Source organism: Rhineura floridana, chromosome 12 (genome assembly GCF_030035675.1).
Source record: "Rhineura floridana isolate rRhiFlo1 chromosome 12, rRhiFlo1.hap2, whole genome shotgun sequence".
Taxonomy (NCBI): domain Eukaryota; kingdom Metazoa; phylum Chordata; class Lepidosauria; order Squamata; family Rhineuridae; genus Rhineura; species Rhineura floridana.
Genome location: NC_084491.1, coordinates 33,173,774 through 33,245,495, shown reverse-complemented (window position 1 = coordinate 33,245,495; position 71,722 = coordinate 33,173,774). Strand labels below are relative to the sequence as shown.

General features: G+C 45.7%; 1 protein-coding gene across 5 annotated transcripts; it reads left to right on the top strand.

Moving 5' to 3' along the window:
- Positions 1 to 20,978: 20,978 nt before the first annotated feature.
- Positions 20,979 to 68,152, top strand: SNX19 (sorting nexin 19). Of its 5 annotated transcripts, none has more exons than XM_061593058.1 (11): positions 20,979 to 21,240; positions 24,308 to 24,446; positions 28,073 to 28,173; positions 30,551 to 30,670; positions 31,971 to 32,101; positions 33,878 to 33,974; positions 34,918 to 35,113; positions 40,949 to 41,078; positions 65,210 to 65,394; positions 66,587 to 66,674; positions 67,458 to 68,152. In XM_061593058.1, the coding sequence occupies exons 1-11, from the start codon at positions 21,223 to 21,225 to the stop codon at positions 67,591 to 67,593; spliced, it is 1,341 nt and encodes a 446-aa protein (XP_061449042.1). In that variant the 5' UTR covers positions 20,979 to 21,222; the 3' UTR covers positions 67,594 to 68,152. The 5 variants fall into 5 exon arrangements, 4 of the variants coding, with proteins under 4 accessions (XP_061449042.1, XP_061449041.1, XP_061449043.1 ...); XM_061593057.1 differs by having other exon boundaries at positions 20,979 to 23,391; XM_061593059.1 differs by lacking the exon at positions 24,308 to 24,446.
- The last annotated feature ends 3,570 nt before the right edge of the window (positions 68,153 to 71,722 follow it).

The following is a 71,722-nucleotide window of genomic DNA, read 5'->3' as shown; positions in this document are numbered from 1 at the left end:
CTGATATGAGGTTCCTGCTATGTTATATTTCCCACAATACTATGTCCAGCATCCCATGGTGTGGAGGGGGAGCATAGACAAGGATCTGGAGGAGGGGCACAGGAGTCACTATGCCAAGGGCCTACTCCAGCCTCATGTCAACTTCTGGATGGACAAAATCCCACTGTCCTCAAGACACTAGAGTGATCACAGGCAGGGTCAAACCCTGCAAAGGATCTAGGGGTGCAAATGTGCCTCTGTGCTGCCCGCAGCACCCTCCTGGGCTCCCTGCATCATCGGTCCTCTCTTTGCTTCCCCTTTCCCATAATGACAGTTGTTTTCCTAATTGCAGAATCATTATTCTCATACTGTTTTTTATTGTATTATTGTATTTTATCTCATTGTGTTTTAACTGTTTTGTACGTCGCCTAGAGTGGCCTTTGGCCAGATAGGCGACACAGAAATTAAATTTATTATTATTATTATTATTATTTGCAGAGCCCATTTAGGGAGGCAGCTGGTCCCTCTCCAGAGGCCTCTGTACCTCTGCTTCTTAACATAAGATGGCTATAAGGGGTAGGAAGGGAGTTGGCTTCTTCTAAGAAGTCAGTCCCATGGCTTCAAACACTGGGCCACCACCCTTTTTTTTTTTTGCTGTTGTTTTGTTGACGAGCTGCAATGAAAACATCTGGGTCTAGGGGGGAAAACACCTCCCCATGGCCTGACGCTGACAACTGGTCCCCTCGAAACTGATTGAAAGTCTGACTGACTTAGCAGCACACACCAGTGTGCATTTCTGCAGCTCGGGCACCAAACCCAACATCTGTTCTCCAAGCTGCCACTGAGAGCAAGGACTGGGCTGCTGCCATGCAAACGGAGAGTGACACGAGGCTCTCAGTGGGAGGGCCACCTGCCCGATGATCCGAGGTTGTAAAGAAACCAGGCTGGTAGGGTTGGGGTAGGAGGGAGGGAGTTGCCTGTCTTTACTCCCTGAGAATCCAACACACAGAGCACAGCTTCAAACCGATGCTTCAGATAGGAACAAAAGCGTCATGCCTGGCTCTCTGGGATTCAAAGGTTCTAGGATTCTTTCCAGTTCTGACTTTATTACACCATGGGAAAGTACATAGAGAGTGGGCGTAGATCAGACTATGGCTTACACCACTCGCAAGGGCAATAGCAGGCATGACTACACAAGCTCAGATGTTGTCTAAGCAATTGGACACACCCCCTGGGACCACTTAAGTAGGCTTGGGGCAGGCTTCCGACTTGTGCGGGAATGGCTTCCCAGTCTTGGACTGGGCCAGCAAACAGGCACTCTTACTGACAGGGCTGGGGAGCGGGCTCCAGCTGTTCACCTGATGGCACATCCTTGCTGACAGAGGCAGTGACACCTCGGCCAAGTTGTCACTGGGCTCTTCCTCTGGATGCTTCTCCAACTCTCCCCGCTCGAGAGGAGGAAGGCATGTCTGATGGCTGATGGTGGGAGTGCTTGCCCGAGTGGGCTCACCTGTGGCAGCAGGGAGCTCAGGGACAGGGCTGTCTCTACCCAGACTACTGGACACCTCTCCAGTTTCAGCCCTCCCCTACAGACCACCAGGCCCCTCCCCAGGATCCCAGTCCTCCTCCTATTGATCGCTCTGCCAGGAGTTATGACAACAGAAGCTGAGACAAACCATCTGGTTAGCCCAGTATTGTCTAGCACTCCAGGGTTTCAGACAGGAGCAGTAACGGCTGATGCCCATTGGGACTGGTAGAGTGGAAGGCAGGGAGCCAAGCAGTATGTAAAGCCAGAGCCATTGAGAGGAAGTGGCAACTAATGCTAGTGTTGTCCCATCCTCCTCCATGTGGAGTTCTATGGGGCCACACTGAGACTAAGGAGGAGGATGCTGACAACCAGTGTCACCCCCTGGACTGGTTTTAAGGAAAGAGGCAGGAAGGTGGAGGTTGGCTGGGAGCAGACTGAGTTTGGTGGGGCAGTGCCTCATTCACCCTAACAGACCAGCCTCCACTGGACAGGGGACATTCCCAGTCATAACTGGAGATGCCAGGGATTGAACCTGGGACCTTCTGCATGCAAAGCAGGTGCTTTTCCACTGAGTGATGGCCCTTATATATCCAATCGATCACTGTGCTCTGCAGCTGAGGGCCTCCTGCAGATACCATCTTATCAGGAGGTCCGTTCCGCACAACACAGGAAACAGAGCTTTAGTGTGGTGGCACCTACCCTGTGGAATTCTCTCCCTTTAAATATTAGACAGGCGCCATCTCTGTTATCTTTTCGGTGCCTACTGAAGACCTTTCTTTTTCAACAAGCCTTTTAAGTAGAGACCTTATCCCAGTCTGCATCAGTGCTGGAATTGCTTTCTGAGATGTTTGTAAAGCTTTTTTAAAAAAGATGTTTTAAAGCATGTTTTAATATATTTCAATGTCTGTTTTTATGACGTTTTAGAGTGCTTTAGTGTTTTTGTTTGCCATCCTGGGCTCCTACTGGGAGGAAAGATGGGATGATGATGATGATGATGATTATACTAGTTTGACCTAATTTGTATGGAGGTGATGAACCTGTGTCTGGGCAGCAACATCAGAGCGACACAAGCAGGGCGGCATTGCCCACTTGCTTTTCCAATGCCGAATGTCACTGCCAGTTTCCTGAAAGGGTCAAGGCATAGGGAAGTCAGTGTGGTGTGGGCATGAGGCATGGGGCAGAGGCAATCCAACGCTTTTGATGCCACGCCTCACACTAAGCTCCCCTGTGGACCACTACTGGGTTAGAGTGTGAGACGAGGATTAGATTGGGGAGATCCAGGTTCAAATCCTTGCTGAGCATGAAGGTCTTTGGGTCTCCTTCGTTCAATCACTGGCCTGTCTCCTTCTTAGAGGAAGAAGGTAATGAAATAAATAAATCAGATAATTTAGACCATAAAATAACTAACTTAATAAATAGAAAAATGGAGGGAATTTATTACTACTACTACTACTACTACTACTACTACTACTGTTATTATTATTGCATTTATATCCCACTTTTACCTCCAAGAAGCTCAAGGTGGCATACATGGCTCCCTCCCCCCATTTAATCCCCTCAATAATGAGAGGCAGGTTAGGCTGAGAAGCAATGACTGGCCCAAGGTCACTCAGTGAGCTTCATGGCTGATATGGAACCCTGGTTTCCCAGGTCCTAGTCCAACACTCTAACCACTACACCACACTGGCTCTCAGAAAATATCCTAGCAATGATAAATGAACACACTTCATTAAATGCCAAATTAAATAAAAAACAGATATTATCGCATCTACGGTAACTATGATCTCCATTATACCAATGTGTCAATCTGCATTATACTGATGTGTCAATCCACCTAGATGCATTCAATTCCTGCATTTCATTTTCAATGTAATAAAAACAACAATTAATTGTAACTTGAAAAATGTTCATTTCAATCTACTGGCATGCTCCATTATTCTATTCAAAATGTTAATATTTCCAAAGGTATCTTTTGATTAAATTCCAGTAGGTTATGAATCACTTCCAATTTTCATAATATGCTCTTAGCTTATTTAGTCTTTCCTTAACATCATTAAGTCATCTTACCAAATGAATAAACTTCACCATATTATGATTCCAGGAGGTTTTCCCCTCCTCTTTTTGTATTAACTGCACCCCAATCTCCATGCAGTAAGAGATCTCGGGGTCCCAACAGATGCCTCAGGTTTGACTTCCTTGGAATGAAGGTTACTGGAGACTGTAGTGTCCTTGTGATATGTGATATATATATTGATATGCAAGATATATATATATAGGAGCAGGGGAAAATCCATAGCTTTGGATTCAGTACAAACAGCAAGTCACACCTCTGTCTCTCTTCCCAGCCCAGCCCAGCCCAGTTCAAGACAAGACTGCTGGTCTATTGTTCACTTACACGCCCTGATGGCATCACCTCCAGTCAAGGGAGGGTAGCAAACCGGCCCCTTTTAGCCCATCTGCTACTTTAGACCAGCTAGTACTTTCTGTGGCAACCAGCCACCAGTACACTTTAGTCATGCAAAGAGATGCTTAACAAACTTCACTAGAGACATTGACTTAACAAAGACTGGTTTGACCACTGTAGCAGGCTCTTTTTCCACAGGACCCCATCTTACAGATATCAGACCACAGACTTGAAGGGGGATCCCAAAGATGTCATCAATCCAATCCTATAAGAACATGATCGTATGAGCCAAGCTTCATGACAGGTGGAGCCAACTCATTCTAGCTTTTTCCCAGTCCTTCTCCGTTGCGTTCTTAAAAGGCAACACTGAGACTGAGGAGGGAGAAGCTGACAGCCGCGTGCCACCCCCTGGACTGGTTGTAAGTAAGAAGCAGGCAGCTGGGGGTTGGCTGAGGGCAGACTGAGGTAGGCAGGGCGCTGCTCTGTTCACCCTAATGACCAGCCTCCACAAGATGATGGTATAAAATGCCCACCAACCCACATAATCATCCCTTTCATTGATCTGAAGTCACGTCATTATTTTGCCTTCACTCATGAAGGCTGGAATTACGGTTTCTTAGCTAGATGCTCATCCAGCTTCACTTGGGCTAAGATGTTCATGCAAGCTGTCAAACAAATCTTCCCAGGACCATTTCAGCTCAGTGGCATGAATGCAGGCGGTGCGATGGTGATGGAAGTCTCCCATCACTCTTCAGCAACAGCACCCATTTCCCCGCACAATGTGAAGATCTTAATACAATTAGTGCATCCATTTTCAATTAGAAGGCCATAAAGCAGCTCATTTTCATCTATTTGATGCATGGTAATACAGATCCTCAGGAGACAATGCAGCCACTTTACAGAGCGCCTACGAATGAAAAGAGAACATTAATTGAATATTCTGTTGAAACCACCTTCAATTAGAGCCTTGGAATTTTTGCACGAGACATTCATCATTATGGCTATTCCAGTCCTGCGCACAGTATGTTTGGGGTTCCATGGTGTGCATGCATTCCATCCATACGCATCATTACTCTGAACACAGCAAATTTATTTGCTAATGAGGCATTATAGCATGTTCAAGGAACAGAAATCTGCAAAGATGGGTCTCAACATTACAATGCAAAGACAGGGAAGTGAGTGATGCACAGTGGTCTGATCCCCTCTGTCAGTCAAATTCTAGAAGAGTAGCTGTGATAGCCACCAGGCATAGCTCAGTGGTGTGGGGATGATGCGGAAGGTCCCAGTTTCAATTACTGGCCACTTAAACCAGGGGTGAAGATTGGTCCTCTAAATGTTGTGTAACTCCCATCATCCCTGACAATTGCCCATGCTGTCTGGCCCTGATGGGAGTTGGAGTCTGACAAAATCTGGAGGGCCACAAGTTCCCTATCCCTGAACTCCAAGTCAGGTGCCATAACTGGAAAATACATTTTCAGGGTCTTTTTAAGAAGTCCGTGAACAAAGCACAAAACACACGCACACCCCAATTTCCAATGCAATAAAGTAAATTGCATTCAAAATTTTGTGTGCATGTTTTTATGTGCATTTTTCTGGGGAGGAGGTCCATAGCTTTAATCAGATCATCAGTGGAGTCTGTGACCCAGAAAAGGTTAAGAACTGCTGCTGTAGATGTTGTTAGATTGCAACTTCCATCAGCCCCAGCCAGCCTAGTTAATAGTCAGTGATGATAAGAGTTAGAGCCCGGTAATGTACCTGTGTGTGTGTGTGTAAGGGGGGGAAGTCATTTGTTTACAATGTTTCTTATGCAAAAATCCCTGCATGGAGAATGCTAGCACATCAGAAAGAGTTCTAGGGTGAATGAAATACAAACATCAGTGGGTGGGTCTCTATTTTAACACAACACCACCACCAAAACAAAATGAAACTTGTGATTCTATTTCCATTATCACATTGTTGTGCCGCAATTGCTTTTTAACCTAGCAGGCCTCCGCTTCCTGAGGCTTTTGCACTGCAGTTTATTAAACTATAAACCCTTCACGAGAGGGTATTAACAGTGGAGGATCCAATCAGCAAAATGTGGTTATGTCCCTGCTGTTATTATGATCTGCATAATTCTCCATTCACTTGTCTAATGAATTGCAAACAGACTCGTTACTGGCAAACCTGAACACTGAGCAGCTCTCCAGAAGCCAAAAAATGGTGCACAGGCTGCCATTGTTATGCATTGCTTTAGTTATTGATTTTGTGGGAAAAGACATGCATATAAACACATACACACACCAGCATAACAGCAGAAGACAAAATAACACCGTTATGAGATTTGTAGAACTACTTAGGATAAAAAAGCCCGGCCTATTGTGCAGGTTGTAGCTAATGCATATACCTGGAGAATTTTGTTGGAAAATAATGGCTAAGAGAGCACTCTTAATCCCCAGATCTGCTGGCTGGAGGGGGTTATGGTGGGGCAGAAGTGCATCTCCACCAGGGGGTTGGGGAATATCCGCCACATCCCCAAGCTGCAGGCTCTGCAGGAAAGGATTGCCCACCACTTCACTCCTTACGCTGGTTAGGACTGCTCTGCAAGTTAATGATTTCCAAAGGAGTAGTCTTTAGTCTTTTTCAGCAGCAAGCAACAAAGGGTCTTGGGGCATCTTAAAGACTAGCAATTCCATTCTGGCATAAGCTGTACTGGGCTACTGTTCATACATCACTGCATCATACATCTGATGCAGTGGACTAGGGGCTCCTCCAGACAAATTTATCATCCAGAGTTTAACCTGATTTGCTTACACAAAGCTTATGCAGAAGTTGGACTATGTCTGGTCTTTATTGAGCATTTGTTCTGATTTGTTGATGGACAGGTTGTATGACAATGTGCATGCATCCTGATTTGCTTGTGCGGTCTTTATATGTCTTCCAGTTAATCATTTGTTCATCCCTCACTTTTCAGTATTGTCGCTTTCCTAATCCATGATTGCTATTGTTTTTAAAAACGGGCTTGTTGCACTAGGGTGAGAGAGAAAGCCTTAACTGGGAAACCTAAATCTCTCACATGCGCTTGAATACCACCCGCAAAATATCAACAGTCGGGTGGTGACCTGGAGGACACAAAAGCTTATGCCATAATAAATGCATTTGTCTTTAAGGAGCCAGAAGACTCTTTGTTGTTGTTTGTCTGTAAGGCTCCTTCCGCACCATACATTTAAAGCACTATCGTACCACTTTAAGCAGTCATGGCTTCCCCCAAAGAATCCTGGGGACTGTAGCTTGTGAAGGGTGCTGAGTAGGGTTGCCAGGTTCATGGCCTGAGACTGATCCTGTATCTTTAGGAGAAGAGAAAGTCAGCCAAGTGCAGGTACTCTGCAACACTGTAATGGGAAAAACCACAAGGTGGAATTCTCCCTCCCCCCTGCACAACTTTTAAAGATACAGAAGACCTCTTGGTTGCCAGGTCTGACCTCCAAGAGGTCTTCTGTATCTTTAAAAGTTGTGCAGGGGAAAGGGAGAATTCCACCTTGTGGTTTTTCTCATTAGAGTGTTGCAAGAACACCTGCACTTGGCAGACTTTCTCTTCTCCTAAAGATACAGGATCAGTCTCAGGCCCTGAGCCTGGCAACCCTAGTGCTGAGAGTTGTTAAGACACCCCTGTTCCCCTCACAGAGTTACAATTCCCAGAGTGGTTTAACAATCAATCCCTCTTCCTAGGAAGATTAAAGCAACAGGAGCCCCACATTGTGTCATTTGTCCTGGGCCTCACACCCTCCTAGAAACAACTCTGGCAAGGAATGTTAGACAATGGAATTTCAAACCTCCCTCTTCCCCCAAAAAACTCCTCAATCATGAGGACTGGAAGTTTCCTACGTGTGAAATTTTTTGAACATTTCAGGATGAGCAATCCAGATATTAGATTTTGTGCTTGTGGGGCAAGCATGTGGAACATATAGTCCCAAACATATCATGTGTAATGATGGAACACCTAACTGAAAACAAGTGGGGTTTAGGGATGTTGGAGAGTTCACATGGAAACAGAAGTGGAAGTTACCAATGTTTGCTTATACATCCCATATTTGGAATGGAAATCAATCCAGAAAATACAATCAATAATCTACTGTTGTTGTTGCCTTCGGTCTGCAAATGCCATGTAACTGATGACTTCTTCTCATACGCATTGTGTTTGCGACGAGATTAATGGCCTTTTCACCAAAATGAATGGAGTGGAATAACATAATGACAACATAATTACATAATTATGTAAAACTTCATCACAGTGGACAGCAAGACACACTGAAGCTTTGGTGGAAGAAGAACTGCAGTGGAACAGAAACAGTGGCACATACAGGATGAAATGGAAAATGATACCTTCTTACATCCCTAGTGGGGTTTAATTAAGGGTGGCTTTTTTCCTGCATCTACCAAAAGCAAAGTTTCCATCAAACTTCCCACAGAATTCTCTTCTCTATTAATTTCATTTTGTTATGCTTAACTAACAAGGATGTAGATATTTAAATAGCCCATTAATTCTTGCATCCAACGTCAATTGCCAGTTCCCATTCACAATTTACCATGTCTAGGATTCTTCAGTTTGTTTTTTCATCTTGCAGCAAGTTGTTGTTATTTTAGCCCCAATTCCCACTTGCTTGGCTTAACAGTCTCCCTAGTGTCATAAAGAAGTCTCATTTCATTAATACCCAAACTCACCACAACATTGTTATTATTTTAAATCAGAGTCCCATCTCTGGGGAGAGCAATCTGTCAGTCTGAAACCTGCAGCTTTGGCAAGCAGCCTCTCATCTTCATTTGATAAGACAACTTCTGGAAATCAATCAGTGATCATTTGGGGTGGGGGGGAAGCTTTCTTTAAAACCTGAAAGGGTAGCAACAAGCTAGTGAGTATGTAAGGCAGGAGTAGCCAACGTGGTGCCCTCCAGAAGTTGTTGGACTACAACTCCAATCAAGCCAGTAAGTCCAATGGTCAGGGATGATGGAAGAAAATATCTGGAGTGCACCACATTGGCTACCCTTATGTAAGGGATAAGCAACTAGCAGCCCATAGGCATGAACCAGCCTTCAGGGCCATTTCATCCTGCCTGCAGCATAGCTCCCAACTGGAAGGACCCTCCCTACCCCACTTAAGTTTCCCAGTCACTTCCTCCCATGTGAGTCAAGGCAGACACTAAGGGCTCTTTGAGACCCACCCTGGTGTAGTGGTTAGAGCTGGGATGGGAATCCTCTAAATGCTGTTGAGACACCTGGCTGGGGCTGATGGAAACGATAGTCCAACAACATCCAGAGGGCACATGTTGGCTTCCCTGGACTAAGCCTCTGTTGCAATTCACACCGGGGAGAAAAGGTCTGAAGAGTTATTTGCACATGTCTTGGTCAGCAAGGGTTCAGCCAGCCTTGCTGGACCTTTGAACTGTTATGGGCCAGGCCCTATATTGGCTTTTATATGCTTCATATTGCTATTATTGCTCACATAAGAGCCTGTCATTTTTGTTACATTCTTTTGTTTCATAGAGTTCCAGCTTCAGTCAGCAAGGAGAGGTGCCCAAAGTTCTGAGGAGCCCCAATTCCCATGGTGGGGGTGCAGAGGTGCTATATAGAGCTGCTAGGCAGCAACCCAGGATCTAAAGTAGCTAAAGAATCCTTCTTCTTTTCCCTTTATTTTTATTTAAAAGGCATCTAGGCTGCCCTGTAGGGCAATGTCCTCTCTGGTTACCTACCAAATTAAGATACATTTCCCCACATAAAAATCAAACAAAACACAGATTACCCCACTAACGTTGACTAATCACAGATTAAAACAACACGCAGCCCAAACAATCTAAGAACCAGCAGATTTAAAACTAACGTTTTAAATCAGCAGCAACCTAACTATCAACATCTAAAAGTCAACAGAGCAAGGCCCCATCTACGCTATACATTGAAAGTACTATTATACTGTTATGGGTTTGGGGTTGAGATGGATGATTTCTATGAGTTCCCTTCCAGCCTCTGATTTTGAAACCTGCACCTGGAGGTGGGCTCTGCGGCGGAGAAACCTACTCCTGGTCAGATGAGTCTCTTTTGTTAATCAAATAGAATGGCCAGGAGGTGGGTTAATGGGTCTATCAAATGCCCATTAACTGGCAAATGGGCCAGGGGGATCCTATTGTTATTGAAACTCTTCAGAGGCTTGTGTTTTTACTTAGTCTGAGGAAAGGCTGGGAACTGGAGGTAGGCAGAGAGGCTGGCTCTCTGGACCATGGCTCTAGGATGCCTCCTATAAGACTGATAGAAAATGCAAGATCTATTGGACTGCTGATGCCTTGAACCCCTCCATCTTAAGCTCAGGTTGGAACGTGTGTAAATAAATAAACAATATTTCATAAAGACACCACAGTCTCCGCTGACCTTCTTTCCAAGGAAACCAAATCCTGGGTAAGGGCAGGGACCCTTGGAGATCTCTCACCACTCGGAGATTGGGGTGATGCGCAACAATACCATTTTAAACAGTCAAGGCTTCCCACAAAGAATCTGGGGAAGTGTAATTTGTAAAAGGTGCTGAGAGTTGTTAGGAGGCCCCTATTCACCTCACAGAGTTACAATTCTCAGAGTTCCCTAGGAAGAGGGATTGACTGTTAAACCAGGATTCTTTGGGGGAAGCCATGACTGTTCACAGTGGCACAATAGTGCTTTAAATGTATGGTGCAGATGAGTCTCAAGTGGGTCTTCCTGGCTTTTTTTTTTTGAAGGCCAGTACTGATTGGTCCAATCATACATCCATAGGGAGAAAGCCCCATAAGCCAGAGGTTGCCACTGTCAAGGTCCCATCACTTGAGCCTGCCAGTCTAACTGATGTGAATGGTAGGCAAACAAGCGGACGTAACCCAAGCCTGTTGTCGAGTTCAACATTTGATTTATATACTATTACGTTTCTATCCCACTTTTCCTCCAAAGAGCTCAAGGTGATGTACATGGTTCTCTCCCTCCACATTTTTCCTCACAACAACCCTGTAGGTTAGGCTGATAGGTCACCCAGTGAGCTTCATGGCTGAGTGGGGATTTGCATCTTGGTCTCCCAGGTTCTAGGATATGTACATGCATTTAAAGCACATGGCTTCCCCCAATGGATCCTGGGAACTGCAGTTTACACACACACACACACACACACACACTCACAGAGAGAGAGAGAGAGAGCTACAATTCACAGGACCCTTAAGAAACTACAATTCCCAGGAGTCTTTGGGGGGAAGTCATGTGCTTTAAATGTATGGTGTGTATGCAGCCCTAGTTGAACACCCTAACCTCTAGCCGACCTCTTATTTCAGCCATATATACACTCACCTGTGCCAATTGACTAAGTCTTCCTGAGCTAAGATGGCGCACTCAGCACAGAAGAGCTCCCAATTTATCAATTCATAACCAGCTGTTAAAATTTGTGGTTTGCCATGGTTACAAATTAATCTCTCTTTCATTGCCCTGCTTTTCAGACACTTGTACGACTGATGGTTCCCAGCAGGTTTTGAAACATCATCTGGTACAGAAAGAAGTTGCCTTGCGATTAACTAAGCCACCTTCTTCTTCTGCTTCTTCCTCCTCACTCTCATCCAGCAGTTAAAAACATTCGAGCCTCCTCCTCAGTACAAAATGAAGTTATTTGTCAGTTCAAGTGTCAAGATCAAAATGACTTTCCAAATCTCTTGGCATTTGATTCCACATCCTTCTGTTCTCTCTGGCTGAAATAACTTTTAACATAAGAAATGGTTGCTCAGTCAATGTATTTTTAAAAATGAGACATGCAGAAACTTACCTCTCCTTGCAAGATACATTTCTTTAAAAATAAAATGGCTCTGGGGAGAATAATGGTTGAGAGAAGCCATCCATCTAGGATCCCCGGTGGCACTCAAATCTACTCCAAAGAGCTTCTGATGGTGTCATATCCCCTTTCTGAGATGTATAACTCTGGCATGACAACCCCATCCCCATATTTCTCCGTAATCGGTGGAGTAATTACTGCAGATTTTCCAAAAAACATTTTGCACTCCTTGTCTGGATCTCATTGACAAGACAGTTGAACTCCCAGACGGTTCTAGTCATGATTGCCAAGCTATTCCCAGCTTTCTACATAAGTGCAAGCAAAGCTGAAGACTGCCTCCAGATCTAATTCTGAAGTCCAACATGTGCAGGAATCACTTTGCCTTTAAGCTGCCTTGGAAAGGACAAGCCGTCGAACCAAGTGAAGGACCGAGTTTTCACATCCAGAATGAAGTATGGCATGGAGAATGTGGACAGAAAAAAGTTTTTCTCCCTTTCTCACAACACTGTTGGAAAATTCAGGACAGAAAGTACTTCTTCACACAGCACAGAGCTGAACTATGGAATTCACTCCCACAAGAGGCAATGACGGCCACGAACTCGGACAGCTTTAGAAGAGGATTAGACAAATTCATGGAGGACAAGGCTGTCAACGGCTGCTGACCATGATGGCTATGTTCTACTTCAACTGTAGGAAGGAGTATGCTACTGAATATCAGTTGCTGGGAATCACAAGTGGGGGGAGTGTTGATGCACTCAGGTCCTGCTTGTGGGCTTCTCATAGGTATCTGGTTGGCCACTGTGAGAACAGGATGCTGGTCTAGATGGGCCACTGGCCTGATCCAGCAGGACTCTTACGTTCTCATGATGTGATGAAGTTGAGAAACAGCTGCAGGGCAGACGGCAATGCCAATTTGTTGTTAATTAACTCAGTGGCAAGAGAACCTGAGGACGGAATGTGACCCTCCAAGCATCTCTGCGACTCTCATCAGGCCACACCCTTTCTTCACACCCCAAATGTTTCAGCCTGGCTGGAATTTTCACTTGAACTCTGATCATGCCTTTTGCTTGTTTGGATGGAGGATACAGAGGGGTACATGAGTGTGTGGAGAAACTAGCCTCTTGTACAAAGATAATATATATAATCATTGCTCCACCTACTTTTGCCTCTAGCATGTGGCCCCCGGAAGAGAATGTGGCCCTTGGGCTGAAAAAGGTCCCCCCTTCAGATCTAACCTTTGAAGGCAAGGGCTCCTGAAGAAGAACCTTTTCAATTTCAGTTGTTAGGTAGGTTTACATGGAAGAAGGTGATCCATCAGATAGTTTGCTCTCAGACCAGTATGCCAATAAGGACCAAAAGGGGGTGTCCTAACCTTTGGAGGGAAGAAGACAGGCTCGTGGGCCTTTCCCTACCACAATTTCTCCAAGTCCTCCTGAATAGGTAGGGAGAACAACAGCGAATGATCGAATTACTGCCAGCCTGCGTCTGAGGCCTGCATCGTGATGTTAGACATGCACAAGCTCACCAATGCATCATTCCATACACCAAAGTCTAGAACAGGAATGGGGAACCTGTGGCCCTCCAGATGTTCTTATGTTACAACTCCCATCATCCCCAACCACTGACCATGCTGCCTGGTGCTAATGGGAGCTGGAGTCCAACAACTTCTGGAGCGCATTAGGTTGGAGAAGGCTGCTCTGTAGAAGGGGCAGGGGACCTGTGGCCCTTCAGTTGTTGTTAGACTACAACTCCCATTGTCCTTGACCATTCATCATGATGACTGGGGCTGATGGAATTGGAGTCTGTGCTGTCCCAGGTCCTGGGCCTACAACCCTCCCTGCTCCTTCCTGCCTGAAATAGGTGACCCCAAAGATGCCTGCCTCAGCTTTAGACAGTTACCTACTGCACCACAAGCCTCAGCAATCCCACCTCCTCCCTAGAAGTGGCCAATGGGTTGAATGTGGTTTATACCTGCAGCCTTATATGTAGTTATTAGTGGTTAGACCCTTGTTTGGTAGCGAAGTAATGAACAAGCCCGCATGTGGGATTTTATAAATAAATCAACCAACAAATATTATGTTTACAGAATCACTTAAAGACGTAATATGAGATATTGTTCTAAACCTGCCCTGCCTACCTGCCCACCCTAAAACCAACCACAATAAGACCCAAACCCATTCGTTAGTTGTCAACAGATCAAGCCCTATCCAATCCCTATCTATCTCATAAACTCAGCCCTGTCTAAAATAATAACTGTCACTTTACCCCTTTTTAAACCTTTCACTCACTCACTCCCCCCTCCCTTGCAAACACTCCGGCCAATCACACTCAACATTCTATTGTTTGATCCTATCACACCTAAGCATGAGTTAACAGAAATAAACACTGTGATTTTGTCAGAGTCCAACAACATCTGGAGGCCCACAGGTTCCCCACTCCTGTTTTAGAACTTTAAGCCAGATTCTTTCACCTGCACATGACGCATTTCTTTGCCAAATATAAATGTATCATGTTAACGTTACCTGTCAAATCTTATTTTTGCTATATCTCTGCATTTTACTTTATGAATGCTTTATTGTTTTAAACGTAATTGTCAAATTTTAAATTGTTAGATGACTTGGAATCTTTTTGCAGAAAGGTGGGGAAACAATCACCTTAATAGAGAAAGAAAAATAAAACAATATCACACAAAACTTATTGAAAAGTATTTTTAAAATGTTCTGCCTAAGTGGGCATGGTTTGGGAAACTACATTTGATTAAAATGAAATCCTTCCTCCACCCTTCCCCCCTCCCCCTTTTTTTTTTTTTGCATTTGACACACTCTTAAGAGATCCAGTTTGGTGTTAACAGTGTCGGACTAGGACCTGGGAGGCTAAGGTTCAAATCCCCCCTCAGCCATGAAGCTCACTGGGTGAATTGGACTACACACTGGCCTGGTCTGCATATAAAGATAAGCCAAACCATGGCTAAAACTAAATGTGCAAGCGTGCAGGTACAGTAAAAGTTGCACCTGCTTTGCTCCTCCCTCGGTCCTGCTGCTGCTCCTCTATCCCCAGCTAAGCCATGGTTTGGCTTAGTGTGTTACCTCTGAATCTGGGCTCATAGTTTGCATCATTTCAGAGAAAAACCATGAGCTGTAGCCAGTGTTTGCTCTTGGCTTATCACCCATGGTTTGTCTGGGGGAGACAATATGTAAACTGGGCCACCGTCTCTCATCCTAACCTACCTCACAGGGTTGTTGTAAGAAAAATGAGGAGGGGTAGAATCATGTATACCACCTTGACCTCTTTGGAGGAAAGGTGGGATATAAATCAAATAATACATAAATAAATAATAAATGTAATAAATAAATAAGCTGTGTTAAGAATGAAATACAGGACACCAACTAGAAACCAACACATATTTTGTACTTGCCTTCTAGAGATTCTCCATGTCATTTTCGCTCAGCGCAAAGGGCAGCCGCTATCTTTCAGTAAGCGTAAATGCTACCAGGAGAGGAGTTATAGCAGATCTCAAACTCCCAACATAAGTAGCATTAACACCTCCTGGAAAGAAGAGAGGACCCTTTTTTCTCCTATTGGGCCTCATAAAGGATTATAGTAGAAAACAGCTGTCTAAGGCTGTGCATCTTATGAAACTCGTACAAAAGGCACAGGAGCAAGAGATAATGAAAAGTTGGCAACAACAAAAGAGGCTTATTTTATCAAGTCACTACAAGACACTCAAATTAGTTTTCCACCAATCGGCTAATGGAAAACAAAAGGTGCCATGTCTTCTCACTGTAAGGCAGGGGTGAGGATCCTGTGGCCCTCCAGATGATGTTAGACTCCAGCTCCCATCAGCCTCAGCCAGGATGGCCAATGATCAGGGATGATGGGATTTGTAGTCCAGCAACACTTGGAAGGCCAGTTTCCCATTTTTGTTCTGAAGGGCCAAACTAAATGCAACATGCACATATGGGTAATATTACCTGGATGACCTTCTCGCTCTCACCCCTCCCCTCCCCCAGGCTAACGGGCCACTGTGTGATGAGAAAACAGTGGAGGCTGTGACCCAGACCAGATCATTGGTGAGATTCTCCAAGATCTGCTGTGGTGGAGCAGCAACAGACCATTAGCCCTGGGGTACTGAGAGTCCTCCATTTCCTACCGAGTCATAAAGCTCAATAGGTCATCTTACCCTGATCACATACCTTTTTAAAGGAATGGTATGAGGATAAAAGGCCCCATCTGCATTGCAAAATGATGACCACAGCCCAAATTTTCTGATGAGCATCAGGGCCAAGATGGAAGCTTCCAGGACCTCATGGGCAGAGCTTGGAAAAGTTACTTTTTTGAACTACAAGTCCCATCAGCCCAATCCAGTGGCCATGCAGGCTAGGGCTGATGGGAGCTGTAGTTTAAAAAAGTAACTTTTCCAAGCTCTGCTCATGGGTTAAAAACATGTGCAACAGTCTAAGCAATAGTATCATATTGTTCAGGTAGGCAGCAACAGAACCACCACACCACAGGGACTCCAACGTCTTCCTATCTCCATAGACCAAGAAGAACCTGTTGTTCCATGGAATCAAAAGCCACAGTGGGCGTCAACCAAATATGACACCATTCCCACAACTAGCAATTGTGTAAATGGTTTTAATAGCAGGTGTGGGGGCTACAAACTGGACAGGGACCCTAGTGTGGGAGGTTATGGGGGCTTTAAATATCTCTCCCCCCTGCTTCAGTCCTGATTCAGATAACTAAATATAGATTTTCTCTCTCTTTTTAAAAACACTTATTAAATCTCAGATTGTGTGAATTGTATCAAATCTGGTTTGGCTTTAACCACTGTCTTCCATTCTCCCTGTCAGATTCACTTCTGAATGCTTCTGTTCCAAATCCTACGCTGAGCCTTAATGGACGATAGTGCAAAACCGTTCTGGTTTTTAGAAAAAAAGGAATGGATTCCCCAGTGCCCTAGGAAGGCTGTAGCTCAGTGGTAGAGTGCATGCTTTGCATGCATGCAGAAAGTCCCAAGTATAACCGCTGGCATCTCTAGGTAGGGTTGAGAGAGTCCCCTGTCTGAAACCTTGGAGTCAGTTGAGATAGGGATGGGCAAATCTATCAATTTGTTTCTCTCAGTTTCTCATTTTGCCAGTATTAAATTTGGTTGTCCTCATTTCCACATCAGTTTGTGATTTTTTTAAAAAAGAATCCTCATGAAGATTCATCAGCATTTTAGTCCAAATTTCCCTAATATACACATTTTTACATAATTTTGTCTTAATATACACAATTTTGTCTTAATATACACAATTTTGCAAAGCAATTTCCCCTAATATAAAGCATTGTTATATGTTACTTTAATTAATATATGTATTCTATGCAGCCTTTATATGCGTTTTTGTACGCTGTACTTGGTTGGAGAACTGCATTGCCAAATTCAGAGAAACGCAAATGTCAAAGGATGACTTGAACTGAAGTTTCCCTTGAACTGAATCAAATTTCTCCCTTACCTCTTTTGGCAGTGTACACACCATGCAAACCACAGTGAAAGAGCACTATTTTCACCAAAGAATCCTGTGTAGTTTCTTAAGGCTTCTGGGAACTGTAGTTCTATGAGTTCTACAGTTCCCAGGATTCTTTGGGGAAAATAATGTCCTTTCAATGTGCTGCAAATGTACAATGTGTAAGCACTGAGCTAGAGATGGAGCAATGGGCTTGCACCTCAGCATGTTTCCTATGTTCCTACGATGCAGATCCAAACTCATTTAAGAAAATTACATTACCTCTTCCTAGGCAGAATGGCGTGCCTCCTCCCCTCTCTTTTGTCCCCAGACTAATAATCTTTTGGATGAGTTTGACTTGGCAGGCTGATTTTTTGCTATGCAGCATCCTTCCCGGGACTGCCTGTCGGGATCCATCCTGTGGGCTGTATGCGGCAATGTGGAAACCCTGAGACAGACTTAAAAAGTGCAAACCAATTAAAAAAAATCCCCTGGAAAGCCCTGTCTTGTCCCTGAGTAACAAAAGCTTCCCCTTTAACTCCACCTTCCCCCCCCCAACACAATTCCATTCTTGCTTCCCAAACTCACAGATAGTTTTTTTCACTTTTAGAGAGGGCTTATTAATTTTCTGCTTAAGCAGAACCTCCCTTGGGATGGGGGGATTTCCACCCTAGGAGTGTTCTGCGTTGGCACTGTCTTGACTTTTGCTCGTGGGGGAATAACGCTCGAGGGAGTTTCCATACAAGATGGTATAACATGTTCAGTGGCTTGCTGCTGCTAACCTTAAAAATAAAACAAAACAATCGTCTTAACAAGCTCCTAGGAGAGCCGGTGTTGTTGTTGCGCGATGGCTCGGCTCAGGAGTGATGAGTCTGGAAGTCCCCAGTTTAAAATTGCATCCCAGCTGTGTGAGCCATCATTAAAGGGCCTTGGGGAAGTCTGCAGCAGGCGCAACTTGTCATGCACAACCGAGAGACAATTGCTCTTGATGAAGCCACAAGCTACAAAGCTCAGGAAGCCATGTCCTCACATCCCAGATATGGGGGCGAGGGTGGGGGAGGCTGTGGTTGCTGATGAGGGGAAGGCACTCTGCACGTGCTCATGGATCATTTAGCACTTCATAAATGACCTGGACTGAGCTCAGGCACTGCAAGTGGGCTCCAGAATTTATGGTACACAAGCAGGCAAGGTGGTGGAAATGCCTGCATTTTCTAAGTGACTAATCACATTTGCTACAATTCTCAGAGTTCCCCGGGAAGAGGGACTGATTGTTACACCACTTTGGGAATTGTAACTCTGCGAGGGGAATAGGAACCTCCTAACAAATCTCAGCACCCTTTAACAAACTTTTTTGGGGGAAGCCAATGACTGTTCAAAGTGATATGATGCTTCTTTAAATGCATAGTACAGATAGGGTCCAAGACTGCTCCATTTTCTCTGTAGCAGCCTTTCATATATTTGAATAGCGTTATCCTATCTCCCCTTAATAATCTCTTCTCTGGACTAAAGATACCCAGCTCTTCAGCTGTTAACTCAAAGGACTTCATTTCTTCCAGACTCTTCAGCACCTAGAGATGTTCTCATTAGTCAGTGTTCAAGTCTTGTCAAAGCCCCCTCTGCACTATACATTTAAAGCACTATGATACCACAAATCTGTTGGTTTTTTAAAGTGGGTTTATAACACTAGGCCCGACAGAGAACTTTAAATGTAAATGTACTGCCTTCAAGTCGATTCTGACTTATGACGACCCTCTGAATAGGGTTTTCATGAGGCTAAGAGGCAGTGACTGGCCCAAGGTCACCCAGTGTGCTTCATGGCTATGTGGGGATTCAAACCCTGGTCTCCCAGGTCGTAGTCCAACACCTTAACTTTAATCCACTTTAATTGCTCAACCCTAAAATTCTGGTATGCACTTGAATCATTCCCGCAAAATACTGACAGTCTGGAGAGCAGCCGGGCACACTGTGAAATGCAGGGCTGGTGAGATCCTAGCCAGCCATCATCTTAATTTCCCTGTGGTAACTATCCATATAAAATAGCAGAGGCACAACTTATGCAAATTAGTTTGTTAAAGGTGCTGGGAACTGTAGCTCAGTGAGGGGGTAAACTACCGTTCCCCAGATTCTTTTTTTTGGGGGGTACACTTTAAATGCATGGTTTGTACACAACCTACGTTCGCTATTGGATGGGGAACCTGTGGCCCTCCAGATGTCACTGGCCTGCGACTCCCATCATCCCTGACTATTGGCCACAGATGGGAGGCGGAGTTCAAGAACATCTGGAAGAGCTCAGGTGGTCCCAACCCCTGGTTTAAGGAATATTCAGATTCTATGATTCCTTTTTACAGTGCAGAAAATGCTGCAGGTTAAATCAAGGCCCATAGCCAGCCTAAAAGTTCAGGGAGACCCGCAATAAATAGGGGGAGGGAGAACAAATTTGTTGTCATTATTATTTGTAATTAATATTAATATTAGTTAATAATTTGTAAAAAAGGGGGAAGAAAAAATTAGGCCCTCCTAGCGCCCCTTGGCTATGGGTCTGGTTCAATCCCCAGCATCTCTAGGTTTAAGGAATATATAGATTGTCTGATTCCTTTTAATCAGTTCATGCATAAATTTGCAGGTTCAATCCTCAGCATCCACGTAGGGCTGGGAGAAACTTCTGTCAGAAACCCTGGACAACCACTGCCCGTCAGTGTAGACAATACTGACCTAGACGGGCCAAAGCAGCTTCCTATGTTATGGTCCTGTGGCCCTCCAGATGTTGCTGAACTACAACTCCCTTCAGCCTTAGCAAACATGGCAAAAGGCTAGGGACAATGGGAGTCGTAGTTCAGTGTCATCCGGACAGCCAAAGTTTCGGTACCAGAGCTTTTAAACAGAGCAGGGGGAGAGGTCACCCTCCGGCTATCCTTGAACTCAAACTCCCATCATCCCTGACCGTCGGCTGCGCTGAGTCAGGCAGATGCGATTTGGATTCCAAAAACAGTGCACGCTCCCCAAAAATGCATAGACAGATGCGCGGAGGGGTAGGGGGAGACAGGCTCGGTCAGTAATCCTTGGTATGAAAATGGTGTGTATGTGTGCTACATGTGCTCCTATCCATGCTTCTAACTATAAAATACTGGAGGGTCTGGCTTGTTGTTGTTATGTGCCTTCAAGTCAATTACGACTTAGGTCGACCCTATGAATCAGTGACCTCCAGTACCATCTGTCATGAACCACCCTGTTCAGATCTTGTAAGTTAAGGTCTGTGGCTTCCTCTATGGACTCAATCCATCTCTTTCACATCCACACATAGAGATTGGGAATACCATGGTCTGAATGATCCTCACTTTAGTGTTCAGTGATACATCTTTGCATTTGAGGACCTTTTCTAGTTCTCTCATAGCTGCCCCTCCCCAGTCCTAGCCTTCTTCTGATTTCTTGACTACTGTGTCCATTTTGGTTAACGACTGTGCCAAGGCATTGATAATCCTCGACAAGTTCAATGTCCTTGTGTCAACTTTAAAGTTACATAAATCTTCTGTTGTCATTACTTTAGTCTTCCTGACGTTCAGCTGTAGGGTCTGGATTGACCAGGAATAAATCCAAAAAGGGACGGTCCCCGGAAATAAAGAGGGCATGTAAAAGCTAGAAGGAGCGGCGGCCCCTGATTCAGGCTCGCCGTCCGCCACGCTCCCTTTCGGTCGCCAGATGGCGGTGCCGAAAAACCGCGCCCGCTTCGCCTCTTCTCCTCGACGCCTCTTTGGCAGGGAGACCCAGGAAGCGTCCGGAAGACCGGCAAAGCTTCTCGAATCCTTCAAGCGCCGCGATGGGCGCTCCGGCCAGAAGGGGCGCTAGCCCTTGCTGCGGGAGCGCAGAACGGATGCAACGCCTTTGACCCAGGCGGACCTGCGGAACGGTGCGCCCGGGCGCTTTTGCCGGCGCTTTGGAGAGCCCTGGAACTGACGCCCGTGTCGCAGCGGGCTGATGTGTGGATCGTTTGCACGTCCAAGGGACAGGCTGCGCTGGCTGGAATTTGATGCAAAAAAAAAGAAGGGTGTGTGTGTGTCGGCTGAAAAAATCCCCGTGATGCAGAAAAGGGGGTTGCAAAAATAAAAAAAACGGGAGACGGGAACAGCTCGGGTTGTTTCAAGCAGCTGCAGCAAGCCCGGGGATGAGTTTGTGGAGTTTTTCTTCCTTTTTATACAGCAGCCGTTTTTGCACCTCCTTAATACAAAGCGCGGGAGAGGGAGCTTGCAGTTTGTACCTTGCTTATTTTTTTTCTTTCCGCAAGTTTTTTTCTGGGTCTGCCTGTTACCCTTTTTAAGACTGCGGAAAGAACTGCCTTAAAGCCCTTCCGTCGGCAGTGACAGCATCCGTGCCACTTTGTAAGCAAAAATAAATAAAGTGCTCCTTTAAATGTAAAAAAAAAGAAAAAAATCCAACTTTGGCCAGCGATGTGATGCCTTTGACAGCCGTGGGATCGGCACTCGTTTTTTAAAAAATAGAAAGAAGGGGCTGGGGAAGACGGAAGATGTTAAGGACCCGTGAGCTGGGCGCCACCTCGAGCTGCGGTGGCTTGGGCGACATAGTGGGAAACAGGAAGCTGATTGTGTTGGGGGCCGTGCTGGGCTGGCTGCTGGTTGTCCACTTGCTGGTCAACGTCTGGCTGCTTTGCATCCTTTCCGGGCTGCTGGCGGTGTTGGGTGGCTGGCTGGGTTCCCAAGCGGTGATTGGGACCAGCAGCAGAGTCCATCTGGAGAGGTTCCTTCTACTGGAGAGCAGCCCCCCAAACCCTGACGCAGAGAAGCAGCTGGACAAGGAGATTGAGAACACGATCCAGAAGGTAGTTCGCGATTTTGTGTCTTCCTGGTATCGGGCGGTGAGCAGCGAGGGGGACTTCGAGAACGAAGTGAAGAGAGCAATGACGGGCCTGGCCTTGGAGCTTAAAAGGAGGATGGCCCTGGTGGACAAGCAGGCGTTGACCCAGAAGGTGCTTCTGCTTGTGGGTTGCCACCTGCAGACCTACAAGAAAGCCCGGGAAAAAGTAGAGGAGGCAGGGTGCCCCCGAGACTCTGCTGAAAGGGCCGACTGGCTATGGAGAGCGTACTGTGAACTGTCGGGCCCACACATGGCCGTCCAGAGCCCTGCAAGCGAGGTGGATTATGCTCGGCGCATTGTAGACTTACTGCTGCATGTCTTGGTCCCTGAACCGCACCTGGAAACCAGGACCGGACGTTTTGTGGTGGTGGAACTCGTGACCTGCAACGTGTTGCTGCCCATGATCAACAAAATTGCAGATCCCGACTGGCTTAACCTGCTGTTGATTGGGATTTTCTCCAAGGCTGGAGGGAAAGAGAAGCTGGAGATGTCGCCGGTGGTACCGGCCCGTTGTCCATGCCAGCTTGTGGTACCCAATTCCTTGCCTCTGGCCTTTCAGTTGGAAGTTCCTCCAGAGGCCAGGGCAGTTTCTCCAAGGAGTCCTGCGTCTTTGACCGGTGATGCACTAGATGACTTGGAGGGCCACCTGTTGGAGGGGAAAGAACCCATCAGCAGAGAGTTGAGCGCTGGCTTAGAAAGAAGGAGAACTAGCAGCACATCTGTGCCCTGCCTTCAGTCTGCTACTCTGGGCTCCTTCTTCCCCTGTGAAGACTTGGAAATTGAGTCTCCTGCGTCTGACATAGGAAAAGACTCTGGCTCCATGGTGCTCATGTCTAACGAGGAATTCCTTGCGGATTCCTTCACAGCACTGGAGGGGCCTGACTGCTTGGATCAAGAGGATGGCCTGGGAGTCAAAGGCAGGCATATGGAAGATAACCCTGGCTCTAGCTCTGAAACTGGCCCCCAAATTGCCTCCCTGAGCCCGTGCCCTGATATCCAGATTGAGGCTGTTGTGGAGAAGGAGGAGACCTTGGCTTCCTTGACGGCTCTTTTGGAGGACTCAGACAAGACTTTCCTGCAGCGGCCGTCCTACTTGGAGAAAGAGTTGGTGTCTTCTGAAAGCTTGGCCCACAGCCCTCAGGAGCTTGCTCAGCTGCCGGGCCTGCTGTCTTCCTCCCCTACCGCTCCTCAGGGCACATTCAGCTTTGAGCCACTCAGTAGCCCTGATGGCCCTGTTGTCATCCAAAACCTGCGGATAACCGGGACCATCACCACCCGGGAGCACAGTGGGACGGGGTTCCATCCTTACACTTTGTATACCGTAAAGGTAACTCCATTGTATCTCTCTTGGTGTTCTGAGTGAGTAGGCAGTCAGTAGAATCTGACACATTTATATGTTAGTAACAAACGGGGGGGTATTGTTCATTTTGTAACTCTTGAAAGATCTAATTTCTAGAGTAGCCATCCACAACGTTGGGTTCCCAGACATTGTTGGACTATAGCTCCTGTCATCTGTGACCGTTGGCCATGCCGGCTGGGAATGATGATGATAGTTCAAAAACATCTGGGGATCCAAGGTTAGAGAAGGTATCTGTAGAGCAGGGGTGAGGACCCTTCAGCACGTGGGCCTAATTAGGCCAAGCACAGATCCCAGTTCGGCCCATGAGGCCATTTTCACCAAACCATGCCTGCTTTCCCCACACCTGACATCATATGTGGGGCAAGTAAAGCCATGGCTGATCGGTGCTGACAGTGAGGCCTACTGGGAACTCCCCATCAGAAACGCCCTAGTGTAACTGGAAGGGGGCATAGTGCCTTGCAAGTGCTGACAATCAGCAGATTGTTGGCACCTGCAAAATCCTGTGCTTTTGCAAGCAGTGACAATCATGGCGGTGCTTTCAAGGGCGCCGGGCTTTTCAGGCACCGGCAATCAGCTGATTGTTGGTGTTTGCAAAGTGCTGTGCCGTTGCCTGCAGTGGTCTGAGTTCACACCATACAGGCAAAGGGAAAATGTTATAGCAACAACAGGTGATTGACAAGCGGGTGGCTCTACCCACCCAAGAACATAGGCAGGCGGGGGGGGGGGAAGGATTGAACTTTGGCCAGGCCCAGTTCCCCACCCCCATTCTAGAACTTACCCTCTTTTGAACTCTTCCATCTCCTGTGCTTTTATGCAACCTCTGGTAAGAAAGTCAATGGCTGTCTGGTCTCCTTGATTAATGGATGGTCTCTTTCTCCTGCAGTATGAGACAACTTTGGACAGTGAGAATACCAGCAGTCTCCAGCAGGTGGCTTACCATACTGTCAACCGGCGATATAGAGAATTCTTGAACTTGCAAACGCGACTGGAGGAGAAACCAGATCTACGGAAGTTCATAAAAAGTTTGTATTGAATCTTGCTTTCTTCAAAAGCTCTTTTGCAGAGCAGCCCTAAGCACGTCTCCTTGAAAGTAAGTCCCACTGAATTTCAGTGGGATTTACTCCAAAAAAGACAAATAATTGGGTGTTAGAACAAATTAAACCAGAACTATCACTAGAAGCTAAAATGATGAAACTGAGTTTATCATACTTTGGATACGTAATGAGAAGACATGATTCACTAGACAAGACAATAATGCTGGGAAAAACAGAAGGGAGTAGAAAAAGAGGAAGAGTTGGACTGATTCCATAAAGGAAGCCACAGACCTGAACTTACAAGATCTGAACAGGGTGGTTTATAACAGATGCTGTTGGAGGTCGCTGATTCATAGGGTCGCCATAAGTCATAACCGTAACAACAAAAAAAGCATGTATAATATTGTGAGTTTAGTCTGTTGTCTTTCTGTCCCAGGGCTGGAAAACTTGTGGCCCTCCAGATGTTGCTGGACTACAACTCCCATCATCCCTGACCTTTGGCCATGCTAGTTGGGGGGGTTGATGGGAGTTGGAGTCCAACAACATTTGGAGGGTCACAGGTTGCCCAGCCCTGTTCTGTCTTTGTAGCTGTCTTTAGCAGTTAACCTCTGTTTTTTTAACACTGCTGTTTTATACTTGCATATTGATGGCTGCTATTTCAATTGAGAACCCTTTGGGAATGAAGGCAGGATGTAAGTAGATGTCTGGGTCAGAGGAAATGCCAGTCTTATAATGAATGGGTGCAGAGCAAGGCTGGTAGAAATAGAAGGAATTTGGAATATAACCTTAAGGCTGAAGTCCTATACGTGCTTCCCTGGGCATAAGTCCCACTGAACTCATTGGGCCATATCTCTGTATAAGATTATTGCTCAGGTAGCCTCAGTGGCACGGAATGCTTTCTACCATCTCCGATTGGTAGCCCAGCTACGTCCCTATCTGGACAGTGACGACCTCGCCTCAGTCGTTCATGCTCTGGTAACTTCTAGATTGGACTACTGCAATGCGCTCTACGTTGGGCTGCCCTTGAAGATAGTTCGGAAACTACAGTTAGTCCAGAATGCAGCGGCCAGATTGTTGACGCGGACCAGAAGGTCCGCTCATATAACACCTGTTTGGCCCGTCTGCACTGGCTTCCTATTTGTTTCCGGGCTAAATTCAAAGTGCTGGTTTTGACCTATAAAGCCTTACACGGCATGGGACCGTAATACCTGGTGGAGCGCCTCTCCCAATATGAAACTACCCGGACACTGCGCTCAACATCTAAGGCCCGCCTCCGAGTACCATCCCATCAAGAAGCTTGGAGGATGGTGACTAGAAATAGGGCCTTTTCGGTTGTGGCTCCTGAACTGTGGAATGGTCTCCCCGATGAGGTGCACCTGGCGCCGACGCTGCTATCTTCTCGGCGCCAGGTGAAAACCTTTTTATACTCCCAGGCATTTTAAAGTGTATTTTTACAGTATTTTATTACTATGTTGTATTCTGGATGTTGTTTGGTTTTCGTATTGTTTGTGTGTTTTTGTTTCTTGAGTTATTGTATTTATTGTATTTATATATTGTGCTTGCTTTTACCTTTTATGTACACCGCCCAGAGAGCCTTTGGGCTTAGGGCGGTATATAAATTAAATTAAATAAATAAATGAATGAATAAATTGTGTTAGAAATATTTATGGGGATAAGAAACTGGTATTTTTTTCTCATCTATTTTTCAGGAAGGAGGGGAAGGAAAGTTGCGGGGGAGATGTGGCCCAATTTGTCTGAAGGCTGGAAATATGGTCAATTGCGCTACTGACGTTTAATATTTAAAACATAATTGATATAAAATTATATACCCAAATGTAGGGTAATAATGACATTATAGAGACCTGTGTGTGTGTGAGAGAGAGAGACTTTTGAGAATTGGAAGTATGTGATTTTTTTTTTTCAAGAACTGATCAGTTGGCTTTTTCTCTAGTATTTTTTCAGTGTGCGGAAAAATGCATTCTTTCTTAAACACAATAAGCAGCAACATTGCTTTATGTTTGAATGCTCATTGGTTCCTTTTTTTGAAAACCAAAATTCTCTAGAGATTCTAAGGCTGCAACCATGTCTACGCAGAAGGAAGTCCCACTGAATTCCCTAGGGCTTGCTCCTAGGTAAGTGGGGTTAGGATTGCAGCCTAAGTCAATGTGATGGCCTTTTGTGTGTAAGAGGCTATCTTTACCCACTGCACAGATGAGAGGGGATCCAGAGTTGTTGTCTCTCCCCCTTCATTGCAGCCCCTTTAGCTACTGTCTCTAGAACATAATGGGAGCCATAGTTGGTTGGGGCTTGTGGAATTCATTAAGGCCCTCCAACCTATTCTCCCCATAATTCAAGCACTCCTTTCGCTCTTATTTTCCCCTTGTGCTTTCTGATCCACCAGGAATGTGCTTTTTTAGGAATACCACCAGTGCACCCATCTGGTACACAAAGACACGCAGAGAGAGTTCTTGCTGACTGTCCTTTGACTTAGGAAGCCGCCTTATACCAAGTCAAACCATTGGTCCATCTAGCCCAGTAATTCTTTGTGATCTTCTCCTGGAGACTCCCCAGAGCCTGGTTTCTGTGTATCTTCAAGAAGGTGGTGTAATATAATGCACAGGTGCCCAGACCTTGCTCTGCGGACCATCAGTACTCCGTGAGCTTCCTCCAATGATCCACTGCATGTCCACAGTTAATTTTCATGTTGCTTTTCAGCTGTATTTTTATGGCTTATTTCTTACGTTGTATTTTATTGTATTAGAATTTGAATTCTATGGAATTCAAATTGTAACACCAAAAACGCAGTGTAAGGAATAAAAGCAGCCATAAAAATACAATGAAAGATCATGCCGCATCTAACACAACAAAGTTCAATTACTGCAGTCGGCAGAATCATGAAGTGGTCTTCCAAGACCCTTGGCAGTTTTCAAGTGGTCTGTGGGGAAAACAACGTTTGGAAACCGCTGGTGTAACACTTTAAAAAAAAAACTGTCTTTTGGTAACGAAGGATAAGGCAGAATAATGTTAGCCGTCCCAAGGAGTTGAAATGTCACAGAATATAAGTTCAGATACAATGAATAAATTCTGCACTTATGCAAAATCTCAGGATAGACACACCATGGACTGTGTGTGAAGAATGACATCATTTCCAGGGGAGATTTGAGCAGTCTCCCATAAAACTCAGTGGGGGACAGATATCTGACACAGATATCCAAACTTATGGCATTGTGCTGAGCTGCATTCTTTTTAGTCATCTCATTGAGTGTTCACCACATCATCAGTCGTGAGAATACTGCACACCGTTTCTGTAGCTAGGGTCAGAGCACTGATGGACACCTGTCTTTCCCCCAAAGAAAAAAACACTTTTTTATTTGTTAAGTTATATTATTATTAAGCTGTAAGGCTTTTGCTTGATAATCATTTTCAACCCTACAATCATTTCCTATGGTGGTTCCTCTGTTTCTGAGTGATATTCTTGGTTTTAAATTGTATTTTTGTAGTAGATCATTTTGAACTTGGAAAAGTGATATATCAATATTTTAATTAATAAATGCAACAAATATGTTAATATGTTAATGATGCATTGTAATAATACTTTTATTTTTAATTTCCAGATATTAAAGGTCCAAAGAAGCTATTTCCCGACCTTCCTTTTGGTAACATGGACACAGATAAAGTAGAAGCCAGAAAAAGTCTCTTGGAATCATTCCTCAAGGTGGGGACTGTTGTTTCCTGTCCTGTCACTTAATTTCTATAGCAATTAAAAAAAAAAACTGTAAAGGTGACTTGGTAGGCGCAGTTCAGTCATTTTGAACAGTGAGACTTGCAGTGGTCTGATTTGCATGACATGGTAAACTAAATCAAATACACAGCTATAAGATGGGGGAAGCTTGGCTCATTCGAGAAGGACCTTGGAATTGTTGTTGATTACAAGCTGAATAAGAGCCAACAGTGCGATGTGGCTGCAAAAAAGGCAAATGCTATTTCAGGCTGCATTAACAGAAGTATAGTTTCCAAACTGTGTGAAGTACTAGTTCCCATCTGTTAGGCACTGATTAGGCCTCATCTTGAGTACTGCATCTAATTCTAAACACTGTACTTTAAGAAGGATGCAGACAAACTGGAATAGGTTCAGAGGAGGGCAACAAGGATGATCAGGGGACTGGCAACAAAGAGCTATGAGGAGAGATTGAAAGAAATGTGCATGTTTAGCCTTGAGAAGAGAAGACTAAAGGGAGATATGATAGTACTCTTTGAGTACTTGAAAGGTTGCCACACAGAGGAGGGCCAAGATCCCTTCTCAATCATCCCAAATTGCAGGACACGGAATAATGGGCTCAAGTTTAAGGAAGCCAGATTTTAGCTGAACATCAGGAAAAACTGCCTAACTATTGTGTAGATCATGAAAAACTATGGAATGCTTTAAAAGAAATGGGGGTGCCACAGCATCCGATTGTCCTGTTGCACAACCTATACTCTGGACAAGAGGCTACTGTAAGGACAGAATATGAAGAAACTGATTGGTTCCCAGTAGGAAGGGGTGTGAGACGGGTGTATTTTATCACCCTATTTGTTTAATCTATACACAGAACATATCATACAGAAAGTGGGATTGGACCAAGATGAAGGAGTTGTGAAAATTGGAGGGAGAAATATCAATAATTTAAGATATGCAGACAATACCATACTACTAGCAGAAACCAGTAATGATTTGAAACAAATGCTGATGAAAGTTAAAGAGGAAAGCACAAAAGCAGGATTACAGCTGAAAGTCAAGAAGACTAAAGTAATGACAACAGAAGATGTATGTAACTTTAAAGTTGACAATGAGGACATAGAATTTGTAAAGGATTATCAATATCTCAGCACAGTCATTAACCAAAATGGAGACAATAGTCAAGAAATCAGAAGAAGGCTAGGACTGGGGACGGCAGCTGTGAGAGAACTAGAAGAGGTCCTCATATGCAAAGATGTACCATTGAACACTAAAGTGAGGATCATTCAGACCATGGTATTCCCGATCTCTATGTATGGATGTGAAAGTTGGACAGTGAAAAAAGCAGATAAGAGAAAAATCCGCTCATTTGAAATGTGGTGTTGGAGGAGAGCTTTGCGGATACCATGGACTGCGAAAAAGACAAATTATTGGGTGTTAGAACCAGAACTGTCGCTAGAAGCTAAAATGATGAAACTGAGGTTATCATACTTTGGACACATAATGAGAAGACATGAGATGGATTGATTCCATAAAGGAAGCCATAGACCTGAACTTACAAGATCTGAACAGGGTGGTTCATGACAGATGCTCTTGGAGGTCACTGATTCATAGGGTCACCATAAGTCAGAATCAGCTTGAAGGCACATAGCAACAACAACAAGAGCGGTACGACAATGGAACCAATAACCTAGGGAGGTGGTGGGCTCTCCAGCACTAGATGCATTCAAGAGGCAGGTGGACAGCCACCTGTTGGGTATGCTTTGACTTCGATTCCTGCATTGAATAGGGGGTTGGACTTGATGGCCTTATAGGGCCCTTCCAACTCTATTGTTTTGTGCTATGATTCTAAGCCGTGGCTAATTGGGACTGTGCAGGCCCCTGGAGAGGAATCAGTGTTCTTGTCTACAGCTTGTGGTTAGCAAGGAGAGAGTTTAACCATGAACCCAGGTTCGGACAACATGCAGAGCCAAACCTTGTTTTCACTCAGTGCAGCATAGCAGCAAAACAACTAGGAAGGAGGGAACTGGCAATGATCTTTCCAGGAGCTTCCATGCTCGTTCTAAGCCATAGTTTGTCTTACGGTGTCATGCAAACCAGACCATTAAGGCATGTGTGTTTGTGGAGTGAGTCTTGCCACTGTAGAAATGCTAGTAGAGATCTGTTACTATGTAGTGCTATCATGTCTCAGTGCAATCTGTGGGAAGGTAGTCATTGCAGGGGAGGAGGATTGTGCTATCTTGTTACGTAAAACAGCAAGGCAGGTCACATCCCCATTTGCTTGTGTTCAGTGTTGGCTGTGAATGTTGCTGACCCTGGTTAAAATGCACTCAGGTGTGCTCCTATACTCAGAATGAGAGCATTTTTCTTGTTCCAGCAATTGTGTGCTATTTCTGAGATTGCCAACAGTGAGGAGATGCAGGAATTCTTGGCCCTGAACACAGATGCCAGGATTGCCTTTGTCAAAAAGCCCTTTGTGGTTTCCAGAATCGACAAGGTAAGTGTATGCATAGCAGAAAACTCTTAACACAAAGAGATTACAGAAATAATTACCATGCTCCCTTACTAGCAAAAAGCCACTTCCCAATGTTCCGTCACGCTGAATTAGTGACCAAGAAGCAGAATGTCAAGTAGGGGCTTCCCATTCTCAGTGGCTACCACTGAGTTCCCTATGAGTTAATAGCATGATGCTATGAATGCTTACTTGGAAGTGAGACTCACTATGTTTCATGGACCTTACTTGCAGATTGCAGTCGGATGTATACTTGCCTAACAGAGCAATCCAAACTATAGGAAGATGGCATAATTTATGCTGGCCTAAATTAAGCCAGAGTAAATTATCTCTATTCCAAACACCGTTCAGGAGCGGGGCTGCTGCTGCCTGAGCTGTCCCCCAAGCCTGGCGGCGAGAAAACAAGCCTTTTAAATAGGGTTTGATTTATACCACCCCCTTCGCCAGTGTAACTTCTGCTGGGCCAAATGAGCTGAAAGCAGTTTGGAAGAAGGGTAAGTCTCTGCTGCCCCATCCCACCACACCCCCAGAACGCTCCTTCTTCCAGACTTCCCCTGGCCTCACAGAGCCCGGCTGAGCAGGGATGGGGGACTTTATGGTATGCTTTAATTTGGATTCCTGCATTGTGCAAGGGGTTGGACTCATGATTCCATGACTTCAGGTGGGGTAGCCTGTGATGCCCCTGTAGTGTTTGTATAATATTTATGGTACTGACACTCAGCTCTATCTCTCCCTACCACCTGATTGCAGGGAGGGAGTGCTCATCCTAAACCGGTGCCTGGAGGCTGTGAAAGGCTGGATGTGAGCTAACAAACTGAAACTTAATCCAGACAAGATAGAAGTACTGCTGGTCAAGGGAAAAACTGCTTCAGGGACGGGATTGCAACCTGTTCTGGATGGGGTTGTCCTCCCCTTGAAGGAGCAGGTCTTGAGTTTGGGAGTGCTGAGAGTTGTTAGGAGATTCTGCTTTCCCTCCCAGACCTGCAGTTCCCAGAGTTGTCTGGGACGAGGGATTGATAGTTAAACCACTCAGGAATTGTAGCTCTCTGAGGAGAATAGAGGCTTCTCAGTACCCTTCACAGACTACAGTTCTCAGGATCCTTTGAGGGAAGCCATGCCTTTTTAAAGTGGAATAATAGTGGTGTGAATGTGGCCTGGGAGAGCTGCACTTTAGCCCTCATGAAAAGTTTGGCAAAGTGAAAAGGTCTCTTGGATCCCTTCTTAGCAGGTGCGTCGTCTTTCCTGTCGCTGAAGGCTCCCCTGTCCTTTTCCATCCCTCTTGCAGATTGTGATGAACGCGATTGTGGACACATTGAAGACTGCTTTTCCCAGGTCCGAGCCACAGAGCCCCACGGAAGAGCTCAGTGAAGCAGAAGTGGATGGAAAGTCTCAGAGCGAAGGGAAGAAGGCTAGCAAGTAAGGCGGCTGCCCAGGCTCAACCCTTCTGTTTGTTTTGAATGTTGGCCCTCTTCTTTCTGAGTGGGTACTTGGCTATATGAAGTGATGGCTGTTCAGTAACATGGGTGTTTTACTAGGCCCTGTTGCTCTTTTCTGTTTCATGAGATAAGGATGGCTGAGAGCTACATGAGGGAACACTAAGAATTTAATGTTCATCTCTTGTTTTACCACTTCAGGGTACAGCTGCATGCGGGGGTGGCATTCTAGCTCAAGAAGAAGGTAGGCCGCACAGATGATATGAGGCACCCAGCATCCTGCCGTGGTTCACAAGTCACACTAAGCCAAACCATGGCTTAATGTGAGCACGCAGGCCCCAGGGAGGAGGTCGCAGCTGCTTCACTCCTTCCCAGGTGCTGTGCTGCTGTGCTGAGGTAAACTATAGCTTGGCTTAGTGTTTCATTAGAACCTGGTCTTGTGATTTAGTTCTCCTGGGCAAACCACAAGCTGTAACCAAGAGTCCAGGTTCAGATCAGAGCTTGGAAAAGTTACTTTTTTTGAACTACAACTCCCATCAGCCCCAGCCAGTATGGCTACTGGATTGGGCTGATGGGAGTTGTAGTTCAAAAAAGTAACTTTTCCAAGCTCTGGTTCAGATGACACACTAAGCCAAGCTATGGTTTAGCTCAGTGCGGTGCAGTAGCAGATTTACCAGAGAGGAATGAAGCAGCTGCAACCTCCTCCCTGGGAGCCTGCACACTAGTGCCTTCACGCTAAACCATGGGTTGGCTTAGTGCAATGTGCAAACCAGGCATCTCTTTACCCTGGCCTTGATACCTAAGAAGTATATTTTTAGGATCCACCCTATTTTTGTGATTTTAATGTTTTTTAATGGTTTTTAAGGATTTATTTTAAATTGTTGTAACCTACCCTGGGACTTTAGGGTGAAGGGCAGGTAATTAATAACAATAACAATAATTTGGTCTACAACACAATTTTAGTAATAAACTGAAACATAATTTTCAGCATATTACCATTGTTTTCTGTTAACATGACGCAAGCAAAAAAGGTTAAATGGTACCTAATAGGTAGCCTGTGTGTCCTCTAAAATAAATTAGGTAGGCCACCGTTGCAACTGTGTGTTCTTCAGAGACAACCAGATACGGTCAGCAGCAGAACGGTTAGCATCTTCATCTGAAGGAATAGCTGGTTTGCCTTTGGTGAAGGCGACCAGGTCCATTGAGTTGGTTAGTAATGCTTTGCTGGAATTAAGAGAAGTGTCATTCTTGTGTTCATAATTGTAACATTTTTTTCCTGGAAAGAGGTTTCACTTGAGTAAAGCAATCAAATGGTGAGAATGGCATTTTTTAAATTATTGTTATTATTTAATAATAACAAGAACAATAAAACCTTGGCTAGAAGTGACGTTCATTAGCAATCGACGGACTTTTTTGTTTTGTGTAGGAAGCCAATACACCATTCTAAATCAAGACTTTCCATATTTGTAAGTTTGACATTGGATTTTGCAATCAGGTTTGTTTCTGATCCTATGCACGTTTGTGTGTTTTGGAATCCTGCTTTAAAACTGTTTCTTTGGAATAATGTGCTTTAAATGTATGGTGTGTACGCAGCCATAAATACACAACAGTAAAATAACGGTGAGTGGAGTGGAGTTCGGGCATTCAGGAACCTGCAGTTACATCAAGGAACCAGACTTGTGTGAGCCCGGCTTGAGCTCCTTGGAGGAGGACCATGTTATAACCAATAAATCATAATCCTGGGGTTTCTCTTTCACAGGCCTAGGCTGAGGTTCGCATCCAGTAAAATTCCTCCAGTTCTGAATGTGGCTGGAACACAGGAGAAGGTTGCATATTCTTTCAAGGAAGGCACCGCTGTAAGTGTGCATAAGTGTCCAAGAAAATTTGAATTCTTACTCCCCCACACCCCAGGTATTATTATTATTATTATTATTATTATTATTATTATTATTATTATTTAAATTTATTAGTCACCCATCTGGCTGGCTGTCCAGCCACTCTGGATGATGTACAAAAACATACATAAAACATTACAAATCTCAACAATAATAATAAAACCTAAGCCATCCCCAAAGCCTGCCTGAAGAGCCAGGTCTTCAAGGCCCGGCGGAAGCTCATCACAGAGGGGGCATGGCGGAGATCATTTGGGAGGGAATTCCACAAAGTGGGGGACACAATTGAAAAAGCCCTCTCCCTAGTTCTCACCAGTCTAGCTGTTTTAACTGGTGGGATAGAGAGAAGGCCTTTTGAGGCTGATCTTGTTGAGCGGCATCCCTGATGATGTTGGAGGCGCTCCTTCAGATGGACTGGGCCGAAACCGTATAGGGTTTTAGAGGTCAGAACCAACACCTTGAATTGGGCCCGGAAAACAACTGGTAACCAGTGCAACTCCTTCAGCACTGGAGTGATGTGATCTCGCCGGCAGCTGCCTGTAATCAGGCGAGCCGCCGCATTCTGTACCAGTTGCAGTTTCCGGACCGTTTTCAAGGGTATGCTCCATTGAGTAGCTTCAGAAGGCAACCGAGGGCTAGATCTCCTCCATTGTGCCTCAAACCTATTTCCTATTTATTTTTACATGTATATCTCCACTTTCCTCTAAGGAGCTCCAAGTGACATACTTGATTCTCCTCTCCCCCCCCCCATTTTTATCCTCACAACAACCCTGTGAGGCTGAGAGGCAGTGGACAGCAACTTGCTCCTTTTTCTCTCCTGGTTGGCCACTGTGAGAACAGGATGCTGGACTAGATGGGCCACTGGCCTGATCCAGCAGGCTCTTCTTATGTTCTTATGTTCTCTCAGGTCTCGGAGTTTCTGTCCCTGGCAAGGATGGAGTCCTTCATCCAGAAGCAGGAAAAGCTACTGGAAGCCGTCTTTGACGAGAACCCAGAGAGTGAGGGAGGTAGGGACGCCAGTGCCCTTCGACGTGCATCCAGTTTGGTCATCGTGAAGCCCACAGAGGCATCACAGCAACCAGCAGAGGGCAGCAGCGATCTTGGTAAGATTTAATTGCTTCCCCACCCGTCTCAAGGCAATATACAAATTACAACAAAAACAGCTTTCCAACAGTTAAAAACAACCAAGAAAATAACAGCAGACAAATTTTAAAAAACCAATACCAAGTAGATACCCACTGCAGAGACCTATTCATCCAGCTGGGAAAGCCTGTCGGAGCAAAAATGTCTGCAATTGTTTCCAGAGAGTACAGATCATGGGCGCCTGTGGTATCTGACAAGAATGTTTTCCCACAGAACAGGGACAGCCTCACGAAAAAGTCCTGCTCCTCATTACTGTACAGTATATTAGTCCTAGGCTGATGTATTCAGGCCTTGTTTTGGGACGTGGAGGCAGTCTTGTTTTTTTTTTTACCAAAATGGCCCTGGGGTCAACATTACATCAAAGCATAGCGTTGTTATCCCTTTGGGCCTTTCATTGTGAAGAACACAGCCAGACTGTTGTGCGGTGCTGCTCAGCCACTGCTTGAACCGGAAGTACGATGGCAAAGCACCCAAAAAAAAGTTTAAAAAGAGCCTGTCCCCTTTTTATAATACAACAGACACTTTACAAGAATTACAGTTACCATCAGATGTCATCATCAATATTTATTTCGGTCACCGACCAGCCAGAGTAATACAAGCACAAAATACAAAGTAAACAAGAGCAGTACCAGGGAAATTTAAAACTAGGAACTGAATAATATAAAAGGTTAAAATACAGTTAAAATATTAACTCTGTGTGTAATATCTTTTTCCTGCAAGTAATAGCTGCCGCACAAAATTTTGCTACACTAATAGTGACCATAGGATCACGATCCACCAACAAATAGTTCAAATAACCCGCTACAGATACCGCTGGAAGGGCTTGTAGAAGAGGGGTAATAAAAACTTGCCGCAGGTCATGGTAAAGGGAGCAGTGGAGAAGTACGTGGCTTACTGATTCCACCTCGCCAGACCCACAAGGGCAAGCCCGCTCAGAGTATGGAATCCTATGGTATCTACCTTCCAATAAGGCAGAGGGAAGTACATTGTGCCTAGCTAAGGAAAATGGTTTTCTATATTTGGGAACGGTTAAATTTCGCAGGTAGTTCGCCGGAGAAGGTGCTCTTCCATACAGACCTGGGTTGGGATATGCCACAATCAGACTTAAATTAGCTTGTAGGTCAATATCCTTGATCCAAAGTAGAATAGCCATTTTAGCTTTGTGTTACCTGAGTCTGATGAGCGCCTCGGGCGAGAAACGAAGGGCATAGATTTTATTATACAAAAACCGCTTCCGCTTGGACTGAAAAGAGTCTTCGAGTGTCAAAGGAGCCAACCCAGAAGGGGTAAATATCATCTTAAGCTAGTAATTGATTCTATAAGTCCAAACATGGGTCTCTTTACCATCAGATAAACCAGATGTGGGGACTCTTTGGCCCTCCAGATATTGCTGAGCTATGACTCCCAATGACCTCAGCAAGTATGGCCAAGGGCCTAGGATTATGGGAACTGGAGTCCAACATCTGGAGGGCCAAATGTTCCCCACACCTGAGGTAAACACCCCCTAAAAGAAATTTCTCTGAACTCTTTTCCTTTCATAGGAAACAAATAGCCCCATGAAAGTGTGTGTGTGTGGGCATTTTCTGCCTGGCCTGATGTCCTGTATTGTCTCTTTGATGGCACTTGTGAGCCCTGTACAAATGACCAAACTACCCCCAGGTTAGTGTGATCATCTTTCTCCTGCTTCCAAGTAACAAGGGGATTTTTTTTTTTAAATCAACTTCTAGTGTGAGTGTAAAACGTGCAGCCTGGTTATCTTTTATCTACTCCTTGCTTTCCTTTTTCCAAGTTTATAACCATTTGGCAGAGAATGCTTTGTGGTTAATGGCAAGACGGCGGTTTTGTTAAAGGCACATCATTGGCTGAAGCTCTTCTGAGGTCTTGCTGAAGAACTTTGATGGTTCTGCGCCTGTGGTCGCTCCAGGGCAGAGGAGGGCTGGAATGTCCTAGAAAGGAAGGTTCTGAGGAAGGAATGTTTGGGATGTGGTTTTTCAGAGATGTTCAGTATGTGAATTCAGTTGCTTCGGCGACCTTTTGAACCAACCTAGGGGAGGGGAAAATGAGAGTCAAACAAAGGCTGAGACACAGAGATGGTTCCCAGTTGAACATTCGTTCTTAGAAGGCCTAAACTTCGGTTTCTCTGCATGCAACCCTTTTCCTTGCTGCTTAACTCTGCAAATAGCCGCACAAGATTGGGGCTTATCCTGAGGTAAAATGTGTGTCGTGCCCTGCCCCTGTGCATGCTGGGAGACGGTGTACCTAGCTGCTGTACTCAGTGGGGATCTGGGTTAGGCCTTCCCATGTATTGAAGCAGAGATCTCCTCAGATGAGGAGCAAGGGTAAGGGTCCCCCAAAAGATTACCATGTTGCCAGTGACCCTGAGGAGCCATCAGATCTGGATATCCCTGCTCCAGACATGGAGGTTTCTACACCAGGTGTCTGGGTTCCTGACTGGCTCTCAGACACCTCTTTCCTCAGTCTCCCACAAGAGCAGAGGAACAGTGAGCAACGCAGGAATTTCAGAGTTGCAGCTGAAGTCCCCGACCAGCTGCCTACGAGGCTGCTTGAGAAGGGGGAAAGCGCATGGAAAAACCTGCTAGGATCAGAGCCTAACTGAGAACCAGGAACGTGGGGAGCCTTCAGCTCCTGCATGGGCCACAAGTCCGAGCTGTGTTGCTGCTGAAGCAATTGCTGTGCTCACCAGCCTTCCTGACCTGTGGAAATGGACAGGGGGGCAGGTCCTTTAATTCACTGTTACTCTTGCAACTTCATTTGGGAAGGAGTTCCACAGTTGTGGTGCCACCACCAGGAAAGCCCTGTCTCTCCTCCTGGCCCTCTTGATCTTGCATATGGACAGAACAGAGAGCAGGGCCTCCAAAAACTGATCTCAAAAGCCAAGTAGATTCACATGGCAGCAGCCAATGGGAGGTCACGTGGCCCCAAACTATTCCAGGCTTTCAAGGGCCAATACAAGCACTTTAAACTGAGCCCAGGAATAGAGAGGCTATTCTAAAAATTCCTACAGCGTTTTGGCAGAAAGGAGGGGGACACCTGTTCTGAAGATGGGAATTGGGGAGTGACACTCAAGCAGGGGTGGGAGAAGCCAACTTTCTGGGATTGTGGGGCAGGGGGGTAAGGTTTCCATAATATGAAATGGGCTTTTTCTCCGTTTTGAAACTTCTCTAAAGTTCTCTGAAGTCTACCTTATCTTTCTCGGAAGCTTCTCTGAAGTTAAAAGCTGCATTGAGCAGCTGCGAAGCAGAGCACCTGCTTACCTTGCACTTTCTAAATGGCCCTGGAAGAATATGTCTCGAAATGACATAGTGTGGCCGTTTAGTGACGCCTCTGGGGAATTGTACGGAGGGACAAAGTTGGCTGCGGCAAACCTTTGCATCCCCCAGACCTGCTGATATCTTCCTCTTGTGCATGGGTGGTGCTGCTTTGGCTACATAAGGATAGGCACCTGCGGTATTGAGTTCGCTGTTGTACATAAATTATGGTTATGTTTCCCTGTGGGGAGTGGCCATTGCTCCATGGTAAAGCAATTGCTTCGCATGCCGAAGGTCCCAGGTTGAACCCTCCGCATCTCCAGATAGGGCTGGGAGAGAGCCTTGCCTGAAATCCCTGCCAGTCAATGCAGACAGTAGTGAGCTGGATTAACCAATGCTCAGATTCAGTACAAGGCATATTCCTGTGTTCCTTCCTATCCTGAATCTCCTTTGGTGTGACAAGTGGCAGAACCTTTAGAAACAGATGTGTTTGCTCAGCAGTGGCTGATGGTCTTTGCTGCTGAGTCCTGACACTACCATAAGGTGGCAGCAGAGCTACATGAATTTGAAGAACAGAGTGGCATCCAGGGAATAGGCAGTAATAGCACGTAATTGGCATAGCTATGACACAGACTTAAGGTCGCTCAATAGACAACAGTTCTGGGGGAAGGTTGTAAAATGCTTTGACTTTTTTAAATGAAATAGTGGTATACAAATATATTATGGCTAAATAAATAAATGTAATAAGGATAAACCCGACATAAATTTGTTATGGGTAGATGCCCCATTAATGATAACTCTCATCCTTCCCCGTAGCACTTTTAGGCGTTCAAAGTGCTTGAGGTGTTTTATCTCGTTCACATGTCTTACCAAACTTGTAAAGGTTGGCAGTATTGTAAAATCCCCCATATTGCAGATGTAGGAATTGAGGTGCCGAGAGGGTAACTTGTCAAAAAGCCGCTTAGTGACTTCTTGGTGGAGGCGAGATTTGAATTCCTGGTTCATAGCTTACGCCGCAGCCCCCCCCCCAACACTGATCTTCCTTGCCTGCTCTCTCAGGATCCCGGGCCCTAAAGCTCCCAGGTCCTAGCTGCCTCTACTCAGAGTAAACCCACTGAAATTAATGAAGCTAAGTTAGTCATGCGTAACTTCAGTGGGTCTACTCTGAGTAGGACTAGCATTGAATACTGCCTTATATTTCCAACCTGCCTAACTCATCCCATCCCATCAGTTTTATCACCCCTTCTTTATCACACACTTGCCTTGCAGTCAGCATTGGCAAGTGCAACATATAATGCCTGCATGCTCTGATGGCAGACAGTGACTACCCAAACCACACTGACTAGGTTCAGATCAGAGCTTGGAAAAGTTACCTTTTTTGAACTACAACTCCCATCAGCCCCAGCCAGCATGGCCACTGGATTGGGCTGATGGGAGTTGTAGTTCAAAAAAGTAACTTTTCCAAGCTCTGGTTCAGATATTGCGCTAAGCCAGGAATGGGGGAACATTCAGATGAAGGGCCAAATGCAGTCTTCCAGATCTCTCTCTCCAACTTTCAGGACTATCCCCAAGCCATGGCCCTTGTTGGGCCTGCTCCATGCCCCCCTTGAGTGTGTTTGTCTGGGTGGAATGTGTCCTTGAACAGTGATAATGCCTCTTGTTTGCTTGGATGGATGGAGAAATTGGGGTGTGTGGTAGAAATGTCTTGCTTCTGCATGGCTGTAACATAAAGATAAGAGTTGCATCTGCTGCTCTGCTCACTTTTGCTCCTGGACCCACCCACCTGATATACATACATACATTTATTGAATTTATATCCTGCCCTACAAGGCTGCATTCTTGGGGTGAGAAAAAGTTCTCCGGTCCTGCGTTGAAGCATAATTTAGCTTGATGAGGATAAGCTGCAGTGAGCCATGTGCTCCCCCACCCGATCCTCCATCTCATCACTGCAAGATATTTGGATGCTTTCACTTCTGGTTTCAGTTAGTCACAGTTTAGTGTGTTGTCCAAACCTTGAACAGTACTCAGTGTTAACTGTGGTTTGTTGAAACAAACCAGCTTTGTAGCTCCAAGGTTTGGAGTTGACTTGTTTCAAGCAAGCCCTGGGCTCCTACTGGGAGGAAGGGTGGGATATAAATCTAATAAATAAATAAAGTAGTTAAGTCGGATTTGGCCAACATAAAAACTGTGTTTCACCTAAATCAGAAGTGAAAGTTTCCAAACTCCTCACTGCTGCACTGAAGTGTGTGTGTGGTGTGGTGGAGCATGCAAGCTTGAGGCTTGCAGTTTGTTCCTTTTACAGTAAATTATGCTTTGGCACAGGGATGGGGAATTTGTAGCCCTCCAAATATTGCTGGACTCCAACTCCCATCAGCCTCAGCCAGCATGGCCATTGTCAGGGATTATGGGAGCTGGAGTCCAACAATACCTGGAGGGTTTCCCTATCTCTGGCCTGGATGGACAAATGGTCTGACCTGGTATAAGACAGTTTCCTTATGCTCCTTTTATGTCACCTTGACTTGACAGAGTCAGAGACGCTGCTGGCGGACGTTGCCTTGGACCTTCTCCGTCTGATCATGGTGGATCATTGGAGCTGGCTGTGCATGGAGAATGTGCAGAAGGTCCTGCATCTACTGTTTGGGAGCCTGATCCAAAGGTAAGGCCATGCTGTGCAACAACAGGAAGAGGATTGGGACTTGGTTCTACAGATGTCATGTCCTTCGGTCCTGAGTAGGCTTTTCCTTTAGAACAGGAGCAGGGTCCTCTGTCCCTCCAGACATTATTCAGCTCCCATCATCCCTGACCATTGGCCATGCTGGCTGGAGCTTAAGGTAATTTGGAGTCCAACAACATCTGGAGGATTGCAGGTTCACCACCCCTGCCCTACATGTTTCTACATTGATACAGTGCTGTGGTGGAATCCCCTCTACACAGTGAACTACTTGGCCATGCATGTGGAACCTATGGCCCTCCAGATGTTACTGCAACCCTGGCCATTGCCCATACTGGCTGGGGCCGGTGGGAGCCAAAGAACAACTGAAAGGCTAAAGATTCCCCATCCCTACTTATGAGTATCAAATGTGCATTTTCAGCTTGCCATGAATCTCCATCCTGGTGTGATCTTCTATGGTTTGGCTCAGTGAGAGCACATTCCTAGTGTTCCCTAGGCATGGAGAAAGGGAACCCAGAAATCCCATATTTTCCCTGTCCTGCATTTAAAAAAAATTAATTTACATTTTTATTTTATTTATTTAAGAAAACGTGGCAAACTTCATATTCCACCCCTAAGTCTGTAACATCCAGGATAGTTCTCAAGATAAAACAAAACAATGGGTTGTATTCAGCTAAGTCCTACTCAGAGTAGGTCCAGTTAAATTAATGAACCTAAGTTAGTTGTATATATTAACATCAGTGGGTCTACTCTGAGTACGTCTTGCATTTCTTACCACCTAACGATTAAAACACATTCACACACTAACGTAATGCTCTTATTTATTTGTAGTATCTACCTTTCCACCCTCTAATGCTCAGGGCAACTGGCATCAATAAAATAATGAAGTAAACTGCAAAATAATTTTTTTAAAAAGCCACTAGGCAGGTAAAACACATAAATACAAGCAATGAAAACAACCAGTTAAAACCTCATGCGGCAGGTTTACAATGCCCATATCAAGTTGGCTTATGAGACCAGAGTCCTTCCTGTCTGAATAAAAACATTTTTGTCTGATGGCAGAAGAGTAATCTGAGGCAGACTGCCTGTGGCAAGGAGAAGGGTTGTAGCTCGATGGCAGAGCATCTGCTCTGCATGCAGAAGGTCCCAGGTTCAATCCCTGGCATGCCCAGGAAGGGCAGGAAATGTCACCAATCTGAAACCCTGCCAGTCAGTATAGAGTCAATACTGAGCAAGGTGGACCATTAGATGCAAGACACCTTCCTATGTTCCTGAGTGTTCCACAACCTGGGAGCAGCCACCGAGAAGGCCCTGAGTCTCCCTCAAAGATGCTTCACCTGCAGTCAGTAGAACAGCAGAATGAATAGCGTCAATAAAAGACTCTGATATTTTTTTAATCTGCTTGGATGTTGGAAGCCTGAGGTGATGATAAAAATGCCTTCTCCTGATCCTGAAAAGATACAGATGTAGGGGCCAGAGAAGCCTCCGTTGGGAGAGAATTCCATAAATGGGGCACCCTACAGAAGAGGCATTTTCCTCAGCTGCTCACTGAGGTGGTGGGAGTTACCCAGAGAAGGATGTCTGCAGATGATCTCTGTGCATGCTCAATTTTATTCAATGGCCAATTGCAGTAATGCATCAGAGCCAAAATCTGAGCAAGTTTGCTAAATTTTAGGTAATGACATTTCGAAAGTATGATTCTGTGGAGTGGATTTCCTTCATCAGTTGTTATATGCCTTCAAATCGATCCTGACTTATGGCAATCCTATGAATTCTTGTTTTGGTTGTATTCATAGGGTTTTCATGGTAAGTGGTATTCAGAGAGGGTTTAACCATTGCCTTCCTCTGAGGCTAGTCCTCCCCAGCTGGCTAGGGCCTGCTCAGCTTGCCACAGCTGCACAAGCCAGCCCCTTCCTTGTCCGCAACTGGGCTCCTTGGGACGATGCAGCTTGCCCACGGCTGCACAGATGGCAGGGCACGTAACCCCTGAGCCACTCCCTGTGGGGGTGATCTTTAGCTGGCCCTTGACACCCAGGAGACACAAGTGGGGATTTGAACTCACAGACTCTGGACTCCCAGCCAGGCTCTCCTCCTGACTGTGCTATGGTGCCTTGCAGTTGCTGTGTGCTTAGTGCTTGAATTACAAAGGCTGGGACGCCTGAGGGCACTGTAGCATCCTTCTTGCGTACATTAAGGGTTAGCCTTTTGTATGGTGTTATGATGGCACATCCATGTGCAGACTGGGTCCTTCTGTGCATGGCTGATGTCAGGGTTGTCATTGGTATGCCACTGGTGTTGCCATGGATGTGGGGGGAGTGGCCAGTGGAGTTGCTACATTCTCCGATTTGAAATGCTGCCATTTTCTTTTCAACTTTTCTGCATCAGCAGGGGGCTAGATTAGATCACCTTTGAGGTTCTTTCCGCAGCTCAGTGGTAGAGCACCTCTGCTTTGCATGTAGAAGGTCCCGGGTTCAGTCCCTGGCATCTCCGGGTAAGGCTGGGAAGGGCCACTCCCTGAATCCCTGGAGAGCTGCTGCCAAGGCAGTGTAGGTAATACTAAGCTAGATGAGCCAATGGTCTGGCTCAAGCTTAATCAGCTAAAGCTTTAGTTGACTAATCTGCTGGTTGGACCTTTGACGCTGAACCTTTTCTGATGCTTGGAGACCCAGAAGCTGTTCCCTCCCCCTTCTCCTGCAGCAGACAGCCCCAAAGGACAGCCGTCTGGGGTACAAAAGGCAGTGTGTTAGTGGCCTGGCTTATTTGAGCTACCCAAAGGTTGCCAAAAACGGCCAAGGTCGAAGGGATGCTGACAGGTGCTGGAATGCTGGTTTTCTTTTTAAAGAAAATTGGGTCAGGAAGAGAGTCAGTCGGATCTCCTAAATGGGCTTTTTAAAAGTGGATTGACCAAGCTGGAAATCGATACCCTAGAGAGAGCGACGCTTGGAGGCACGAGGTCTTCTAGAGGAATGTCATTGCCTGCTAATATGGCTGGGTCCTGATAGCCTGAGGCTCAGGATCATGTGGACATGGCATTTTTAATGTTTTTTTTTAAAGAGAGAACAAGTCACACGTTAAGTTCCTACCTTAACTTAGAGTCAAAAGCATCCCTGCGAGGCTGTGTTAAGCGATAAACTATGTACTCATCGGCCTGGCTTCTGCTGGTGCTGCAAAATGCCAGGGTGGCAGCTGGGGGCAGGGAGCAATTTTGCAAGGGGCGGGGGTGCTTTACTCATCACCATCACTTCCACCACTGCTTTTCCCCTGCAGTGTGGCAAAGGTGCATCTGGAACTTTGACTGGGGGCGGTGGGGGGGGGGAGAAAGCAGTGTGAAAGGAAGGGCTAAACCCTCCTCTCCTGCAAGTGTTACTTCTCTGCTGGGATCGGGATCCTCAGCCAGCCACTTTGCAGGGGTTTGCCGGAGACGTGGTTTCCCACATCAGCTCTGCCACTGAATGCCTTGTCCTGACCTTTAGGAACAGTTTTTTTCGGTGCACTTCATTGAATGATGGTTTTCTTTGTGCTGATCCATGGTGATCTTAACAACCAGCTGTACGTACTAGTCTACGGAAGCAGAAGGACTTGTGTGTTAAAGCGACATGGATTTACTACTGCAGGCTACAGGTGGTGAAAATCATGATGGTCCAGATTAAATGGGGTGCGGGTGGGAGGAGCTCTCTCTCTGAACCCAGGCAAAAGATGGGAGGATCTGCCCTCTCTCAAACAAATTCTCCCCTCCGTCCTGTGATGCTGCTATGCCGGCAGCCTTGATAGGGATGAAGGCCCGGCAGAGGTTCCTGCAGATCAGCAAAAGCGAATGCCTCTCAAGGAGCACTAGAAATGTGTCATTTTTTATTTGTCCCAACCACACGTTGCAAGGGAGGGCTCTTTGTCAAAAGCACAGGGTTCTATCCAACGCTCATCCTGCTTAGAGTAGACCCATTGAAAATCAGTGGACATGAATAACTTAAATCCATTGATTTAGTGGGTGTACTCTGAGTCGGACTTGCATTGGACGCAACCTTCTATGTTCTGTCTGCTTTGTATGGCTGGGTCAGAGTTTTAAGAGGAGAATTTCTGGGCAAATCTCATGGGTGGGGAGCGAATTGGGGGGGGTGATGTTGGTCTGTTTTTCCCTACCCCATTTGTGTGAGGTCAGATCTTCTCCTCATTCCTCTGTCACTCCAGCCATTGAGAATCAAGCCTGCCCCTGTCTATAGATTTCTCTCCTTGGTTGTGCTTCTCAGTTGCATTGTAGTAGTAACGATAAAGTATTGTTTATTTATTTGTTTGTTTATTATTTGATTTATATCCTGCCCTTCCTCCCAGTAGAAGCCATGAAGGAGGTATCAGCAGTCTTAGGAAGCTCCAGGTTTCCTAAGGGAAAATCTGTAGGGGTAAAAAATCTAAGAGAAAATCTTTAGGGGGAAAATCTAAGAGGAAAAATACAACTCTCCCCCCAAAAACCCAGCCTAATAAGAACTGAGCCTACAGCCATACTACCCTGGACATGCCCGATCTCGGAAGCTAAGCAGGGTCAGACCTGGTTAGTATTTGGATGGGAGACCACCAGGTGCCGTATATATATAAAAAGATTCATAGGGTCGCCATAAGTCGTAATCGACTTGAAAGCATATAACAACAACAAGAGCTGCATACCTGGTGGACATAGAATGCTGGCTGACTGTTTGGGACAAGAGGGGGATCTAATGGAGGGCCTGGAACCTGAACAGCAGCTCTCCACACTGCAACATTTTGTTGCAGTTCCCGCTTTTTGTTTATAAAGTGCCTCAAATGCTAGGCTCGGTCAGTAATTAAGTTTTTAAAAGATGAGACTCTTCCCTCGGTTCATAATTTATAGTGTGGCAGAATGTTGGGAAGTGGATTTTATAAAGAGAGGTGTTAAGGCAGGAACGGTTGGTGGGCACCATGCATGGGATAGGACGGGAATGTTGGCACAGCTTCTCACAGGGACTACTGGCAACTTTCAGAGTAAATCTGCTACCTTTCGAACATACATTCACTATTTGGCGATAGTAAATCTACCTTTTGAACTGTACACTATCTATCATCTTTGGCGGATAGCTTCTATATACGATAGGGGAAGAGCCATAGCTCAGTGGTTAGAGCATCTGCCTTGCATGCAGAAGGTCCCAAGTTCAGTTCCCAGCGTCTCCAGGTAGAGCTGGGACAGACTCCTGCCTGAAACTCTGCAGAGAGCCGCTGCCAGTCAGTGTGGACAATACTGAGCTAGATGGACAATGGTCTTAGTATAAGGAGCAGAAAAGGAAGGAGGGAAGCACCCAAAAACACTCCAGCCAAAGAGAGGAAAACCCCCAAGGTGCCAAACCAGCAGACAGCAGAGAGTGAAAGTAGGAAATCAACACCCGCAATGCGTTGGGCTGCAATAATGATTCCTGCTTTTCCCTCTCTGCTGTCTGCCGGTTTGTCACCTTGGGGGTTTTCCTCTCTCTGGCTGGACTAAGCATAAGGCAGCTTCCTATGTTCCTCTCTGCCTGAAAACTGGAGCACTTGTCTTGTATTAGCGGTATATAAATTTATAAATAATAATAATGATAACAGCTGTTGGTGTTGAATGACGGCATCCTCAGCCGTAAACATCACCCTGCAAGCAACAGTTCTAGCCGAGTCCTCCTTTCCATGCTAGAGAAGGGAAACTTGTATTCTAAATCTTTCCCAGTGATTGGTTCTGTGGGGAGGAAAAAGTAGATGACCGAAAAAGGTATTGCTGAGGAAGCCCGGAGTGCGGCCCCTATCCAAAGAGGCAGGCCTATCCAGTTATGCAATGTGGAGTGATCCTTTTTTTGGTGGCTAAACGGGAGGTGGGGGCAGGCATGGAGGCCAGTCAGCCAAGAGATGAGATCATCTGGAGCCGAGAAAAGATTCCAGCTTGGGTGGTCTCTGCTCAGCCTGTAAACAGTCCCCTTTGGTTCAATCCAGGCATTTTACTAGTGCAGTTAGCAAAGCGGGTGCGTCTGTATGTGTGTTTGGGAAGGCAGAGCTTGTATACTGCAAAAGGACAATTGAGGGTGGGGGTGAAATGTGCTTCAGAACTTCTGTGGGATCCCTCCTTGCAACAGTGTTTCTCTCCAAGTGTACCCCTTTACTTTTTCCGTATAGGTATCAACGGCACATACTTGTGAGTCCTAGGGCAGGGGTTCCCCGACTGGTCCATGGACCACAAGTGGCCCACGAGCTTAATTCAGGTGGTCAACAGCACGTCCGCATTAAGTGTTCATATTGATTTTTAATTGTATTTTTATTGCATCTTTTATTTCCTGTATTGTATTTTATTACATTACAGTTTTAATTCTATGGAATGCAAATTGTAACACACTGAAACACAAAATAAGAAATAAGATGCAACACGAATGCGATTAAAAATCATGCGGCATGTTACAATCACTACAACAGGTGGAGGAATCATTAAGCGGTTCGCCAAGACCATCAGGAATTACGAAGTGGTCCATGGGGGGAAAAAAGTTTGGGGACCACTGTACTAGGGGACGCCATCAGGGTAGGAGGGAGGCTAAGTCAGCTAGTGCTCCCTGCTGTTAAGATTCAGATCAGGTCCCCTCTTTTGATAACGCAACCCCTTTGTTTGCATAGCTACATCCCTGTAGCTGCAGGGCTTCATCCTGGGTTTTTGTTTGTTGAATGGAATCTTGGGAATATGTGATGTAATATATAGATATGCACAGAGAGAGAGACCACCATACACACACAATCTCAGTGGTGGACCACGTGGTGCCCTCCGTGTGTTGTTGGACTACAACTCTCATCAGCCCCAGCAGGCATGGCCAATAATCAGGGATGATGGGAGTTTCAGTCCAAAACATATGGAGGGTACCGCATTTATTTATTTATTGCACTTGTATACCATCCCATAGCCGAAGCTCTCTGGGCGGTTTACAGCAACAAAAAACATTAAAACAAATATACAATTTAAAACACATATTTTAAAAACAATTTAAAACCTCAATTTAAAAACTTAAAACAATATAAAACAATTGCATCAGCTACTGCTGATACCTATGTGTCTGTGTGTGTGTATGGGCAGGAGAAACCTCAGCCCCGGAAGCTGAATGCATCTCCCCCAAGCGTCTCGGTCTGGCATTCTCCTTGAACTCTAACAATGCTTCCTGCTTGCAGGGATGGAGAGGTGTGTGGGTGGGTGTGTAGAAAAACGAGTCTATTGTACAACACTAACATTTGCATTCGTTGCTCCTCCCACTTTTGTCTCTGGCCCCACCCACCACTGAAATGCAGCCCTTGGAAGGTTGCCCAGAAGGGAATGTGGCCCTTGGGCTGACAACAGTTCTCCAGCCTTGGTCATATAGACTAAGATAGTCCTCCTCCACTATAATGTTCCTGAACGTTTGCATTGGTGAGAAGACTGATTGTGTGTGTGCAGGTGGGCGGGAGTGAGGAATTCAGGGAATTTTAGATAGATCTGTTTGCAAAGAAGGAATGAGCACAAGCGTGTCTAGCCTATTAATGGCTTTTGGCACCGTTAGGTGAGAGAACAGTGAGCATCCCAGCTATCTTGATCCCCTTCTTTGAACCTGTGAGTCAGTGATGGAATAAAAATACAGCCCCAGCAGCCAGCGCGCCAGGCATGTGCATTGCCTCTCCATCCCCTGCCCTCCAAGTGTCCTCTTTGGCACTGGACACTACTGTGTTGGGAGGACAGGTAATGCTGTTGCATCAGCCGCTGGTCGGTGTGAGCACTGAGCTGAAATAATGTTCGAGGCCTCGGCTTTTGTCAGAGCAGGCTGGGCTTGCGGTAGATCGCGGGTTCTCATGTAGAAGTAACCGGATCTGTAGAGCGCAGGGTCCTGAGACAGCCCTATGGAACTCGAGGGACAGCCAACAAGCCCAGCCCATAAAATAGATGAGGCATGGTTTGAAAGGAGGGGACAAGGGGGTGCAAAAATGTGTCAGTCTGTGAGAAATATGACACCAATTGGCAGCACTGCTGGAAGGCCAGAGACAGGCTTTGGAGTTGAGGACGGGTCTCGGCCCGAGAGGAGAAAGACAGCCGCATCCCTTGGCACGTTTCCTTTGCAGTCCTGTGAGGTGGCTGCTCTTGAGAACTAGTAACTTAAAATAGACTTCCCGGAAGAATAACATTCCGGACGGGTTGTGGGAAAGAGGTTAATCCCATTTTTGGAGAATCTGCTTGTGATATCATTTACGTTTATGCAGTTTGGAGGAAAGGGGCCATAGCTCAGTGGCAGAGTATGTGCTCTCCCTGCAGAAGGGTCCAGGTTTGGTCACTGACATCTCCGATTAAAAAGATCAGGTAGCAGCTGCCAATCAAGAGTCGACAGTACTGGGCTCGCTGGGCAAACAGTATGAGCTAAAAGAAGTCGGCTGGTTACATTCCTGATCAAAGATGAGAGAGAGTGTGTGTGTGTGTGTGTGTCAACCAGCAACTAAGGGGTTCGTTCTACCTACTAGGGACTTATCTGACTACCGTTCAGCAGTAGCCAACATGGCACCCTCCAGCTGTTGTGGTGCTACAACTCCCACTGTCTGTGACCATTGGCCATGCTGGCTGGGGCTGATGGGAGTTGGGAACATTTGGAAGGCACCATGTTGGCTAACTTTGGCTCATCCCCAGAATACCCCCTCTTGTTTTGGATCTCAGCCTCTTCCTAAGTGCTCATTCCGCAACATATGTATAGACCAGGCCTTACATTTCCAGCCTAACCTGCTTGCTCCCCGGATGTTTTGGACTACAGCTCCCATCAGCCTTACTGGAGTTGTTGTCCAAAAACATCTGAAGGGCATCAGGCTGAGGAAAGCCATTCTCCTTTTCTCTGTTGTACTACTTTTCGATGCATGTTTCTATAGGTTACATGTAAGGAAGTGTCAAAAATATTAATACCCCACCTCCCCTGCACTATGAAGTGGTACAAACCGTTCAGCTACCTCATTCTTGTAAATTAGCCTTTCCCAACCTTTGGCTCTGCAGATGTTGCTGGACTGCAACTCCCATCAGCCCTAGGCAGCACGGCCAGTGGTCAGGAACTATGGGAACTGTAGTCCAGCAACATCTGGAGAAAAGAAAGGCTGTTGTAAACCTTCATCTGCTGCTCTTAGGAGGTTGCAGCCCTGTGCTAACTTACCTGGGAGCAAGGCCCAGTAAACAGAGTGGAGCTTACTTCTGAGTACACCTGCACACAATTGCAGGTTTACTCTGCATATATATATATATCAGAGAGGCTGTGTCCAAGCCTCTACTAGTTCATGCTGGAGAGAGCCTTTTGTCATGCTGCCTGGGGCAGACAGTAGTCCAAAACAACTGGAGGACACCAAGATGGTGAAGGCTGGTCTAGCGGGTACTGTCTACTTGCACTCCCTAAGGTCTTGGGCAGGGGTCTTTCTTATCATCTAGTACCTGATACATTTAATGGAAGATGTCAGGGACTAAACCTGGGGCTTTCTGCAAGCAAAGTGTGTGCTGTGCTACTCGCCAAAGATCTCACCTCTGGCTCTTATGGGAAGGAGGGACCGGCCTTTGTGCTCTTGTTCAATGCAAAATACGGCTGCTATTTTAAGAATTAGTTGCTGACAATTCCCAGAGTTCCCTGGGAAGAGGATTGATTGTTAAATCACTCTGGGAATTGTAGCTCTGTGCAGGGAATTGTAGGCAGCAGGTGTTGGTGGCTGGTGCTTGGACAGCGCCTTGAAAGTTCAGACTAAAACCCAGAGCGGATTCCACTGCTGCACTGACACGCAACCACCAGCCGCCACTGATTATAGCAGTCTCCTAACAATTCTGAGCACCCTTAACAAACTACAGTTCCCAGGATTCTTTGCGGGCCACTGTTACTGTTTTAAGTGGTATGATACTACTTTAAATATGTAGTGCAAATGGGGCCCAACTTACAAGCATGGATTTCAGTGGGTCTACTCTGAGTAGGACTTCGTTGAAAACAGCCCTGTGAATTTACTCTCGGCTTGGGTTCCAATTTTCTTACAAATCACTTTGCTTTATTCTGCTCCTTCTGTTCTTGCTGGAAATTCTTTTTTGGGACCAAGAGCCTTTTAAAGATGTTTCTACGCTGGGCAATTGTGCATGTGGAGTGCGATGTCTGAAACTTAACCCAAATAAATATGGGGGCATCTCCCACCTCACTTACTCCATAGGCTACCCAGTTGGATCCAGGGTGAACCTTTTCTGTCTGGGCTTTTTTTTTAATATGCTACACCCTTCTCGGCAGGCCACCTCCCCACCCAACTGCCTGAGTATCATTTGAGACCCACACTCTGTGCAAACTGTTAATCCAAAGATAAAGAGAGTACGTCTCGTCACATCTTGGCTGTCTGCGCTTGGAAACCTGAGCAGGGCTCGAGCGGAGTAGCCTCTGGGACTGCGGGTGGAATGGGGGAGGGGGCTTAGAAGAGTGTTGTGTGATTTCCAGGGAAGTTTGGGCACAGGCACACTGAGTGGGGTTGGTCTTGGATTCCAAAGCAGGAGTTAAAATAAATGAGAATCCTCCTTGGCCGCTGGCAAGCTGAGCATCATCTGGCTCTGCCCTGACTCGATCTTGCTTTCAGATTCTCTCTCCCTGACCCTCCGGTGTGGCACGGGGTTTTATGCAGCCTTGCAGAGAACACCGGACAATAGAAACACTTTAGCTTGCCTCTGTGCCTGCCCATGCATGCTTGCCTTTGCTGTTGTGGCATGTTGACGGTCCTAAAACAGCGCTGGATGTTGCAGGTGCTTCCCACCCTCACCAAGGCCTTCTCTTTAGCAGCAGCCACAGTAGAAATCAGCACTTTGCAGGTTTAAATTTGCTGCCCTCAAAAAAGGGTTCATCATCTTGTTATAGCGAGGTCTCGTTCTCACAGATAGCATTATTTACATGCCCCTGCATCTGGAAAACAACAACAAAGCACACACACCCCTGCACATAGAAAATTAAGGTGTCAGGTACAAGGAGTATAACTTAACCTTCTTTCTGCTGTGTTGGATTTCTATGTACAAGGATTTTTTTAAAAAAGATTATATAAAGGAGCATTCACACTGTATGAACTCACATCCTCAATCTGAAGTGCTATGACTTCATCTGCTGTTTGTGAAATCGGTGCAGTCTATGCATGCTTACCCATACGGAGTAACCCTGTGCACGTCTATCCGTAAATAAGTCTCATTGAGTTCCAGCAGCTTGGAAATTTTGAAAATGAGCACGAGGCAGAAAAATACTTAGATTTGTAATACTCTGAATACCTTTTCCTTTTAAAGCCTTCTGAGAGTGTTAGGCAAACAGCATTTTGAAGTTCACGATTCTAGATACTCCTTAGTGGGGGTATAACAAGCCAGCACCCTCAACAGAAGTTCCTGTGATCTACAACTAGCCTGATGCCTTACTGTATACGTTTCTTCATTTACTACTTTACATCTTGTAGTTGTGCAAGCTGTGCTTAGTTAGATGTTAGCTTCCTTTTATGTGTGAAAATTAAAAATCAGTAACTAGAAACCCCTGACCCAAAGTCAGCCCCTTAAGGAGAGTACCATTTTCTCTTTTGTTTGTCAGCCCAGAGGCAAGATAAGGTGTCAAGGTAAGGTTTGAAAAGTACAGGTTAAAATTTCCCAGCCATTGCATCTTGGGAGTTAAGAAGGAGCTCTTTCCAGATCAGTTGGTATAACATCCAGGCAGGTTTTTAGCTTCTCATTTTATTATTTATTACCTTTCCTGTCCCACCTTACCTCCAAGGAGCTCAAGGTGGCATACATGTTTCTCCCCCTCCTGATTTTATCCTCAAAGCAACCCTGTGAGGTAGGCTAGGCTGTGAGAGTGACTTGCTCAAGGTCACCCAGTGAGCATCATGGGTGAGCAGGGATTTGAATCCTGGTTTCCCAGGTCCTAGTCCAACACTTTATTCGCTATGCCACACTGGCTCACCATTTGGCCATTTCAATCCTGCATTTCACGAGAGAAAAGGGCCCAGGCAGACAAGCGCCAAAAAAGAGCAGCTCAGGCCACTTGTGTCTCTTATCAGTGTTTACTGGTGTGGAAATTCTCACTTGTAGGCACAAGAGGGCGCTGCTAGCCAGCGTTTCTCTTCCTCCCCCAGCTTGTTGGTTGTAGTTCAGAACAAGCTGATGTACGTGGCACGCGAAGGCATCAGAACGGGAGTACAATTTAAGCCTTTAAAACAGGCAGCCAAGATCTTCCATCCAGGGGTTCGGGTGGGCCTAGATCCCTTCCTTTTTTTGGGAGCAAGTTTCCAGCAGGGTCCCTATTTCTCCAGGATCCTACAAGACAATCAGCATGAAAGGGCAATGTGTTAGCCACTAAGAATAGCCTTCTAGCATGCTTCCTTGTCCTTTCCTGCTGATTGGAGCCAATCAAAGTGAAAGGAGGTGAGTCAGCCACTGAGAAGACTCTTCTCAGCAGCTAACACTTCCCTTTTGTGCTTATTGGCTCCTAGGCATATATGTGCCTTTGTGGGAGAAGATATTAACAAGGATCTCATTCTCAACCCAGCAAGAAAAAGGGGGGGGGGAACGCTGCATTTCTGAATTTGCCACTACACTATTGTAGCCAACTCCAGGAAAGAAGGAATGGCTCCTGTTCTCCACCCAATTCATCCAAAGGCTTAGAACAACAGCTTTGCCTGTCCTGGTGTTGTTCACATTGTATTCAGGAGGAATGGGATGCCCTGCAAGCTGGCATTACTGCTTAGAGAAGTTGGTTTGGATCCTATGGGCTATGCAGGATTTAGAACATGTATAAGAAAGCTGTCATATCCAGCTATTTGGTATCTAGTCTGGTGTTATCTACTCTGACTGGCAACAGCAATCTAGGATCAGCCTAAGCAGCAGCTTTCATGCACAAGAAGGAGGTATTAGCAGACTTGGGAGAGGCCTGAGGTTTACAGACATACAAAGCAAAAAAAACCCTTTAAGAAAAAAACAGGAAGGAAAAACCCAGAACAGCCCGGTGAGGACTGAGCATGCTCAGTGGGCACAGAATGCTGACTGACAGTTGGGTGGGACAGGAAACAGGATGCTGAGAGGGAGTGGAGTAATATATCCTGAGCAGGAGCACTCCACGCTGCAACTTTTCATTGCAGGCCCCACTTCTATATGCTACTAGTGATCTAATTATCAAAATGGTGGGTCCTTTTGTAGTCAAAACAGCACCATTCATACACAAGACTTTAAATTTTAAGACAATAAAATGCACTCTAAGAATCATGGAATAGTAGAGTTGGAAGAGGCCTATGAGGCCGCCCCTGTTCAGTGCAGGAATCCAAGTTATGCGATCCAAGAAAATCCAAGCATTGAAAATCGTACGGCATCTAGCACAGCCTTTTACAGTTGCTATAACAGGCAGAAAAATTATTGAGTGGTCCACCAAGACCATCAGCAATTTTAAGTTGGGGAACAAATGCCGTATCCTGGAGCAAAGGGACCATGTTACTGTTAGGACGTGGGCCAATAGTGTGGCCTTTCCCAATCAGATGTCCTGCAGCTATCTTGAACTATGTCAGTCCCAGGCAATGGTCTGAAGGCACATAAGGCCAGCTCCCTGCTGAAGCTAAGCAGGGTCAGGTCTGGTCAGTGCCTGGATGGGAGACCATCTGGGAACCATATGGAAGCCGCCGCCTTGGGTTTCATGAAAAGAATGATATAAACGTAATAAATAAATAAACGACAATATGCATCAGCACCAGCCAGCATAGCCAACAGTGAGGGATAATGGGAGTTTTAGTGTAAAATCTGGGGGCCACCAGATGGGAGAAGGGGTCTTGGATCTTGTGGGGAAGGGCTGCAGCTCAGTGGTTGAGCATCTGCTTTGCATGCAGAAGGTCCTAGGTTCAATCCCTGGCATCTCCAGGTAGGGCTGGGAGACATTCCTGCCTGAAATTCTGGAGAGCGGCCACCAGTCATTGTGGGCAATACTGAGCTAGGTGGACCAGTATAAGACAGTTTATTATGTACCTATAAGGACTTAGCCTGTGTCCCACCATTGGCCAAATCTAGTAGGAAATTACATGCAATAAGTATTCCTTTCTAGACCGTTGAGTGCCTTAATTCTGATTTCCCCTGCTCGCCACTGCCAGGTTGACAATGTGGTATAATGTCATGTTATATGTTGGCAGATCCTATAAATGTAATAAATAAATATGCTGGCAGATCCTTCTTGTCAGCTTCTAGCAGGAAGCCACGAGCATTTTGCCTCGTGCCATTGTCTTTCTCCCACACAGTCTGAGCCAGTGGTGACTCCATGTCAGTGGGGCAGTGGAATCTCTCTGGGTTTTAGTCCAAACTTTCCAGGAGCTGTCCAAGGTGCTGAATCTGGTGTAATGCTCATTAAGCTTACAGGTGATTTCCTGTTTACCCATCTCTTTTGCACCAGTTTCTCATCAATGGACCAGTATTGGTACATATTGTTTTGTTGTCGAAGCTGTGTCCAGAAGGCTCATTGGATCTCAGCATCCCTGAGTCACTTGGAGAGAGGAGTAAGTTTTCCTGTTGCATCCCTCCACCCCAGTTTTTCTCTCCCCCCCCCCCATTCAAGGCCTTTCCAGTGTACCCGTTCATTCCCAGCATGTCTGTAATTCATCCTTTGGCCTTGCTGCAATGGAGGTCACTCCCCATGGAGGTAAAGTCACTGTGGACAATTGAGCTCTCAGTCACCACGACAACCATTAAATTGCCATAGCTTCTCCACCCTGTCAGATTTCACACCCACAACTCCTTGCTGAGTCTTGGATTGTTTTGCGGGGGAGGGGACAGGTGCGAGGGGGAGGTATTTAAAAGATATAAAGCCACGTTGTGTGGCCGGTTTAATTACCTCTCAACACAGGGACTCTGCAGTGGGGAAGACAGGTCTGCTCACCCGCTGGTCCTTTTTGGATGAGAACAGTGGCAGGAAGCAGTTCGCACCAGAGTGAGACGAGGAGATGAGAGGCATTTCCTCCACATTAGCTGGTGCAATCCTGCCCATGTTTACTCAAAAGTAAGTCCCACTGTTTCCAACAGTGCTTCGTCTCTAGCAAGAGTGTTTAGGATTGCAGTGTAAGTAAGACAAAAGCCTCACAGAGCTACATTGGTGAACACTCATCTCTGCATGTCACACATGCTTCCAAGCCGTCCAGTGTGTTGCCTCACTTAGGCTTGGTTTGCATTGGTGGTGCATTGTGGAACAATTTCAGACCATAGCCCAGTGGTAGAGCATCTGCCCTTATATGCAGCAGGTCCCAGGTTCAATATGTGGCATCTCCAGATGGGGTTGGGAGAGACTCCTGCCTGTGAAACCCTGGAGAGCTGCTGCCTGTCAGTGTAGACAGTATTATGCTAGGTGGACCATTGGTCTGATTCATATACGACCGTGTACTATGTTCCTATGAGGATTTAGCCTGTTGCCCTACCACTGGCTAAATCTAGTAGGCAATTTCACTTTGTAAGCATTTTCTAGATGGTTGAGTGTATTGACTCTGATTTCCTCTGCCTATGTAATGTAACTTCATGTCATATATTACTAGATGGACCACTGGTCTGATTCTGTGTAAGGCAGCTTCCTATGTTCCTAAAACAGCCTGTACACATGCCTGTAAATGGTGCATGTGCTGAAATGGTCCGCATTCTGCCTAAATACAGTAGCCACTTAATGGCACAATTCACTGTTAGGAATGATTATGGGACAGGCCTAAAAATAAGTTGGCAAATATTCAAATTTCTTTATGTTAATCAGTTTATACATTCATGCTTAGAATCCTGTGGCTGTAACCCTAAACACACTTACTAGGTGAAGATGAGCCCTAGTCAGCCCACTGAACACTGTGGGACTTACTTCTAAGTAAACATGCATAACTTGTCCTAAGTGTGTGGTTTTGGTCAGCCCATTTCAAATGAAATACCATAGAACTGGAAAGGGTACAGGGGATAAAAAGTGAATAAACAAGCAAAGGGCCAGCTCGTTTGTCTTTTTACAGAGAAGCTAACAAGATTGCGGCTTAATAGTTGAAAGAAAAGGGTTGTTTTTGATCAGCGCTTGCAAAGCCCTGTGCCTTTGCCCACACAGTTTGTTCAAACTGTGCAGGCAAAAAAGAATGCTTCATCTGATGTGAAGCACCTGCAAACCCCATGTTTTTACCTACCCTACACCTGATGCCATATGTGATGTCGAGTGTAAGGCAGGTGGCCATGTTTTTGCAAAAACAGCCTCAAAGGCCAAATTCAACCCACAGGCTGGAGGTTGCCCACTGCTGATTTCTATAATAATTCTTATTCATTATCCAGCACTTTTGAGTGTTCAAATGTTTTATTAAATAATGTATGCAAACCCTGACAGCAGCCCTGCAATATAGGGCAATGTTGTGTGCCCATATTGCAGATAGGGAGGCTGAGGCTGCGAATCACTTGCCTAAGACTACCCAGTGTGTTCATGACTGAGGTGAGAGTCAGCTTGGGGATTTCTTGATTTGTTGTTGAATCTCCTAGTTAAACTAGTTTCAAAATTCCTTCAACCATCTTGTATAAAAAGAGCCCTGTTGGATCAGGCCACAGGTCCATTTAGTCAAAAATACCATTTCACATGAAGGTGAACTTAGATACTTTTGGGAAGCTCACAAGCCGGTGATTGCAATCCAACCTGTCCCTAAGGTGAGAAGATCTGATAGCAACGTATAGCATTATGAGTGGGCTGGAGAGAGTGAAGTGCTAATTTTCTAAAGTGAGACAGCAGTGGCCATGCCTTGGAGAGCATCCTGGACCCAGTTGCTCGATTCTCATTCATCCCTCTGTTCCCTTTGGGGGGGGGGGACCAAATTGAAAAGGTTCATGTGGACCCAGCTGAGGCCCGTCTGCAATTCCGAGCACAGTTTGTAGCATTTTTGTGCCAAAGAAGCAGGCAAAAATGAAAGGCTTTGGCAGGGTCAAAGATCCTTGAATGTTTTTTTATCAAGTGCCACAGGTCTGAAATAATGCCTATGGTGTCTCGGAACCACCCGCCTGAGATCCTGCCCATGCAGCTGGACCATAACTGGGCTCTTTCCCAAGCCACCTGCTCCCGCCACCCCATAGCTGCCAAGAACAGATGCCTGGGGCAGGTGAGTTAGCCATCATTCTGCCAGGCCCATCTGGAGAGCTGAGCATCCAGCTGTTGAGGTTGGACTCTCTCTCTCTCTCTATCTGCCTGACCTCCTTTCAGGTGACTCCTTATGGTCAGTGGCAACAGTCTGGCTGAAGTTGGGGGTCATGTTTCCTATCCCTCAAGCCATGGTTTGGAGGATGAAGCTATGTGTTGTGAACTCCCTTCTTTCATTCCCTTTTTCAGTGCCTGAATTACAGGAGGGGGAGTAACCCCCTTACCTTTTGTGATAGCGCTCTTAGTTACTGTTTTTAGAATGCAAACTGCACATAATTTAACAAAAAATGGAAGGAGTTGGGGTGAGGTTTGAGGATTTCATTATGTCTTTTCTCCCAGAATTTGCGCACTGCCATGCCCTTCCCTCCCCCCATGTGCTCAGCTTCATGGGCTGTTACATGGTATGATCAAACCATAGTTTACTGTTAAGTCCAAACTGGAAAAGCATGGTTTGTACAATCCTTAAAAATCAGTTTCATCCTGTTTGCAGCCCTAGTTTGGGACGGATCAGTCAAACCAGCACTTGAACATAATGGGATTCGCTTCCAAGTAAGGATTGTGCTACATAGGGGCCTTATTTTCCTCTGCTGGACATCAACTGTTCTTGGGATCAGAAGAAGGTGGAAGGAGGCAAAACGGCTTGAAACCTGAACTTCGGACATTCCATGATTAAGATGCTGTGGTGCCTCCCAAAGACCTGGAGAGCTTCAGCTGGATCTTCCAAAGGCCATAAGCCAAGGACGTCATTGCTTCAGCTCCTTTAAGTGGCCCTGGCTCCTGTACAGTGGCAGATGTAACCCATCAGCTATCACAGCCAGGCTCTTTTTTATTCCAGAAGCTATAATGTTCCGGGCAAGGAGGGATTCTCGCCACTAAGTACGAGAACAGCTGTCTGGCTGCCCTCCTTCCAGTTGAGTAGTGTTCCAGTCAGATTGTGTTATTCCTGTTGGCAGGTCTCTGGCATGCAGTAGCCTGTGGTGTGTCTGCTTGCCACTCAGGGAAACAGTGCCCATTTATGAAACAATACCAGAGGGAGAGCTTTACTTAAAACAGCCTAGTAGCCCCACATATGAACAGCCCTGAAACCAATTAGCTTCTTATTTTAAAGCACTTATTGTTAATAATTTCTATAGGTGATTTGCAGGCCATGGCCCCAAAGCCAAATCTGCACGCACACCCTTAAAAAGTACCACTTGGCTGTTTATAGGCCAGCTCAGAAGCAAGAGAAATAGGTTGAGAGAGCACTTGTTTTAACAACAGCACAAAAAAGAGGGGAACTAGGCCATGGATGCAGAATAAAATGAGTTTATCAAATTAAAATGCAGCATGTGCACAATTTGCATTGTGCTCTTTTTCGCAGTAAATAAAGACGGTCAATTGAGTTTAAAGCAAACACAGTTAAACAATTTTTATTTAATGCATGGCAAATATTCAGTGCAGTCTTTTGGCTCTATAAAATAAAAATGCAGGAAAAAGAGGCCTTGGCCCATCACCCTCCACCAGCTTTCTAGGGTGGCTTTAGTATAAACAGAGCTTGGAAAAGTTACTTTTTTGAACTACAACTCCCATCAGCCCAATCCAGTGGCTGGGGCTGATGGGAATTGTAGTTCAAAAAAGTAACTTTTCCAAGCTCTGAGTATAAAGCAGGGGTGGACAACCTCTGGCCCTCCAGATGCTATTGAACTAAAGCTCCCGTCTTTCCTAGCCAATGGCTTTGCTGGCTGGAGCTGATGAGAATTGGAGTTCGACAACATGTGGAGGATCACAATTTAGCCATATTTGGTATCAAGTGAATTGCTGCCCAGAGCTTCCACATGTGCAGTGCGCAGAGTGCTCTACGGTAGTGAATTCACAACAACCTTGTGAGGTTTTAACTACACACTTTTGTAGTTAAAAACCCAAAGCCATCCAGTGATTCCATGGCTGGCTAGGGTTTGAACGAGAGCCTTCCCAGCCAAATCTGTCCTTCCATAGTTTCACAAAGTGTTCTGCAAGGCTTTTGAACTGAATTCAGTGAATTCATTGCATTGACCTTTGGTTTATTGAAAGCTTATCTTGCCTCATCAAAGGAGCTCTAAGAGTCTTTAAAAAATAAAATGATGAATGAAGATCTTTACTTTTTAAGGAAACATCAATTACCATAAAACAGTAACATTGCCCCTCAATTAAAATTGAACGTCACAACATTGGTCAAGCGAGAGGATAAGAGAGGTCCTGTTAAAAATATATTCCTTATCCAAAGGTCACTAAAAGCCATTTTAGTGGTTTTTTCACTATTTTCCAAAATCTGTAAACTTGTACTTTGGCAGGCCTCTTTCGGCAGCATTTTTCATTGGATAGCAGGGTCATGAACAAGAATGCCTTGCAACATTCTCCATTCCACACACACATTCTTATCTTGTTTGCTAAATGTGGAGCAGAGGAATGTTAGGCAGAGTCTCTTGTGCTGATCCTAACAGATGGTGAACTTGCTAAGCAACTTTCATTTGCTTAGTTTTTATGATTTTTGAACTGTCCTTTAAACAGTTGCACACTGTGCTGACCAACTGCTTTGTAGCCGAAAGCCTGGATAAAAGTATAACTAATGTGTGGGAGAATGACTTTGCCTAACATAAGCCAGCCTAGGCTATAGAGAGAGCCTGTGTTTTTAATTTCTCCTTCCAAAAAAGAGATGACAGCTGATGCACCAGTGGAGGCTGGCTCATTAGGGCAAGTGGGCTCTGCCCCACCAACCTCAGCCTGCCCCCACCTGCCTACCTACAGCCTCTCTAGGGAGTGGAACTGCCTTTCAGCTTCCTTCTCCTCCTTAGTCTCAATGTTGCCCTTGTAGAGCTCAGCAGGAAAGAAAATGGAGACAAAACTGGAATTAGTTGGCTCTGCATGCCATTGAATCTGGTTCCATCTACTGTTGGGCTCCCTGTCTTCTGTCCTACCAGCCACCACTGAGATGCTCCATGTGATCCTGTAGACTGAGCTTTACAGTGTAGTTCTTTTTGCTTAATTCTTGATCTGAGGCTAGCCTTGAAGTAAGGGTATGATTTGTACGAGTCCAGGTCAGGGGTTGGCAACTGAGTAAGTTGGCTGCTGGGACAATCTTGCACTGAGGGCTAGGGGGCAGGCCTGGTGCCTAAACAGCCTATTAGCTAATGCTGAAGATTAGAATGGGTTAGGTGTCAAAGTTGACTGCACGTTATAGCATCCAGCGGTGAATCAGAAGCTGGTCTTATGTGTGACTACACAGGAAGCTGTCTTATACAGTAGGGCCCCACTCATACAGCAGGTTATGTTCTGGACCCCCGCTGTAAAGCGGAACCCATTGAATAGAATGGTGCGCGATGCCAGAAAACTGCTGTAAAAGCGGAACAAGCGCCGTATGAGTGGGGCTTTAGTCTAATTGTGTCTAATTGAGACTGCTGTATTAGTGAAGCGCTGTAAAGTGAATCACTGTAAAGCGGGGCCCTACTGTACCACGTCAAACCTATAGGTCATTGTTGTATTCTTTCTTAAGGGGGAGGTTGGGCTGGTCCTGAGACGGAGACGTTTCTTACTTCTACCAGATTCAAACTGGCAAAACATCTGTGAGCCTAGCGCACTTCTCTCCCATCCTTCCGGGGTCAGGAAGGATTGCAGCTCTGCTAAACAAACACTTCATCATACTGTCCTCCGGCCAGGGGTACAGAACACATTGTTCATGGTTTATACCATTGTAAACTTTTACAGGGTAGTCGAGGAGAACATTTCCAGTAAAATATTGAGCTGCTTTCTTCTGCTCTTGGCCACCCCTTGAGAAGGGTTCTGAGTGCTTCATATTCACTGATTTATTGGTGGTTTCGTTTTTGTTCTCTTCCTTGCACACTATTTAGTAACTTGTTCGGCAAAGATCATTTTGGTCTGCAGCTGCTGCTGGGTCCAGGTTTTCTATCATAGGAGGGAAGGCAGGCATTGTAAGAATCAGGGATTTGCAACACTGGCAGATGCTGAGAGTAGAAGATCGTGTGAAAACTGGCCTTTTGAAGATGTCGAGAAGAAATGACCACCTTTGTAGAAGGTGATCTCCAAAGCAGTGGTTCTCAAACGTTTTTCCTTACAGACCACTTGAGAATCTCTGTGGGTCTTGGTGGACCACTTAAGGATTTTTCTGCCTGTTGTAGCAATTGTAATTCCATAGAATTCAAATGATAATGCAATAAAATACAACGTAAGAAATAAAAGAAACAATAAAAATACAATTAAAATCAATATGACTATTCAGTGCGATGGATGTGCCACTTCTCATCTTCAGCCACAAATTCACGGACAACCTGATGAAGTTCGCAGACCACAGTTTGGGAATCCCTGCTCTAAAGGATTAGGGTCGCAGTGCTCAACTTCTTTCCAAAACTTTTCTTTTGTGTGGTCGACTTTAACAATTGGTGGTGGTCTCAAGAGACTGTATAATAAACTTCAGCACTAGCGTCTTCATCAAAACCATATTCCGAAAATCATGGGTCCTAGGTTCCCTGCAGGAAAGGAGTCCTTTAAGTGGCATATTTCTAGGGAAATTTACACCAGTGCCGTATTATGAAAATCACAGGCCCTAAGCCAAGGCCTTGACCAGCCCTGATCAAATGGCCTTGACTTCTGTTGTCAAGTGCAAGGTCAAGTGCAGATATTGTCAACAGTTCTGTAGCCTTCCCATGGACCATCTGCATAGAGCTTGCAGATCACACAGGAACACAGAAAGCTGCCATATACCAAGTCAGGCTGTTGGCCCATCTGGCTCAGTAGTATCTACACTGATTGACACTGGTTCTCCAGAGTTTCAATCAGGGAGTCTTTCCCAGACCTACATGGAGATGCCAGCAGGGCTGTGGAGTCGGTACGCCAAATCTTTGACTCCGACTCCTCTATTTTTCTACTGTCCGACTCCACCCAAAATTGCTTCCGACTCCACAGCCCTGGGAAGCGCTGTAAATGTCTTTTTAAATTGGAAGCTCTCGTAGGAGCATTTTTATCACTGCCTGAATATGCGCTGATCTTGGCATCACAGCATTTGTCTTCATCTGGGTCACATACGCTGACACACAAAATGTTTTCCATCTCGAGTTATGGTGAAATGCTCAAATACAGCTGACTTCATGGGAAGCTTCTTTGACATTTTGAATTTATATTTTAAAAAATTTGTCAATCAAACTTTATTTTGAAGTCGGAGTCGGTACATTGCTCCCGACTCCGACTCCACGACTCCGACTCCACAGCCCTGGATGCCAGGGATTGAATCTGGGACCATCTGCCTGATGCTCTACCTCTGAGCTACAACCCTTCCCCTAATGGCCCACAGACCATAGTTTGTAGAACTTCTTTATTGGGGTGTTGTGTATACTCCAGAGCTATGGTCTGAAGGCACATGATGCGGCAACCTTGTTGAAGCTAAGCAGGATTGGCCTGGTCAGTGCTTTTATGGGGAACTGCTTGGAAACCTTATAAACACCACATTAGATTCCACAAGGTAGTAAGGATATAAATGTGATAAAATACTGTTTTAAAATTCTGCTCTCGCGCACTACAGATTCAGTGCCACAAAAAGCTTATTCCTTCAACCTGCTGCAAACTTGAATAATGTTTATTTCTGCAAATTGTATGTGTGTATGTCAGTTTGCATGACACATGCTAGTTTTGCTGCTTGTGGGGGTGGGTGGGTTTCACCACTAGATATTTGTTTCACACTGGTCTCCTTTTCTGGCTTCTGCAACTTCAGCTGGTGTTATGCCCCCACATCCAAACATACCTTCACAGCCATAAAATAACAGACAGATTTGTTAACGTTCCCTTACGTGACCAAGTAGAAAACTCAACAGGAAATGGACTGGCCTTGAATCTTCAGAGGTGCTACTGTTTTACTTGCAGGGAACTTTCTTGTTTTTTAAAAAAAAAGGTATATCCACCACATGCCTTCTGAAATCGTGCAGTCCATTTCAGGACTCTCTGAACTTGGCCACGTTGTTTTCACTTCATTCTCCTGCATGCAGACAAGAAGCCATTCCAGTAACACATTGAGTAGTGCTCATGGAAATATGAACCAGTCATCTGCCATTTGCATCCTTTCTGTCATGGCTCTGCTTTTATTCCTCCTCCCCACCCGCCACCATGGTTTCCTCTTGGCCAGAAGGTTTGTTAATCCCACCAGTTAGTTCTCCAAGTCTGATCTTCCCTGTTGCTCTCCCATTAGTTTTGGCTCCCGTTGGAACCATATGCATGCCTTGTGGCCTCTCTGTCTGGGCCCAATCTTCTCCATTGCCAAAAAAGAGAGATCAAGGCAAGGGGAGGCGGCGGCTGCTGCTTCTTGCCCTTGTCAGTGCTTGGATGCTTCAGGAAAGCAGGCAAACAGGTGCAGTGGCAAAGAGGTGGAAAATGGGGACTCTGAAGGTCTGCAGTTGAACCCTTGCCAGGGTGTGGCCCTTGGCAGGTGCCTAACAATGCCGACCTCTGGTGCCAACCCTGCCTCCCAACTTTATAAGCTCTGGTATTAAACCAGCTCTCTTTTAGCAATGGACTCATCCTCCATTAGTATCTGTTTCAAACACAGACCCCATTACAGCATGTACAAGTTATGCGTTTCCAAATGGGAAGCCGACACCCGTTGCTTCTGCTTTCTCTCTCTTTTTTTATACTGTCTGGTTCAAAGCTGCTCAGGTCCAGCATGGTCAGTTTCTCTTTTGAAGTGCAAGGCATGCCTCAGTAATGGGTTGGTTTTCTTTTTATATTCACAATCAAGTTATTTTTGCACAAAATCCTGGCATAAAAATTCTTTCCTGAGCACCCCAAATGAAAAACTCCTGTGTTTGGGTCAGTCATTGTATTTATTTTTAGCCTGTTTGCTGTCTGTGTAATGTGCCTGTTGTGAAGCATTAAGATTTTAAATAGCCGCCACGGCAAAAGGTGACAGATATGAGGATTTTTTAAACCAATGCATCCAAAATCTGTTGTTCTTTTTCTTGCCTACAGGTGGTTGGAAGTTCAGGTGGACAATCTGACCTGCACTCAACGCTGGGTGCAGTACCTCAGGTTGCTCCAGGAATCAATATGGCCGGGTGGGATATTGCCTGCGGCGCCCAAACCACTCAGGACAGAGGAGCAGAAGGCAGCAGCAGAAAGACAGGCCTTGCAGATTCTCATGGGAATCCTGCCAGGTGAGGCAGGGGGAGGGGTTGTCTTGCATGCAAGTCAAATGGTGTAGAACTTCAAGCCCATCCTAAGCTATGTTTTCCTCAGGTTTAGTCTGGAAATTGGGAGACTGAGCATGGTGGAATGGGTCTCTGGGATCAGGGGTACTGGATCAAGCAAGAGTAGGCAGATCCAGTTTTTACCTGTCTGCATCAGAGGGGGAGATGAGACACCAAGGCCCTCTCAATCAGCTTGGCCAAGGCTAATGGCCAAGTGGTTCCTCCCTTGCCAAAACTGTCCCCATCAGCAACCATTCCTTCTGGCTGCATCTGAGGGAAAGGAAAGACAGTGAGGTCCCCTCCTGTCAGCTTAGCCAAGACCAATTGCCATTTCTCTTTTGACCTCCCAGAACTTTCTTCCGCAGTGACCGTTTCACCTGATCATCCTTTAATTTCATTATGTAACAGCTTGAAAGAGCTGGTGCACAAATTTGCTTATTTTCCTCTTTCCCTCCCATTTCCTTTTTTCCTCCTCTATCATATATGTTAGATGGCAAACTGTGATGTTTAACTGCAAGTCACCGTTAGCACAACCATGACGTCTAGAAGCCTGGTTGTTTGCTTTTAGGAAAACGAAATACTTAGAAAGTTGACACAGCCTTCAAATTCTGGCCTAGAAAGTTAGACAGTGTTTTGTGGCATGCATGACTTTCTAAACACTGTGAACGAGGGTTGTTAAACATTTTAATATATTGCGGGATAAAGAGAATGTGTAAGTTTTTAAATAATTTAAGGAGGTTTACCTCACTGTCAATCTTTCTCAACAATCGAGAGTAGACAGGGCTGGATAATGCATACTCTTTTAAGAGTAATATAAAGGTATGTTCATGAAATCTGTATTCAGAAAGTATAGTCTAGCCATCCCCAACTGCTTGCCCTCCAAATGTTTTGGATGGCAACTCCCAGCATCCCTGATAATTGGTTATGCTCGCTGGGGCTGATGGGAAATGTAGTCCAAAGCATCTGGAAGGTATGTGGTTGGGGAAGGCTGGTATAGTCATTCAAGAGGCATTTGACTTCTGGTGATATTTGTTCAGTTCTAAACATATTTTTGGTGTCCATATAATTAAATCTCACTGCATACTCCATGCGCACCTCATATTGTACTGCAAGATCCACATTATCTTTGGGAATTCATGCTAATCTCTGATGTCGACAGAACTAATCCTAGAAATCCTTGGGACCAGTAAATGTCAACAGAGTTGGAGACTAGTCCTGGAGTCCATACAACATCCTATCATAAACAGGTAACCTTGGCAACATGGCACCGTTACAGGCGAATAAAGAAATATGTACAGTGGGTAGCTTGGGGAAAAAAGCAAATTGGATGGTATTGCCTAGGCTTTCAGGGGTCAAGCAGAATGTGTTTTTTAGCAATACTCTGAGATGTGCCAAGCTAATTCCTGGTAAGTCTTGGGTGATGGTGGGACAAACAGAATATTCTAGAGAATGAAGGGGAATGTGTGGGTGCCTGTGTGCAGTGTATTGTTGGTACACACTCACTGAAGCTAGCTGTCCTCATTTCTGATCCTCCACATCACATTGCTGTCACGCTTTTCTATACAATTGCAATAGTTGAGCAGCTCATGTGTTGTTTTAAAACAAAAGCTGCAATTTATAGGATCTTGCCAAGTTGATTTGCAGACCAGACCAAGGGAACTGGGATGGACCATCGATCCATCTAGCTGTTTACATCTATCTGTTGTCTACACTGACTGGCAGCAATTCTCCAGGGTTTCTAGCAGTTCTATCTGGAGATGCCAAAGATTAAACTAGGGACCTTTTGCATGCAACACATGTGCTCCATCACTGAGGTATGGCTGTTCCCCAACCTACCCTATTTAGCAATAGGTTACTAAATCACCAGAGCACAAGTCACCCAATTATTTTCCCCTTCTTCATTGTAGTCTATGTCGACCTCAGGCATTAGGCTGTCCAGTGGTCACCATTTCATCAGCAAGGACGTGCATGCATGGAATTTCCCTCACGCTTCCCAACCCTCCTTAAAATCATGTTTTTCTTTCTTTCAGGCACATGGTTTACTGCCTCTTAGACATCCTACTGGAATTTTTGATCCCTGACTCACAAGTAGCTAAATCCAAAATAACATCAGTAGTTACACCTGCCTGTGGAGTGGCTGAGAGAGCTGGTCCTTCAACACACTAACTCAGACTGGTGTTCCTAGCAGCGGAGGAGAAGAGAGGATGTGTAGAATAGGCATCAATTCTTGGCATTACATTTCTTTTGGATTGAGTCAAACGCTGATGAAGAAGGCATATACGTCTGGCTGCTGAATCTGAGATGATTAGTCCAAAGGTGTTTATTTGTACTGTGAAGTAGTGTCCACCCCGTAACTCAGGAGATCTGAGGAGTCCATTAGAAGGTAACCTCTTCTTATAGAGGTGAATAATCTTTAGAATATGAGAAGACCTCACTGACATTCCTGAATAGATGTGATTTTACCTCCTGTATGTCTTTTAAAGCTACGTTCAAGCTGGTTAAGTTGGATACTCCATGACTACATGCAGATGTAGATGGGCATTGCATTTCACAATCTGTCCTCATTTTTCTGTACATAACATTATGCTCAAGAGTCGAAAAGCAAATGTTTAGTAAATAAAACCACCCTGCCTTTATTTGGTGTCTCATGTAACTGTCCTTGAGGTTCATGGCATCTCTTAAAGCACAAAACTATTGAATTAAACGTTTTGTTTCCTGTCTGAAATTGTTGGGATCAGCTTGAATCAATGGTCTCTGCAGTTCTGATCTACAGAACTCAAAAAGAAACTAGGACCTTGGCTAAATGCCTGTCTCAGTCACTGGCTTGCTTTAAACAAGGCATTTTAAAAAAATGTTGACTCCCTTCTTCTCTTAGCTAATTGGGATGGTTCTTCCTACTTCCTTTTGAAGGGCTGTGCAAGGCTGGGATCAAAGAAGATAGGGTCCTAGAGAGTCTGGTTGTGATCATACACAGGTGTGTGTACCCAAGCAAGCCTGGGAATGAGTCCAAATACCTCCAAGTACACAGAATCTAGGTGTGAGGCAGGCCATCTTGTTCCTGTCTATGCTGACCATGTAGATTAAAGAGTGCTTATGATGGAACAACAACCTGAATTAAATGAAGGCAGTCAGTTCATGCCATGTGTGTATGGGGGGGGGGGAGAGAAAGTAGGTCCTTAATAGGTAGTGGAACATTGTAGTAGCAGGGGAGGAGAGAGTTTTGTTTGCTTCTGACATTTATAACCTGCCCTTCACCCATTAAAATCAACAATTTAACACACTCATTAAAATCAACAATTTAACAATACAACTGAGGGTACATTATATTAATTTAATTACATAATTAAATATTATTGCATATTAATATAAATTGATTTCTAAGTTTGCCTGGTATCAGGATGCAGTACAACAGTCTCAATCCACAACACACTTAATAATGAGAAAAACAGATTTGCTCACTAAGTGGGGTATTCCACAAACACAGAGCCACCACCAAGAAGGCCCTGTTATGGGTCACCACCAACCTGATTGCCAATCGTAGGGCCTGAAATGGTTGATATTGAAGAAGGCATTCTTCTATGTACAAATAGAAGTTGCTGGGACTCAGCTGGGACCATGAGGGGCAGTTTAAGCCCCCTTGCCTTCCCTGCCAGAGCCATGATATATACTATGGCTCCTGCACCTGCAATTTACATTTTAAAAACCATTTATACAATTACTAATCTGCTGCTTCATGATTGACAGGAATCAGACTTAGGTTCTGGGCCAGCTGGAGCTTCTAACTAATCTTTTTTTTTTTGTGGTAGTGCCTTAAAGATACTGCAGTAACCCAATCCAGCATGGGTGATTGTGGCCAGGGCCTGATCATTGAAGAAGGACCAGTTCAGTAGCACAAATCAAGAAGGAATGCATTTTATTTTAAAGTGGTCAAGCCAAGAATTAAAACAACATTAATTTTATTTTAAAATGAGGGGAAATCCTATATGGCAAAGTGCTTGGGTCATATATTATTCCAGATTAGACATGCCACAGAAAGATCCCAGATGCTGTCGGAAATCCATTACCTACAGCTAAAGTGAACATTTGCACAACACATGATGTGCTATTAGCTGCAAAAACCAAGTTTCCTTCACTAATATCCACCTCAGGGTAGACTGGGTCATTTCCAGTGTCAACAGCTCTAAGATTCAGCACATCCTTGCACAGAATGCAGTATAATTAGTACCAGAGCAAACTGGCAATTCTGCACCAAAGAGGACGATTGGCACCACTCCTGTGTCTGTGAGGGATATATATTACAGATTATGTGTAGGTCTAATGAGATTTCCCAACTTCCCCATGCCTGGAGGCTTAGTTTTGCTAGGATATACAAACACTGCAATCAATACTATAATGATTTGTAATTGTACCTTCACTGGCCTGCCCGTATTGCTCTTGAGATTGCTAGCTTGCAGCCCAAAGACTGTGTGTGGTTTGGTTCAGGTGAGATGGTATACAGTTTACATGCGGCATATTGCATGCCAGCCCCCCCCCATCATGGTGCTATAGTTTACATAGCTCCGCGAGCTAGAGGGAGCCCCAGCTGACGAAGCATCAAGGCCGCAGCTGACAAAGCATCAAGGCGAGTTAAGCAGCAGAGCGAAAAGAGGGTAAGTAGCTCCCATTTATTCCATTATTTAATTGAAGTAAAACAGCTCAGAGCAATAAGTAATAAGGGCAGCCCAAGGTCACCCTGAGCTAGGAGCCAAATCCTGAAAGAACCTATATCTTAGGAGACAGATCCTAGGAGAAGGAAGCTCATAGAAAGCTAGTTTTCAACACCACCCTAGCAGGAAAGCTTCAGGGGACACTGTAAACAAGGCTAAATTCCAGTCGGAGAGAAGGGGGAAAAGGAAACGCCACCGACACATACAGGGAGAGAGTCAGCTCAGTCCTTGCTAAAAAGGGCAGCTTCAGCCTTCCTGAAACACAACCACAAGCTCTGTTTCCCTAGGTTAAAGAAAGGTCAGGCTGTTCTAGGTGGGAAAACAACAAACACAAAAGACTTGCCTGGAAGGCGCAGCCCCTTGATTAGATTAAAAGCAGCCAAAAGCTTAAACAGCCCCGCCCCTCACTCAGGAAGGAAGGAAGCCTGAGAGAATACTAAAGTGTTAAGCCCCAGCTGATAGCCATCAGCCTCAAGTAACACATCATTGGCTGGCAGCAGTAGCTGGGAGGAACCAGCCACACATATAAAGTCAGAGCACCCTAGCGAGGGAGCCTGCTCCACGAGCTAGAGGGAGCCCCAGCTGACGAAGCGTCAAGGCCCCAGCTGACGAAGCGTCAAGGCCCCAGCTGACGAAGCGTCAAGGCCCCAGCTGACGAAGCGTCAAGGCCCCAGCTGACGAAGCGTCAAGGCCCCAGCTGACGAAGCGTCAAGGCCCCAGCTGACGAAGCGTCAAGGCCCCAGCTGACGAAGCGTCAAGGCCCCAGCTGACGAAGCGTCAAGGCCCCAGCTGACGAAGCGTCAAGGCCCCAGCTGACGAAGCGTCAAGGCCCCAGCTGACGAAGCGTCAAGGCCCCAGCTGACGAAGCGTCAAGGCCCCAGCTGACGAAGCGTCAAGGCCCCAGCTGACGAAGCGTCAAGGCCCCAGCTGACGAAGCGTCAAGGCCCCAGCTGACGAAGCGTCAAGGCCCCAGCTGACGAAGCGTCAAGGCCCCAGCTGACGAAGCGTCAAGGCCCCAGCTGACGAAGCGTCAAGGCCCCAGCTGACGAAGCGTCAAGGCCCCAGCTGACGAAGCGTCAAGGCCCCAGCTGACGAAGCGTCAAGGCCCCAGCTGACGAAGCGTCAAGGCCCCAGCTGACGAAGCGTCAAGGCCCCAGCTGACGAAGCGTCAAGGCCCCAGCTGACGAAGCGTCAAGGCCCCAGCTGACGAAGCGTCAAGGCCCCAGCTGACGAAGCGTCAAGGCCCCAGCTGACGAAGCGTCAAGGCCCCAGCTGACGAAGCGTCAAGGCCCCAGCTGACGAAGCGTCAAGGCCCCAGCTGACGAAGCGTCAAGGCCCCAGCTGACGAAGCGTCAAGGCCCCAGCTGACGAAGCGTCAAGGCCCCAGCTGACGAAGCGTCAAGGCCCCAGCTGACGAAGCGTCAAGGCCCCAGCTGACGAAGCGTCAAGGCCCCAGCTGACGAAGCGTCAAGGCCCCAGCTGACGAAGCGTCAAGGCCCCAGCTGACGAAGCGTCAAGGCCCCAGCTGACGAAGCGTCAAGGCCCCAGCTGACGAAGCGTCAAGGCCCCAGCTGACGAAGCGTCAAGGC

Bases quoted from the DNA above. Each gene is read 5' to 3' on its own strand.
- SNX19 (XM_061593057.1), top strand. From the start codon at position 21,718: ATGTTAAGGACCCGTGAGCTGGGCGCCACCTCGAGCTGCGGTGGCTTG. The intron at 41,079-65,209 runs GTAAGGCCATGC...TCTTGCCTACAG, and splicing joins TTTGGGAGCCTGATCCAAAG to GTGGTTGGAAGTTCAGGTGG. The intron at 66,675-67,457 runs GTAACCTTGGCA...TCTTTCTTTCAG, and splicing joins CAACATCCTATCATAAACAG to GCACATGGTTTACTGCCTCT.